The sequence below is a fragment of the Struthio camelus genome, chromosome 7 (assembly GCF_040807025.1).
Source record: "Struthio camelus isolate bStrCam1 chromosome 7, bStrCam1.hap1, whole genome shotgun sequence".
In the NCBI taxonomy this organism is placed as follows: Eukaryota; Metazoa; Chordata; class Aves; order Struthioniformes; family Struthionidae; genus Struthio; species Struthio camelus.
Genome location: NC_090948.1, coordinates 7,949,417 through 8,016,052, shown reverse-complemented (window position 1 = coordinate 8,016,052; position 66,636 = coordinate 7,949,417). Strand labels below are relative to the sequence as shown.

General features: G+C 39.3%; 1 long non-coding RNA gene across 1 annotated transcript; it reads right to left on the bottom strand.

Annotated features, from left to right (window-relative positions):
* Window positions 1-6,476: 6,476 nt before the first annotated feature.
* Window positions 6,477-33,005, bottom strand: LOC138067882 (uncharacterized). The gene is made up of 6 exons (XR_011142320.1): window positions 32,627-33,005; window positions 30,820-30,887; window positions 14,362-14,498; window positions 12,961-13,027; window positions 8,713-8,836; window positions 6,477-8,277 (listed from the first exon to the last, which is right to left on the bottom strand). It is a non-coding gene; the product is annotated as an uncharacterized lncRNA (long non-coding RNA).
* Between the last annotated feature and the right edge of the window lie 33,631 nt (window positions 33,006-66,636).

The following is a 66,636-nucleotide window of genomic DNA, read 5'->3' as shown; positions in this document are numbered from 1 at the left end:
ATTCCATCCCTGTTACATTTCAGAATATCTCCAGGTATGGACTAAGTTCCATTTGGATGATTAGGGATTAAGATAAAAAAATTGCTTCATCACTGTGATTTGCACCAGCACCTTCATTCTAGGATATTATGACATTCTGTTCTGTTGTTTCTATTATTCACGGTGAAAACATTCCCAGAAAGGAAGGAAAGAGACTGTTAGGAGTAGTTAACCTCTGCGACTTCCAAGGAGAGCTCTGACATTCAATATATGCCAAAGGCAGGCCATTAGATTGAATAATGAGTAAGTATATTTGAGTCTTTGTACAAGACAAGATGAAAACAGACTGGGCAGGCTATTGTACCACACTTTATTACCTAGTGAAATGTAATTTGATCCATTTGTAGGAGGAAGAACCAGAGATGCTTGTTTCAGAATTCAGTTGTTCCAGAAAGATGTAAGTACCCTAGTGTTGTTATTTTTATATAGATTTTTATGAAACACATGTAATTACATTTTTACAAGGCAGTAGGTTCTCTTAATGATGGCAGCAAGACAAGCAGTGCAAATGTTAGGAATCTGAATTCATTCTTCAATTAAATAACAGCGGACAAGAATATACATTTTAACTTCAGCTTTGCAGAAATAAAACCAGAACCAGACATCCAGCTCCAGTGAAACTGCAGTTTAGTTTACTTCCCAGAAAGAGGGGACTCTGCATTATCCTTTCATTCTTGCAGTTCCAGAGCAGGGATGTTTGAAAAACAGCATCTGCAGACAATATCTAGTAGGTTCACTATATACAGCACCTTTAATAGTGGAATTTCAGCTTTATATTTGAACTTGACTATTGATTTCAAGATGTAGTACTCTCTACCGTGGTTTAAATTTGTGTTCTAGAGATTTTTACATCTTGTTTTATTTTGAGAGTGAAAATAATTTTGAATTTTGATCCTGTATGCGTGAATTCGCAATAAGCATGTTAGTGAAAGATTATGCTTGTATCTTTAAAAGGGAAGCACAGAATTTCATTAGCGTAACTTCCACTTTTTTTTTCTCTTGAGTCCCTCTTGACTTGAAATAAGCCAGAAAAAAATAAAAAGACAAGGAGACATGGTCAGAGAAAGCAAATAAAGAGAAATGGCCCTGAATGTGGCTATATCTACTAAATCGTAGTAGGAATGCTGTTGAGACCAGACAATACTGTATCTGGGAAAGTAGCTGTTAAGCCACTATCAAATGAGCCACATATATTTGGATGTAAAACTCGGCTTAAAAGAAATGCATCATTCACCAACTTAGAAATATTTAACATGAAAAAAAAAAACCCATTGTAAATAATTTAACTCAGGAAGTCACACAGTAAGGCATGGTAGACTGTTGCTTTATAGAAAAGCTGTGTGTGCAAGTATACCTTTCAGTTTTATGCAGATAGTCATATCTACTGATACTTTTCTTATCTAAGTTTCTCTTTCAGCATTAGAAGAAACTCTGCTTTTTAGAAAGCCCCTACTGAGCATTCGGAAAGTATCACCAGCTTCCCAAATCCTGCAGCTGACTCATTCAATTTCTGTAATTTCTGTTCTGTTCTTTCCCCCTTTTTGGGCCTTTTTTTTTTTTTTTAACGTGCTGACTCTACAGTAACTCTTGAAATGCCTAAAATCATATAAACTGAAAAACGTTTTTCCCTTTTGTTTCTTCTTCATCAGTATGGTGTATATACCATCTCTTACAAGCAACTCTTTCAAACACTTATCTCAGTGTCTTCCTCCTCATCCTGCAGCCAGCAATTCCTTCCTTCTACTAGGCTTAACCTCTTCTCACTCTTTCTGATTTTGTTTGGTCCTGCTTTGCTCCCAGAAAAAAATCCCCATCTTAATTTCTTCTTCTTTTCTTGGACATGGCTCTGTCTTGTCCTCCATCAGTCCTGCTCCATTCTTTCTCTTGAAAGGAAAAGACATCTGACCTCCCTCCAGCTCACTTTATCTTAGCATCTAGAAACAGACATTGCTTCCATTTCCCTCCTTTCCCTGGTTACTCTATGACAGTGGCTCCAGCAGACTGGGCATGAAAGGCACACACCTTCTGTTTCTCTGTTCTCTACAGAGCATACTGTTTTCTAGCTCAGTACACACTGCTCAAGCAGAGAAGCAATCACATACTTTGCAGGACACAGCAAGTGATACAGCAGTCCCCACTTGTAGTAACTGGAAACACAATCTATCCCTGCAGTTCAGTCTCCAAGCAGCAGTCTCTAGTGGCTGCAGCTGAAGTTTAGCATCTCTTCTTTCCCAGTTCTATCGCTCAGAGGTCAAAGATATAATTTTAATACGAGAAATGGCGCCTTGCACAAAATATTACAAGAACTGGCAATCTTGTACATAACAGGGAGGAACCTCAGCTGCAAAATTCAAGTTGTGATCCAGAGCCAGAGATTGTAATACGAGTGTTCAGATCTAGAGTTTTGGTTCACACCCATTCCCAATGCACAGTATCTATATGAAGAAAGAACCTTTATGAAAGCTCTTTCAAATAGGTCTGAAAGCATGAAGAGATTCCAGTCATTTCAATATGCTTGAAAATCCCAAAAGCAAAGAAATTGTAGTCATCACTTACTCACGTCCATATTTTTCAGTCTTCTTTTAAGCTCAGAAGCATCTGAAACCCATAAATTTTGTTTCTTTATACTCATTTAAGCACTACTGTAGATGTCACAAAAATATCCATACATAGCAAATCTCAAGAAACATAGCAAATATAATATGTTTAAAGCATTTATCATGGTGAAATAATAGATAAAGGCAGAGTAGCCTGAAAACTATATTTTATACCCTTGTAGTTATAGAGAAGAATGCACCTACCTACCTACTGTACTGCAGTTTTTATCTCATTTTCACAAGTATACTAGCTAAAGATAAAAATTAAGCAAATGTTAACTAAAGGCAGCAAGTCTGTCCTTATTTTTTGTAATTTTTTTAAAAGAAAGTGGTAGACAACTATTAGCTTTCTTTACACAATAATTGTTTTACTTGCCTTGTCACAAGAAGCTGATTGTTCTTGTGAACTGACCTTTCCAGAGCATTTCTGTATAATGTGCCTGTAGAATAAGGACTCCTTACCACAGCTAGTGAAGTCAGTCATAAGACCGCTATGAACCTAAGAGGGATCAGAATTATATCTTAGCCTGCTAACTCCAGTTTTCTAAGGACAAGAAAAGAATCTGAGGGTCTTTTTTCTCATACTTCCAGAGTGGAAGTATTTTAGAAATGAAAGAAAGGTGATATTATACCCTGGCACCAGATCTTGGCAGACTTGCTCAAGCTAAACTAATTCTTTGATCGGACAGCCATCCCAGTTTGGTCTCTCCTGAGAGGAAAAGAATCCAGAGAAAGAATCATGTGCACTTTGTTCAAGAATCAGTCTTTGACATTGATACCAACATAACTTGTAGTGCAAGGGATGAACAGAAAAATAAAGGCACAAGGAAACAGAACAAATATTCAGAGTATCCCTAATATTTGACTCTTTGAAAAATCAGATTTTTTTCTGAACGTCCATGTCTGTACAAAAGATAGGATTCTCTGCTGTGCCCAGCTGACCTGATGAATTACTTAACAGACATCAGTTAATTAGACAATTCACGTGTCATGCAATGGCAGTAGAAGGGGCTATTTTTTCCTCTCTGATAGCAAGTGCAGCCCAGACTGCACACTCAGCCAGGACTGGAGGGACACTGACACTCAACTGACTCATCTTCTGCAATAGCTCATAAGGCTCCCTTAGGGCAAAGAAGCCCTGGAGAGCCATAGCCAGGGGCTGGCTGAATAGAGCATAGCAGAAGACTCTTAGAAACAGATGTCATACCTAAAATATAGCAGGAATGTTTTATCTGAACAGTAGATAGTTTCACAATTCACCTGCAACGGTGACTGTTAAGGGTCAGATATGCTCATCGTTCAATGCCATAGCCAAAAAACCAAAAAAAACAAAAACACACTGCCCAACCCAATGAACACATCTGATAGACATATGGATTGAAGGGCATTCTGGAAGTCAGCTATTCACAGCACAAGGATAAAAACAGCTTCCAGATGAAATCACAGGTGTTCAACAAATTGCTAAAAAAATCCAAAAAACAAAAAGACATTCTTGGTACTGTAAAAATAAGGAAAAACATCCAGTGTTGTCATGACAGTGGTCCATAGAAAGGGAAGGAACTGTGAAATGAGTAATTAGACATTATCCTGGTTATCTGGAGTGGAAAGCATCTCTTTTAACTGAAGCCACGCTAGAGAGAAATTGAATTCGGCTTACCTGACATCTTCCAACATAATATTAGAGGTTAGCTAAAAAATCAGACCCTCAAGGCTCTGCCAAGAAACTACTATTTAGTAACTCTTCTGGTTATGGATAGATTTCCCCCTCACCAGAGACCCTTTCTCATTATACAGGTAATAGCCCCTCTGCCGAGTCAGTGTTACGTGTAGAACATATCAACATGCCTTAGGCTAGAACAGTTCCCCAGTGGAGGGAAATCGCACTGACATAACCACTTTGTGCAGCAGACATATTAACGCTGGGAAGAATGCACGTAGCATAGGAGGGATGAGTTTGCTTAAGAGGGTTAAAATGGTATAGCTTAAAGGTTAGACAACCGCTAAACTGTTAACTGCCATTTGGGAATGTACATACCTGTAGAGCCAATCTCATAATTTCTAGCATAACAGTAGACAGGCTTTGTCTGCTGTTTCTGAAAATTATAAAGAGCAGAATAAAGGTCCCTCATTGTAATGATACCTTTACTATTACCGACTCCCATACAAGCCAAGAATTTTCCCTGTGTAGTTACATCACCTAAATTTTATTTCTGAGGAAACGCTAACAGTTTTAAAGGTGATTTAACAATGGGAGCCCAATGGTATGAGAGGTCAGGGCAGACTGTTACATCGCCAGGTAACCACTACAGTACAATCTCTTTCCCAACCACTGTTAATCGATAGCTACATGCAATGACTATAGCTGTTTTACTGTTAACTGTACTGTCAGTGTGCTCGGCCCTGTACAAATGGCAGAAAACCTGCTCTCTGACCCATGGAGCAGATCATTGCAGTAGATCAAAAAGATTAATGGTGTGAGTTGTTAGTTTCAAGCCCCAGCTCTCCAAATAAAAGATATTTTTTAATTACTGTCCAATCCTATTAGACATAGGGTTGGATAACATGTGTTTCCTTTTAGAGATGAACTGCCACAATGGCAGACTCAGAGCACTCTTGAATGACTCTTTCCTCCTCCCCCTTGCCCTCCGCAGGCCCTATCTTTGTGCTGATGTGTTAATGTGCAGACACAGTGCTAATGGCTTGGATATGCGTAATCTTAAAAAGTAAGTTTGACCCAGTCTTTTCTTGAGTGCTCAGTTGGGTCTGTCTTACATCTCTGGTGTGGGCTGTTTCCCATAAATGGGCAGGCAGTGGCGCGGCAAGCAATGCCAAATGGTCTTTGAATCTTAACTCCTTATGGCCAGGTCTGACTTCTCTTCAAACACGAATCTCTCTTCTTTACCCCCACAAATACCGTGATCATTTTGATCCAAAGGTTTGTTTTCGTTTCTGATCTGATTCTTCTCAAGTCTATCAATGCCTTTATCTTTGCCTTGGGCTTAAACCATTCAAGAGATGCTGCTAGACAAGGTCTGCAGAGAGCTGCAACAGACGCATTGTCTAGTTTGGGCATTTGTCTGAACGTGTTTCAAAGTAACTTCCAGTGTTAGCTGACGTCACAGCGCTAGGACAGGAGACCAGTGAAATCTGCTTCTTTTCCACAGTGTTTTAAGTTCTTGGATTAAAGCAATAGTTTTCACATGCACAGAAATATTTAAAAAGATCTCAGCCAAAAAATGTGGGGCATAAGGGTTTAACGTACTAGTGTTTATCCATCAGTTAAACTGGGATGAATCCTGCAGCCTTTACTTGTATGAGTAACTCAGAGCCCTATGAGTAGACTTAGTAAGATTACATGGATAATTACAGATTATTCAAATGAGAGACGGCTACAGGATCAGGCCCATCAGTTTCAGTAGGAATGCTAGCTTGAGCAGAGATTATATGCTTGAATAGGGATTGCAGGATGAGATTTTCATTTGTGCTTCTGATACGATGTAGTTTTCTGTTAATTTCTCCACTGTCTGCCCCTGCTCATGGTCAAACTGAAATGTTTCAGTGTTCAAATACCTAGCAACAACTATTTAATTTGACAATTTGTAGATGGTATTCTTGTATTACCCTTTAGGACCTTAATAATAGGTTTTTCTTTAGTGAAGCATTAAAACATTAAAGGCCATAAATTCCACAGTCACCTGTATCCATTTATTGCTAATTTATTATGGAACATATCATAAAACTTTGCTTGACATATAGGCCTCTTCATAACTATAAATCTTTTTCAACTGTTTGGATAACTTATGCTTAAGTTCAAGAAAAGACCTCTGCGAACAAATATTTAAAACATCTATTTATTATGCAATAGTAATACATATAAACTATATGGCAAATACTGTGAAATACTACTCTCTATTCAGATTACTTATCATTTCAAACTTTTATAGGGATGCAATTATTAGGAAAATTAAAATAAAACCTATGTGTCAAGTATCTGCTTTATTAAAAGGTTTAAGAAGTCTAACTGAATAAAGCTGTTATTACTGTTAACTTCAAACATATAAATGTTTCTCTTAGATTAGATTTGTCATTTGTAACCTGATACCACTGAAAGGATTATAACTGTGGTGCATGCAAGAGAGTTTGTCAGAGTGAAACCATAAAATTTTTAGACTTTATAATTCCAGATCAAAATACAATCTATAATACCATTGTTGCTACAGAGCCTGATCTTGATCTTGCTCTCATTAAGGCAGTTTTAAAATCCCAGTGATGATGTATGATTCATACACAGAAATAATTTGGGCATTTCATTTAGTTTATATCAAAACAATTGTTTACTTTTCAGTAATGTTTATGTATTTTGCTTTTAAATTACGTATTGCTGCTTCATATAAGAAAAATAGTTCTGTCTCTCTCTCTCTGTGCACATGTAAATTCAAAAGTTTACTGTATACATCAAACCAGCCTTCCATAGAGTACTACTTTTTTCCTTATAATATTTCTATCAGGATGAAATTTAATATACATTAAAGCAAACATATTTAGCAGTGCATATGCATGCACCTACCCAGCTTCTTTAGCAAGAATTTTGTTTGTAAAAAACTTTTGTTTACAGGTTTCATTAAAAGACCCTCTTTTACATTCCTCTACATTTTTATTCATACTTTTTCTGCAAGGAAGCTGGCTTGCACATGGAAGGCCGTTTTCATTTTTGAAACAAATTTCAGTCTCAGTGAAATTCATCAGCTTGAAATGCGTTTGTATATGCTCTGTGGTCTCAGTATTTTCTTCAAAGTTGTTAAACTATATAACTAAAGCATTATAACATCAGCTATGGTGAGAGGCCAGAGTAGTAAAGTAAGCACAACTCTTTCCCCTCAGTATGACACTTTGTTTGGCTGAGTTAGAAGAAAGGGATGGAAAACTTGTTAAGACACAAATAGTCAAAATCTCCTTTTTAAGGTGAGCTCGTTGTTTCCCTTCCACACTAAAATAATTACGACAGCACAGGATTTTGTGGAGTTAATACAACCAAAGACCAGCTCATCCTAACAAAATCACTAAGTCTTTAGCATTTAAATGATACCAAAGCAATTAATTTTTCCAAAAATAGTCAGAAAACGTATGCTCATACACAAGTCATTCATCAGCCTTTTATTGACTTCATCACCCGTTTGTTAAGTAGGGCTTGTGTCTTGGGATAGGACAGGACAGATTCATACCATAAACTGTTATATCCACTCAGCAGGCATGTAAGGAAGAGTCATGTCCATTGACGCTTTGCCCCCGTCTCTTCCCAATCTCTCCTGCTGAGAGATCCCTCTTTTCAAAGCATCTCTTTCTTTCCTCCTCCCTAATTTTCTCCCTGCTTTCTGCTTTGTCTCTTTATCCTTTTTGCCGGCCTGATCATCGAATTTCCTTCCACCCTGTGTCCCTGCTCCGTATACATTGTATGGAAAGGGCTCTGACAGCCAGATCCAAGCTGTGTAAGTAGCACATGAGAAGTAGCAACTGCCAATTCTGATGGGACTGTTTGCACCCCAGACGCTTTTTCTGGGAGCTTTTGAGTTCATAAAAATATTCATGGTTCTGGACTCAGGGTCTGACTCAACTTTGAGAAGAATAATAAATCAATATATACCTGACCAAGAAAAAAAAAAAGACAGCTATTTGTAAGCTTAAACAAACAAATTACATTTTGATTAAATTATCTATACCAGACATCATTTTAATATTATTTATGGACTCTGTGTGTCTTTGCAACAGAATCCCAGCACGTCTCTAAATTCTGCATTACCACAATAAATAACTTTTTATACTACTTCCTAAAAGTTGACCCTGATGGATTATTTAATTAATTATAAGGCTGATATCTGACAGAATAAGCAACTTTCCAAGTTATTTATGGTCTTAGTTTTCACTAAACTACATAATACAATGTCTCTTTAAATGTTGTCAGGTGCTGCGAAAATTATCAGCCTCAAGCTGAGAAGCCTGTAGATCAAGAGAAGTTTTAAAGTTACACCATACGTGAGTTTCAGTTTCTGATACAATCTTACCAAAATAAGAGAATTACCTTTAATAAATATATTCCAGGACAGTCTGTGATGGGACTCAACAAGCCAATTGACCGTTATGTTCAAATGCTTTGTTTTTCTCCACAGAGGAACTCCTGGGCCAGGCTCCCTTCTGGTACAAGTCTGCTTAAGTCAACAAATGGAGTTACACCCGAGATGAATTTGCCATGCTATGTTTTTCTAAATAGATTAGGGGTCATTTGAAAAGCTGTAAATAAACCTTTCAAATTCTTTAAGGCAAAAAGAAACAAATCTCCAAGAGGAAGAGAAAGAAAGAAAGAAAAAAAAAAAAGATTTATTCTGCTTTCCCAGAACTGCAAGTTTCCAGGTGTTCACCTTTTGATCTGGCTACAGGCAATGATTTTCTGAAGTGGTTTCTGATGGTGCCTGACATCATTTATGGCACTCTTGAACAATCTTGTAATGTGCTAAACTACACAAAATTAAGTGAGTTAGTGGCTATCTAAGAGCAGCAACAGGGCTATCGGTATCGCAAGCACTTTGCTACTTGCAACAGCATGTATTAGTTGCTTCAAAGCAGGGTTATTGGATTTGATGATGGAATAAAATAATGTCTGTTTTTAGTTATTAAGTATAGGCATTATAATCAGTGTTATTAATTATATAGTACAGTAGTGTGAGACAACCTTAGAGTCCCACTGTGCTTGAGATTGTACAAATACAGAGTAAAAATCAGCCTTTCCTAATAACCCAAATGAAGGCAAAACCCAACAATGGACACAGCAAACCATAGGAAGGAAAAGGAAAAGCAGTGTGAACTTACATTAAGCCAGCACAGCTGTGTACATGGTCGGACAGCCCACGTTACAGTTGTTGGGTTGTTTTTTTGTATGGTATTTGTAACTTGCGACTAAAAGATAACATGATTCTGTCCATGAGCTGAAGGCATGGCAAAGCTGGACTTAGCTAGTGGATGTTATGCTGCTGAGCCAGTGGGAACTCTGCCATTTATTTGAGTGGGTAAAAGACCAGGCCCCTGTCACACAAATAGTGTTGTTGGATTTCAGGCAAAAAGAACAGAAATCACCTCCGCAAGTACTTATGTATAGTACATTATCAACACAGCTTTGTGCCACTGGAACTATGTATGTATATGTATTTGGCACACTTGCTAAACTATGACTAAGGCATAGATTCTGATCACTCTCACTCTGATGTGGCAAACAGCCTTCAGACTTCCATTAGATACCCCCATGGAGCAAAATGACATACGACCTCAACAAGTCTAGAAAAAATCTGGTCCTGAAGGCATATTCAAGATACACATTAAGCACTGGCACCTTCATTTTGGTGTCCTAGTCTGGGAAGGTCTGAGTACTACCAGACTACTACTACTTTTCCCATCCACTCTATCCCTTTTAACGGCCCAAGTACTTAATAGGATCAACCTAAAGTGGCTCAAGAGCCTCCCAATTGGCAGATTTAGTCACCTGCGGCAAGTTAACAGCATTCATTGAGCTTCACTTTTTTCCACATGAACTGCAGTTTGTTAGGTTTATCTCAGACAAACTTTGCTGTTAGAGGAGAAATTTTCCGTTGTGTCCAAGGAGGGAAGCTGTTGGCAGTAATCTTCATCTCAGGCTTTTGTAAATTGTTTTAGCTCTGCTGTGATCGACTTATTGAGCTCTTTAAAGAAAGGAACTGAACATCTGAATGGTATTCTGTGGTAAAAGCAGAGGGCAGATCTGACATGGAAAACCCCATGATCCTGAGGATACGTGCTATAATTTTTTCTTACTTAAAATTTCCGAAGAGCTAGTGACTTCTTGTGCAGATGTGCTGTACTTGCTGTTGTCCAGGCAAAGGACAATAATGGTATTTAGAACCATGATTATTTCATTGTGGTCGTCAATAGGTGGAAAGTGTTTCTTGTGAATACTTCTGTGACACACAAAGATCTACACAATGCAGCAGGAATGAGAGTGAAACGTTGTAGTTCTCAGCCCTCTACAAAATATTTAATCTATAAATAAATAAATGAGCCCTCATAAATAAAGGAGCCCTACAGACCTAGTCATTACAAAGTCACTTCTGGAGGTTGAATTTGTTAACAAAAATTCAAATTCTTTTTTCCAAAACTGAATGCTTAGTCGAATTAATAGAATTTGTATTGTCAATGGAATCTCTTCTACCACTGAAAAAATCTAAGAAGAGAATATATCTCTGAGATTCTAATGTGATTTTGGTAAGTCTTTTCCAAGTGCTTATTCTGCAAATCATTAGATTAATACCATTTAGAAAGATCAGGCAAATGAAGCTGCAATTAAGAGAATTAGTTAAATCCATTATAGCCTGCTGGCCTTGCTCCCCAACCCAGGAAGGATTAAGCACCACACCCAAAGACAGTTTGATCCTATCTTCAGGGCACCATTTATTAATTGCACTTAATTATTCATGGCAAACCCCAAAATGAAGCAGTTGAACATTAATCCAACTGTTACCTTTCCCTCAATTCAGGGGTTTCTTTGGCGTGCTTTTCTGGTCCTGTCTTTTCCACCCTTAGTTTTAGAGAACATTGCCTGGGAGTCCCTCACTGCATAAGCAAGCTTGTTTTCTGTAAGAAGACAGGTCAGCTGAGCTTTGTCACTCTTTGTCACTCATCAGTGCTAAATCCAGAAAGCCACTTACAACAAAAGTGAAACGTAAAAACAGAATATTTGTGCTAACTAATGGGCTCCGTGACTTGTGCTACTCCTGTGTTTTGTGGAGAGTTAGCATTTCAACAAGAGGATTCACAGCAGCCAAGCTAACTAAAACGGCCACTAACAGATACAACCGACAGGAAAGGCAATTCTGTAAAAGTCATGTGCCTAATCTATATTTTTGTCTCAAGCAATACCTCTTTCTCTAATCCGTCTCTCCCACAGTCCAATAGCTAGCGTATTTAGCTGGAACATGGAGAGATCTTGATTCAAATCCTCTGTCTTATTTGGAGTAGGAACCTGAAACCATTGACACTTCCAAGGACTACACGTGAGGTGCCTGCAAAGTAATCTAAACTCTTCTTTTCCTCCACAAGGCCTCAATTGCATTACTCAGAGGTTCAAATCAAAATACAGGATAGCTAGCTTAAGGCAGCCTGGTCCTTCAGGATACAGAACTCCTCATTACAACCACTACTTAGTTAGCAATATTATATTTGCTAAAGATATAATTTGATTTAATAAGTTTAATGTCCCAAACTTTTGGCTTTCCTGTGACAGCTCTAGCTGGCTGTTTCATGTGCTGACTCAGATACTATTCATTGCTTTAAGGATCAGGGGATAATGTAGTATATTTAACCTTTAGCTTGTCAAAACCAAGGACAGTTTTGTGGTTGCTTTTTGCAGTGAGGGTCCTTCTGTGTTAAGATCTCAACTGAGATGATCAGAACATTATACACAGGGTAAACAAAAAAAAATCACAAAGCAGTGACTTAAAATTTCAGTGGTCCTGGTCTGAGGGCAAAGCAATAAAAGAAAAACACTTATCTGCTTCCTATTTCTACTACATAACTGAGGCTTTTAAATTTATTTTGTGTGATTCTTAATGAATTTCAGGCTGTTTTTACTGTGGAATATCAACAGAGAAGTAGCAGAAAGTATCTGAAATGCAGGTCCTTCCCCTGTTCCTGAGCACCAAATCTCCCTTTTGAAATCAAGCTCTTCTGCAATCAGATTTAGAGATGATTTAAAAAAATAATGTTCCCACACCAAAAACCATAATAATCTCTATTCTTGCCTCTGGATTTGCTGGTGTACCATGATTTTTAAGTATTTACCTCCTAGATATGAAACTCTTTAGGACTGCATAATTCCTTATTATTATTACCAGTCCCTGAAGTCATAATGAACTCTGGATTATAGCACATTCTATATTTAAGTTTCAGGACCAACAATTATTGTATTTTCTTTGATCTGAAATTTAAAGAGAAAGCACTAAGTCATATAGTTAGTTCTTTTCTATTCACTACACAACAAGAATTGATTGGCAAGCTCATCACTGCAAATGCTCAGGAAAGCCCTAAAAAAGCCCTACAACTCTTTTTTTTTATAGTCTTGACTGTGGGAAGATATTTCACGATTTCAATATTTTGATTTACTAATCTAGACAGCTAGTGTAAGTTATAACAGGTAATGATGTGATCATGAATTTTAGAGCAAGGATATGTACTACTTAGAAAAAAGGACTAATACTTACCCAGGTATCCTACAATATAATCTACTTTTTCTGCTTGGAAATGTTACCTGGATAGAGAGACTTCAGTCATTTGTCTGGGATTTCTGGCTCTCTGGTACATGGTTGGAGCAACAGCTGTGAATATCCAGAAATTGGAGAGAAATTGTCACTGTGGGTGAAAACATGTTCTACAGGGAGGGCTTAGAGAGTAGAGGGGGTATGCCTTGCAAGATGGACTGCACAGTTGCAGGAGAACAGCCGCAGTTGCAAAGTGTCAGACTTACTACCGGTCATTTGTGTGAGGAATTCTGGACAAAATTATGCCAGACAGATTAAGAACTGTCTAAGCAAGAGTTTGACTGCTTTGGCTTTACCTCCACAGCTTGCAAAGGAATCTTTGAGGTTAGCTCCTGCAAGAATAAATCTGATTTATGACACAAGTTGATTTACTCTTTCCTTAGTGCACACAGACTTCTGCTTTGAGTCCCTCTTTGTTGCCTAAGTCGTCATGCTGACTCAACTAGGCCAAGAGTGGAAAGTGACCTATCACATTTACTTAAATTGGCATTACTTTGCATGGCCAGAAATACTGAAATTACCTTTCATACAGTTTTGATTCATTCACGATCGAAATTTGCTAGCATACATTTGCTTGATGGGCTCATATAGCCTTTTTATCAAGCCTGGTTAGCTCCCAAAACTTTAACAATATGAATGGCTTATACTAGTTTTGTCATTACGGGCACCTAAGAAAACATGTCTGATAATGGCTAAAACAGGGTAATTTTTATTTATGAGGTGACTTGAAGAAACAATACTGAAATTATATTCTTGTAGGAACCTGCGCAGCCCCAGTGATATGAAAAAGTTCAAAGCTGATGAAATAGATTTTGGATTGGAATAATCTAATGTGACATTTGATAACGGTTTTTAATGAGATTTCAAAAATTAGAAGGGTTTCCTTCAGACATGTAACATCCATGACCTGTATTGCCATTGCCCTATGTCCTATTTACACTGCTTTTGGTAAGCTGTCTTTGCCTGCTTCCTTGCTTCTTGAGCTGAATCCTGTTAGGGATTCAATCTTATTTAGTATACAATTTGTTAATAATACTGTAGATCTATGTAAGAATAGGAGGCTTTGGGCAATTTGCTCCTGATTTATATTTGGGTGGATGGAGATTGTTGATTTTTTTTTAAGCATTCAACAGCCTTGTAAGGTTTATCTATTATAAGAGTGGTCGTCTTGCCAACATAAGTCCTAATAGGACTTCACTCTTCCCAAGAGAAGCTTAATTAAATGAAGACCTTCTTTGTCAAATGCAGTGAAATATCTGAAGGAAACGGGTACTATTAAAATAAAATCCTTATCCCCACTGTCCCCTTCCTCTCCTGCCCATCTTCACAAAGAATAACCATCAGCACATGGATTTGCACAATCCACAGAATGTCATATTTTCCAAACTCACCTGTACAGCTGGAAGCCTGCTGTTCTGATGGCAAATGCACTTAGCACATTCTGTCTTCTGTCTTGTTAAAGCAGATGCAGAGCAGGGAGAGTAGCATGTCTGGACTCTAGAAACTGGTTCCCTGGCACAGAAGTATGCTAAAGAACAGAACACAGACAGGAGTGAAAAGTTGTGGCGGGGAGAGGAAGGATGCTAGAGCTTGACTTCCGTGCAGAAGTCAGCACTACAGTACTGCTCTGTCTGCTAGGACTGCGTGGGTGTTCACATAATGGAATTGAGTCGTCAGATCTGAACTACACACCTACACTCAAGGCTGTGAAATATAACAGATTATGAGGAGGTGGATTAGAGTGTTGAGCTATTGAGAGTTCGGAGCCAGATTTTTAGGTTTGCGTTTTGTTACAACTAATCATTGCCCAAAGAACCACAATGAAACCACAAAGAAACTGAGCCTGAAATCAGTCCCATCTAGGTTTGCTGGATTTTAGATGTTGACAGCCAGGATCTGGGATGTGAGTGTACAACATTATATGACACATCTGGTGTCCTAAAGCCCCCTGAATTAGAGGCACATAATTCAAGAGGTGCCTCAGACCTTCTGGGAAAAAAAGATGGATACGTCTACAGAGCAGTTCAGATCTCATTGACAAGGCTGTGAGAAAAGGCACCCCAGCCAAGTGCCTGAAAACAGAAGAAGGCTGGGCCTGAGGTGTTTCAAGGCAATAAGAGGTGCGAACCAAATAATCTGTCTGCACCAGAAATGAAAGTCTTTGACAGGGGTCACACTTAGAACTTGTGTCCTTGAAAGCTTGTCCATTTTTTCCTCATAAAATACATTACCTCTCCCTACAAACCTTGCTTCCGTTGCTCCTTAGAGCTCTCGAATACGTGAGTAATCCTATTGACTTCCAAACTCATGACTTGGAAATACTTTGTCAGGGTCAGGGTCCAAATGCCCTCCTAACCTGCAAGCAATTATGGAAGAAAGTGCTGGCTAAACAGAAGAAATTATGGTGCTAGAATAGATTTAAACCATCCCTTCCCCTAACTGGTAAACATAGTGAGGCAAATGGTCTATTCTGAACCATAACTGTTTAGTCTCCTCAATTTATAGCCCCTGATATATGCCAGTTCTGAAGAAGGCTAGAAGCCACTTTGGAACAGATGTGTTTGTCATACACAGCAAAGTTATACTCTAGCACTAGGAATGTTCTAAAAATCAGGCAGCTCTGCAGAATAAAATACTACATTTTTATATGCAGCTGTGGTTTAGTTGGATTTTGGCAGGTCATACTTGTATCTGTCTGATATTTGCTTGTTCTAATAAGCCCTATCTACAAAATAATGGATTCTGTGACCCTTATTTAGGTAATTACTTTTTAATTTTGTTTTTCAAGGATTTGTACTCGGACTGCTTGGGCAGATGCAGAGTCTGGCCCCGTCTACTCCTTGGAGAACATGTGCTTTGTCCCAGCCAGGTGTATTCAGGGCTACTAATTTCTCCTCTGGGATTCTCTCATGGAAGTCTTCATTTCACTATGGCAGGTTAAATCACTTTAGACACTTCTCAGTGGACAATTACATATAATATCTCTGTTTCATAGAGAGCAAAGTGCTTTGATTAGTAAAGGAATAGCTTTAGGGAATCCAGCGACCTTGACCTGCTATAGTACAAGCTCATTTCTTTCTTTCCTGCTTTCACTGTATGTTCTAGATCCTGCCTAAGTAAGCTTCCCTGCTTACTTAGCTGCTCTTCACAAAGGTAGGAGATATATTGTTTGATATATTGTTTGATATTTCAGTTACAGCACTTTCCACATCCATGAGAAGAAAGGTTCTTGTTTTCACGTAGTCTCCTGGACTTACCATTTAGTGTTATTATGGTCTTTACTTAGGCTAACACCAGTTTGACAGCTTCCAGTTTATTACTGTTGTTAAATATGTTAATAAACTTGACATTTATTATTAACATATAATATTGTTAAATTACATTGGTACAGTCTTATCCAGTAAAAGCAAACCTGGGCCAAATATACCTTTAAAACTTCTGCACACATGCTAATGCCAGCCAAGGGTGTGATTTTTTTATTTTTATATTTTTAAAGAATATTTCACATTGGCAAAATCTTTCAGGGAAACATAGCTTATACTAGCTTGAAGTGATTTTGCTGATACAGCTTGCCTTGTCAGCAGAACTGTTGCAGGCTACACCAGCAAAGCACGCTGTGGCCAGTATAAGCTGAATCTGTGCCAGGGGCGTACGTAACCTCAGCCTTGCTGGGCAGCTGCAGCTGTGTCATATCATGCACAAAAAAGGACTTCATCAGGCCGGGCAAATGGGGGAGATATAGCCCTTCAGCTGACCCTTATCTATCGCAAGTAAATCCCTACTTGGTTCTCGTTAGGAAGGCTCACTATTATAACTAGGCATTGGCACACCTTTCCTGGCAGAGGCTATTTCTTCATTTTTTTCTAAACTTTTCTTAAGGTTCACGTTCCTAACACTCAGGTCCACAAAATCGGGGGCCAGCACAGAGGGAATGCCACAGTAAACAAAACAATTGCTTATATCACACCTGTTAGGCTTACACCATTGCTAGCTTCATAAATTAAGAAATTCTTTGCTGACTTTTCCTGGTATCCCCTTGGTGCCATCTGAGAAGCACAAAGTGAAGACACAGAGAGAACCAAAGACTTTAGATCAAGAATAGATTTCTTTGGTCTAGGAGGAGAACAAAAGTTCATAAAGAAAGATTTTCTTTTTGATTCAGGACAGTGCATGAGTCCCTTCTTTAGAGATGCAGAAAGACTGTGTATAATAACTCTATCTGTTCCGACAGAGAAGGTCTACCACGTCCTCTGTCTTGAAAAGTGCTTTATTTCTCTTTTGCATGGCTGCAAATATTGGTTTCCATTTTCTGTAATGTTTTGGAGTAACAGTAGCCTATCCCTACTCTGAAGTCAGAGGATGGGAAAATCATCCTTTTCTGAAATCCCTTTGAAATTCTAACTGCAAAAATGTCTTGCACTGAAGCCTACCTGCAACATTTTTCACACTCAAGAATGTTTTTTAAGTCTCTAAGCAGTAACTGGACTATGAGGTTGTGAGGTCTTGCCAATGCTAAGGATGGCACCTTCCAAAAAGTATGCAAATCTGGAACTCCTGTAATAGAGTAGCCTTCTACAATACTCACTGCACACTTCTGTGTGAACGTACAACCCCTACGTAGTAGAACCCACAGATTTTTTCAGCTTTTGCAACAGCAAGAACTAAGACTTGCATAAACTCCCCTGCATTTTACATACACGTCTTTCATCGTGAGATATTCAATTGTGACATCAAAGAGTTAATATGTGCACAAAAATGTTTGATCTCATGCTACTTGAACTGATTACTTTTTGAATTTTGATACTGTTACAGTGAAGCTGTAAGTTTATCTTGAGGTAAGCCAGCAGAAAGGCACTATTTTCTAGTAACTAGCAGCCATTCTGTTCCTTAAAAGAAATTTGGGACAGATGTGCCTGTCTTTTTATTTCAATGAATAAAGGGAGAAAGTATATTTTATTTCTTATGAAATAAATTTGCCTGTTCATCTCAGTATGTGGGACTGTCAAAGTTTATAACTTTGGCAGTATTTTAACATGATCATTCTGTTTTTCTTTAAACCAAGCTATTAAACTGATATATTTTTATAAAAAGCAGAGCCTGATGGAAATTTTTTTTTCATCTTCTGACATTTAGTTGCCTGTTAAGGGGTTTTAAGTAACACTGTATCTTCAATAAGAGTGGCTTCCAAAGCCTGCTGAAAACCAGCAAAATGATAGGGATGTACTGGGTATTTTGTTGTAACGTTTGCAATATTTGTAGTGTTGTAATGTTTGCTTTTTAGCTATTGGTTTTTATGTGAAAATACAGCTCCAGAGTTTCACTGCCTCATGCTTTTCTCTGATCTTCTCTCACCTGATTGAGGTGATCAGAGACAAACAATTCTGCTGTACTGTAAACATTTCCTGAAGAAGAAGAGGAGGGGAAAGAAAGTACACAACATTCAAAAAATAAACCAGTGCTTCAAGATTTCCATTTGTTCCACTGCTTCTGTGAGACAAATCTCATGTCTCATACCCCCAACTACTTTGTGTGCTTGATTCTCCTCTAGCCTATGATGGTTCTACACGTACGGAAGACTACTCATTCCAGGGGAGTTACTCACTGTCCCATTTGTATGACTGGGAGAGGAGTTAGACCCAAAATCTGAACTTTTTTAAATTCCTGTGTTGCTAAGAGTTTGCCCAAAAGAGGTCTCTCTTCCCATTTCTCAAGGACTGAACAAGTTTGAGCTTAGATAAAATTTAAAAAGGAATTTCAATCTGATAGGCAAGTTCAGATTTCAACATTTGCTGTCATCCCAAAATAAGACATTATTTAGGAATGATGAAACTTTCCATGGAACAAACCATTTAAAAATTTTGGAACCAGGGACCTGGAAACAGTCTGTGGACATTTCTAATCAAAACAAAGTATTTCACAGGCAGAGAAAGACGGTGCTCATTGCATCATGGGAGTTGTAGTCTGGTCAAAGAACAGGTCCCTTACTTGTTGCTAGGAGCACAAGGAAAAAGCAATTCTATTTCCTGAACAGTCACTGAGGCAAATATAAATGTTAACGTTAGCTTAGTTCAAGACAAAGCTTCACAGCTCGTCTCCAGTAACGGCCCATGAGGCTGAAAACATTGCTTCCCACTCAAAATCCACCACTGATTTGTTGAGTGGCTGGATGTGGCCTTGGACCAAGCACAACTTCTAGCACTGGGAAGAACAACAAGGTAGTCCCATGGGCAAGTGCCGGGGCCACGGCAAATTACGGCTACTTGTAAAATTCAGTGTGTCAGCAAAGCTCTGACCACATTTTAGCCTGAACTGGTGGTCTGTATGCTGTCATTGAATGCCCTCTCCTCCCTTCTCCTATTTTGTGGTACAGCAACGTCTTTCAGGGGTCACTCAACTGATTGATTGCACAAAATGTCTCCCACCACTGCCTACACACCTTTTGATGTTTATCTCATATCTTAATTTCCATTTCCATCCTCTGTAAAATGGGAGAAGAACCATTTGCCCAGCTTCATGAAACACACTGACGTCCTAAGGCAAAAGAACCTCTAGAAAGTGCATTTTCTTCTCAAAAATGACTTGCCAACTTTTTTTTTCTAGTAAATGGGATTTCTCAGTGAGTGCTGGGACCTGCTGCAGGATAGGAACCAAACCACAAAACCAAGAAGACACACACATCTTCTTCAACTGGATGCCTTGTGTCCTCCCAGGCCTAGAGTATCAGCTCTATAAAGCATGAAAAGGAACAGTTAAAAACTTCCTCATACCATATACATTAATGAACGTCTACTGCTGTCTGAGCGGGAAAACAGTGGAAAACCTAGTGGCTGCTGACTTGAAGAGACAGGGGATTAGTGATGCCAACTCTGTAGTAATATAATAGCTTGGTATTAGATGGTACCCAACATAAATCAAAAATTTAGTAAGCAATATCCACTCTGACTTCAGCTTTAGTCTCTGCTGTAAAGGTAGCAAAAGCTCTTTTAGAAGACGCGGCGTTTACAGGCTTCGTTTCCAGAATTCCTCACTAGGAAGATGACAACCCGCTGCAAATCGAGTGCCAGTGCTGCCTGTGGGTGCTGTGCACATAAGCTCTGCATGTCTCTAGCCAGGGTCAGATTTGTCATTTCCCATACTAGCACTGTGTGGAGTAGAGAGCTTAAGGTCACACGGGGAGAAGCAACAGTGTGGCTGGGGCATCCTGTCCATGCTCACTTCATGCCATGCATATCTACCAACCAGCGCTTGTTCAATCAACAAAAACAAATAGCATTTCTGAGAAGAAGAGATCCAGCTACTATAGATGCACTTCATTTTTAAGTGGCTGTCCATGTCACGCTGGCAAATTAAATCGAGAAAGAATGAGAATAGTTAAGCAGTGAGAACAACAGGTTTTCCACCTCTTATCTGGAGATAATGGTGGAACGTTGCAGGGTTTTTTTTACCCTCTTCCCAGCACCTGTCCTTATTTGTTGAACAATTTATAGCTTCATCTGAAGTATTATCCTGCTAACAGTAGGAGGTATTTTCAGTGCAGCACAACATAATCCTCCCCTCAGAGATTAAGACTATTACCTCATTGATGCTCCTAGTTTCTGCCAGCCTTGGCATGCCAACGTACAGCGTGAATGCAGGTTTGCAGCATAATAGCTCACTATGCTACCAGCTAAGCCACTGAATGCTTCTACAGGCATTTCTTTTATTACAAGAATGACATGACAGTAATAATGGATAATGAAGTCTGTTAATGAGATGACTTATTTCAAAAGTAAATAAAGCTCAGGTGTTATGTGAATAAAAAATATAAAATATCTGCAAATGTGACTTAGTCAAATGTTCCAGAAAAAAAAACCAAAAAACAAACAAAAAAAAACCCTAAACCCCACTTTGAGGCAGCTGTGATTGTATGAGTAACAATCCAGAAGCAAGAATTTACAACAGTAAAGTTGTACATGCAGCTTAACTTTATCCCCGGTGTGGATGATTGATTACACAACCATTTACAATCTAGTATACAAGCATATGGCCACATTAAGGGTATGTTAAATCTCATATAGCCCTGTTTCCCTTATGAAATAGGAAGGGAACAGCTCACACAGAGTACAGCTTCACAGTATACAAGGGAGACACCGATCACGGCACAGGTTCTGACGGCAACTTTGTCTCATCCATTTCACTTTCACTAAATTTATCAAAAGAGGCTCTTAGCTTAGTTGAGCTAAAGCCAAAGGAAATACAAATATCCACTAGCATTTCTACTAAACGATATTTACTCCAAGTTATAATGTTCTCCCCGCAGCTGCTTCTTGTGAAGAAACAACTTCCACACTTTTTCATTTAACATAGCAATTTTGAGTGTTTTTGTTCTCCTCATATCTCAAATGACTGAACTGTGCTTTGCTGCATTTATACAAACCAATTCACTGTCAAACACAAATCAGGTTTGTAGTTTGGTTTATCCTACTTACAAATGATATCAACAATATCAGCACCACATAGAGATACAAACAGGTACTGCCAATGAGAAGCAGCTCTGGTATGGATGCTAATATTAGAACTGCCAGACAGCCTTGGAGTAACTCAAATTTTCTTTATTGACCATAAAAGCATTAAAGCATCAAAGAAAGAGTCTACTTGGTGTCTACAGGCATATTTATCTTCTATAAGACGCTTTGCCCTGCGGTGGACTCTGGCTACTGCATATCTTTAACGCATTTATCCTCACAGTATGCCTGTGAGACACAGAAGAGCTACTGTTTTCATTTTACAAACAGAAAACTAAAATAGTGGGAGAAAGCAGGCAGACCTGCTGCAGACACTACAGTAGATACTTCTGCCACAACCTCAGCTGCCTCCATAGCAGTGATCAATTCCTTACCTGGCTTCCTCCTGCTGCTTGTTTGAACAGGAGGGCATAAAGCACAGGGATCTGTGAGACGTGATTTAACATATCACATATTAACTGTGCCAGCAGGCTTTTTTGTTGATCTAATGTGTTTTGCTAGTGGAGGGGAGGTTTTAAAAGTAAAGGAGTGGCTCAATCCTAGGGTGATGCGTCCCGGCTCTGATGGCAAAAGAGGGCTTTGGTCCTCTTTTCCAATGGTCTTTAGAGAATGCCATGGATTTTCACCACCTGACAGCTCCGCAGTGCTGTGTCTGACTGTGGGAGCAAAGCAGGTGCTGAGGAGCCTAGGGAGAAACCAGACGATGATAGGCCCTGCAGCTATTACAGGCAAGATAGCCATAGCACCCTGAAGGATACCGTCCAAGAAACTAGGTAAATGTTCAGGCAGCTGGCCCCCACCAAGCCAGCATAGCTGTACTGCTATCAGTATTCAAGATAGCTGCTTGAAACTACTTTGGGTATGGCTGGGTAGGCTTCGGTCACTGGTGGTTAAGAGAGCACTGTGGGCTTTCACTCCAGAACAGACAAAGGTAGGTTAAAGTACTGATTAGAATAAGGGAGAGCTGGAAGACTCAGGGAGATTGGGAAGTGGAGGAAGATCTGGGTACAAAATTTGATACACTTCTCAGCCAAACCCTACAATGTTGTTAAGCCTGAGTGAGGATTTCACCAGAAGTAATCAGAGAATCTGGGCTATCCGTCAACTTTTAGTGCTGCTCCTTTCTAACCTAATGGTGGGAAGCACACAGAGCAGATAGCATAAGGAAATTATCCACCTATGGAGGGGGGGCTCTAGGGCCCCCTAACCCGGAGGACATGCAGCACATCCTGAGACAACTCCATCACAGCAAAACTTGTGCGTCATGTACTGCGAAGCTCGCTACATACTGGGAAGAGTCCATCCCACACTGAAATGACCTCCTCCCAGTAACGTGCCTGCGCTGCAGACTGAACAGTGCCATCTGTCAGGCCCGTCCTAGCCATGCCCCCACACAATACGTTCCAGAGCACGCAGTATGAATTCAGGCTGCTGTGAAGCTGCCCTGCTGTTTGGTTGTTTAAGCAGAGGCAGCAGAAGAAAAGAAAAGCAAAACCATGGTTTGATTTATATCTTTTGGTTATTGTAAGTCATTCCCAAAAGAAACAACCAACCAACCCCAAACACTTTTAAACCTAACCATTTTAAAACTGGTGAAGTGCTTCTATCATTTTCAGTAATTAAAGCATGAACAAAAATTAAAAACTCCGCTGGCTCCTTTCATTTGATGATTTCAAGCCTATTTTTTTCCTTGCATACTCCTTGCATATTTCATTCCTCACAATCCTGTCCCCATTAGTGGTGATGACAAAGCTCCCATTGCACCCCATGTGTGGGAGAATCACACTGTAAGTATGGATTTAATCACCAGCCTTCAAAGTGACTAGAAAGGCAGCTAGATGGGATTCCTGGGGAGATTTTCAAAAGTGAAGTTTGACATCTTGGCTCTTTTGAAAACATTGCTATTCTTTTCTAAACACTTTGGGAAGTTTGCCCTTATGGGGCTAATTTCAGGTATCCAAAGGTACATCTACATAACTCGTTCCAGCAGATCAGGAAACAGAGACACTCTGAGCTGGCAATCATCCACACTGGTATATTGACAGGCAATGTTGTCTTACGAGCTTAAGCACCTTCTTGCACAAATACAACTACATTGCTTCCAAATTCTGGCACTAGCTTCAAATCTGCTAACTTTCAAGCCCTTGCACAGGGCAGACACGAAAATCTGTCCTTCTGCCATGCTCTAAAAGCAGCTATTTCCCACATATGCAGAAAGTATATGAACATCCCCTGCTCGCCAGAAATGCTGACGCATAATTTCTATTGGGGGAAGCAACTAAAACCCCTTCAGATGCTTCTACCACTTTATAAAGAGCAGATCAAAACTTGGAGATTATTCTCTTAGGCATCTCTAATTAAAACCAGTAATGGGGTTAATTAAAACACATGAAAGGCAGGACATTCAGCACTGAGCCAGCCTTTCTTTCTCAGCTTGTGCTTGGCATGCCTAGGTAAGTTGCTTCATTAGCCCATGGCCAAGGCTTTCCAAACAACTGAGCAGAACAAGATCATATACAACTCACAAGGCTTATTGGTCTGTGCTCCTAATAACAAAACGATCACCACAACTCTTCCTGATGTGGGCTGCTTTTTAAAACAATGGCAAGCAATTTCAACTTTCTCTTATTTTTATGCATAGGAAGGGAAAGTTTTAAATAACCACACAAAAGAACAGAAGATAGCTCCCTTATACTCATCAAACTTTGACTTTTATTTTAATTTATAAATTTAGGAAACATAGCTCTGAATACCTAATGAACCCACCTGCTTGCTTGTTAACTATGATTTTATAGGCTTGAAATAAAATTATTGTGGCAATATTAATACAAGCAGTTGGGTTCTGGATCCATATCTTTTCCTAATGTAGTCAATGGGAAAATGCTCATCTGTTTCGGTGAAAGTAAGACTGGGCCTTAATTATGATTACCTGTGAATAGTTATCTATCTATACATTAAAAAAAAAAAGAGAGCAATGCATGCACAGAGATGTACCGATACTGGTTTACTCGCACACAGACTTTTAGGCAATCTGAAGGGGTACAACATACCTCCAACCAAATTATAGGAACACTTTACACTGTAACAAATAGCTTTCCAGAACAAATATAACAAAAATATTAAACATGAATGTATGTACTCATAAAGCAAAATACTTTTGCTTTAAGATCATCATTGTGGCATGAGAGGTAAATTTGGTTCCACAGAACATACACAGCCTTAGGGTCTAACAACTAACTAACTTGTGCTAGTTTCTACGTTCTCAGGGCTGGGAAAAGGAAGGATCCTTATTACTGTATAGCTGTGCTGGCAGAAGTCCGGGCTGCTGATGCAAGTTCAGTGGTCAAACTGTGCTTTTATCAGCATACCTTTTATTTCATTTGATGGTAGTAGTTTTACTCTGTTGGTCAAAAGTAAACTGGGGCCTTTGCATATATTAGCAGGGCTAATTATCAGGGCTAGACTGAAGAAAGTACCAGGAAGTTAATATACGAATACAGAAGTGATTATGTACTTCTTGTACAGATTCCAACGCACGCACTAGTTCAGACTGTACCAACAGAAAATGAGAGTTGCACGTAGAAACCAGTCTTCCCAGCACATCAAGCAATGGATTCCAGTACAGATTCAACCAAAGTTAAGTTTGCAGCATTCACACCTCTTCGTAAGTCCATGCATTAGAGAACTGCAGATTCCTCAGTTATTATAAAATGTCTTCATTTATTAGCTGCTTGCATGTGCCACAGCAGCAACAGTATATGAAAATGAACTGAGCATTTACAGGGTAGTGTATTTCAGAAATAGTTTGGAAGTTGCTTCATATTTTTTTGTAATGACTCAAGGTTGACTGGATCAGCAAAGCTGTTACGCTGAGTCCCTGCAATAAGCTGTCAAATAATCATCTCCTGGTATGTATTTTTTTCTACAAAGGCACTAATGATTACAAATATGATTAATAGCTGAACTAAAATGTTGTTGCTGGGAAGTTCTTAGTAGATACAAGGAATTGTAACCTGTAAAAAAACGTTAAGAACAACAGAAGACGATCATACTTCACGAAAGGAATGTACGACCTGTAGTCATGTTTCCTTTTACCCTGCCATGCTTTTTTATTAGATCTTTGGATAGTAACCTTACATGGGTCATTTGTCGGTCAACTGCTCATCTCTACTGTTGTTCCAAGCAGGCTTCCTGAGTCACTACAGGAAGGACAGGATGATTTCTTTAAGGAATAGCACTATTTATAAAATAAATATAAAATCAGATCTCTATTGTGCACAAATGACAAGTTATGAGAACTGCAGCAGCTGTATATTTGTTGAACACCCACATTCTGTGAGTATAAATTGCACCTTACTGAGTAGAAATAAAATACAGTCCACCAGAGACTTTGCTGCAAGGTGTAGCTGCTTGTCTATGGGCAAGTAATGACTTGCGTTTTCAGCTGCTCCTTAGTAAGAGCCTTAGTAATTGGAATCAGTTATTCAAAACATCTCTAAATGTGATTTAAATGGCAAGGATTTAATAACATAGAAAGAAGTCATTACAGAGGTTCAAGCAGGGGAGAAGGGAATTCCGTTTTTCAGAGCAGAGAGAGAAAAATAAAGCAATTACTTGATGTAAAGGCCAGAAACAGGACTCCTGCTGTCACAGAGAAATCAAATCTGTCAGCAATTAGTGGGATCTTAGGAGGCAAAGAACCCTTCAGTGTTGAACAGTGAATAAGGGGTTAGCAATTATATGAACTGATAAAAGTGTTCTGGTTTTCAAACAGCAGGTTAACAAGGCTCACTTTTTTCATAACTTCATGCAGATGTGATGAGTCACACTTTGTGACATTTTTCAGGAACACTGTATGTAAAGGTAAGAAAATAATAAAGCGCATTGTATTGCTGTTGCATCTAAGATTTTGCTGACTTACTTAGTCTAAAACGACACTCCGCATAACGATTTGACCAATGCAATGGCTATCACTTTTCACTGATTCCACGTAATAGCTTCCTTAACTCTCTATAAAGGGTCTGCCTTTAAAAGTATTGTTTGTCTTCCATATGTGAGCACTTCTATGTGACTAAAAAAAAGAAAAAAAAATCAGGTCTCATTCTGTTTGATACCTTCTAAGGATGTTGCATATTCAGAAGGAATTCCTTCCCAGCAAAAGGAATTTAAACCTTGCAAGATTTCTTCTTGAACAGAGGAATTCATATAGGGAAAGGGAAACAAGGTTTGCATTACACCTTTTCCGTTTTGAGTCTTGCTAATGCTATCTACACTGTATAGACATTACAAGATTAATTTGCACAGTAAAAAGAATATTTGTGGGAAGCAGAAACACGAGGGGACTGTCCCAGTACATTAGAGAAGCTGAGGAAGGACTAGAACTCAGAACCACAATTTTATTTACTTTAACAGGGAGCATTAAGAAACAAGCAGCAAAAAGAGAATAGAAACTCAAGAAGCATAGCCTGTATTTTGAAAATATATTAGGTAATGGTGAGCTCTGAAGACTTCACCTTCTTCCTAGCCTATCTTACTTTGTTCACAGGCACCAAAGCCCTTCAGCGCAGGAAAACAAAGAGCCATGGCAGTTTCAAAAGGCTTTCTCTTTCAAAACAGAGGGATGAAGTGTGTCTAGACTGAGACGCAAAATCCTCCTGGAATGTCTAAAGAAATTAGGGCTGTTGAGATTAGCGGAGAAGGCCTTTCAGTGAATACATAGGGAATATTGCTTTGGAATAATTCTTCTATTAGTGCTGCGTCTTTCCATGAAAGTAAGAACACTTTGGCTTTATGTTGGCTGCTTGGTATATGGTAGGTCAGACTCCTACAGGCAAAGACCACTGGTTTCTGAACTCCTCCAGCCTGCAGAGGGGAGAAAAGTAGTTTGGGCCTGGTCAGTAAGTCATATCAGGGCTTTTCCAGTCCAAGACAGAAAAGGACCTAAGAGCTGGCTGCAGAGAAACTGCAGTCCGAGGGCCCAAGATGGAAAGCTGCAGCTAGGCTTGCTACCGTACGAAGTATCACATTAATAGTTACATCTAAAAAAAGTAGGTCACCAGCCCAACCGCTCATGATTTTTAAAAATCTGTTATAATGTAGAGCTATGATGGTATTGCATTGTGTCTTAGTACATTGTTTTATACTGCTGTAAAGGTACATCAGAAGAAGTTAACAAAAGCAGTAAAACCAAAACGCCAGTGCAGATCAACATTTCTCCTACCTAAAAATCTTACAAAGAGCTCCTGGAGAGAGTGGGAAGTGGGGGGTGGGGTGCAGTAATATAAATACAACATTTGTTGTATGTTGAGAAGTTGACATTAGCCACCAAAAGCCATGCAAAACATCTATCAAATTGACATGTGAGCAGTGTTTAAGGGAAGCATTAGATCACTCCTGTAGCCTACGTATCGTAGAAAAGTAGCCTTTTAAAGCAAATTCAGATACATAATCTGAGAATGACTGAAAAGTCCTTGAACTTAATTCATTTCCCAAGTGATTTTTAATTTAGATTTTTCATGAACGTGTATTTTAGCTCCTTGGAAGGTTTGGAAATCACTTAGTAAAAAACATAAAATAAAACACAAAAGTGTATGCACTGGAGGAGGTATACCTATATCATCATGTGATTTTGGGGGTCATAAAAATGCCTATTTAGTTTTCAAAATCACATGAATTCTTTTGAAGGAAATACAGGTTTCAGAGGTTTGTGTCCTGTGCACTGCTCCAAAAAAACCAAAACCTGTTTTTAAAATTGCATTGCAAGTGAATCTATATAAACATGTCTCTGGGTATATGGAAAGATGATGCATGTACTGGGGAGAGAATATTATTTCCTAACCCATAGCCCATCACTGTCCTATTCCCTCCTGTGTATTTAAAGGATTGTTTGAGCTGAATATCACACTATCTGTGAAAAACTCCTTTTCTGATCCCTAATGCTTTCTCTAGGATGAAGGAAAGGTTCCAAGGAGCTCCACTTTCAAATGAATTCATGAGGTTGCTCTGACCTGGATAAATCCTTTGCATATCATATCAAAATGCTTGAGATAGATAGCCTCCTATTTCAGCACCTTTTGAACCCAATCCTGAGTTTCTTTCAATTCCAAGCATTTTGCTTCACGACCTGTGTGTTAACACACATAATTGCCACTGATCTCAACGGCAATTCAAGTACTCTTTATCTTTAAAGATTAGGACTTGTTTTAGGTATTTCACAATTTCACATTATGGAAACATTAAATAGTGAATGCTATTTAAAAAATAAAAGTATACATCCTGTATAGGTGTTTTTACACCAATCCTTTTACTGGAAAAACATTGAGAAATAAGGAAAAAATGATTATTAAAAAGAGGTAGCAAAAAGAAAGAGGCAAACTCATGCCCTGTGTGATAAACCTAGAAAGGTTATAGTAATAAGGGTCACACATTTGACCAGTCCTGTTTTGCTTCCAGGAACTGACAGCGAAATGTCTCTTCTAAATCCAAGTGCCTGGAACTAGCTTGCTCCCAGGAGAAGTTCACACTGTGCTGAGAGTTTCTCTCAGGTACACAAGTGGAAGGACGGATTCTCTGTGTGCTGTTTCAGTGGGTCAGGAGGCTAGTTTTGGCAGAATTTCCTCTGTTTAAGGTGCATGTTTTAGAATTTCTTAGAGGCTTCCTGTCTTGTTTTGGGAGTGATGCATCCAAGCTTAGCAAGGACAAGATTCAAATTCCAATCTGAAGTTTTGATTTGCCTGCTTCTCTCAGAACAGATATCCTTAGGATTTATTCAAGAAGGAGCTGCCAGAAGCTAGCAATCTTGCTGGCGATCCAGCTGTCTCTGTCTTTTTGTCTGGGGAAAATCAGTAGGTTCTAGGAAACAATTTTTGATGAAAAACAGTGTAACTTCACATTTCTTTGAACTTTTTCAGTTTGGCTTCAGGACTGAATGTGGCCCAAAGACCACACTTGCTGCATTGCTTGCTGACTTTTTTCCCTGCTCATGGACAATTGTCATATTTCTACGGAGCTCCTTTCAGATACAACAGCAGCTGTCAGGACTGCTACCTAAGGGGTGTTACCTCCTGGGTGGGGCACTCAATGCCACTTCCGCAGACCAAAGACTACCTATGGACACTGCCAGGGACATCTCCAGAAAACATGCTATGCAAATATCCTTCCAGTAGCAGCTCACTGGAAACCCACTTCACTGGCAGCACAAAGCAGGGCCCGCATACCGTTTCCCATGAAAGTTTGTGTAGGCAGAGGGAAGGGCGTATCTATTTGGGAAGATGTCCTCCTCATTTTGTTTCTTGACTGAGAAGTGGATGAGTATCCTTATATCAAAAGATTTTGAGCCAGTACCATAGCTGAATTTCAGAGATGAATAAATTTAAGTCAGAGCCTTGAGACTTGTAAGTACAGAGAAGATTGTCACTTAGGAGCCGTCATCTAAGTATGGTTATGCTGGGACAGCCTGTCCCTTTGAGAAAGAGTTTCCTTTAGGTAGTGATAGTGTTGTATGTCTGCAGGGGGTGCCCCAGCTTCCTCCAGTGAAATTGCCCTGAAATCCTTACTGAGCCATTTTCCTCAATCACTCTCTCAACATTTCGGTGATTAAGATCTTATCTTTGGCAACTTTCATCCTACAGGATCCGCAAACACTTTGCAAAACAACATGTGGGTATACATAGCTATTTACCACTTGGTAAACTGACTGCATCAGACTGGAGGAGGAAATTCATTTCCTCATGAAATATGATCTCATAAAATCCCTTGGACAGCAGACATTATAATGAGCTTCGCATTGCATTGCAACCTCCAACAGAGGTTAGAGATTTAGCTCAATTATACTACAGTTTGCCTTTAATAAAAAGGATTTTTCACAGGATAAAACTTAAGTTTAGTAAATGGTGGAGCTCCACATCCCCCTCTGCCTAGCTACTCTGTGGATGGAATTTGGAGGATTAATTCTCCATATCAGGAATCTGGAGGAGGGGAATTCTTTTCAGGTAAGTCAGAAACAAAGTTGCAAAATAACCTATGCTTTACAGATAGATAGAGGCCTCTACGTTTCTAGAAGTACTTACTATTTCTGCAGTCTCTATTTCTGCTGAGTGTTTTGTTGCAAATCTTATCCAGACTGCAGATTTGAGGGATGCTTTTTCTAACCTTCTTCCCCTGCACCTTTCTTCAACCCTCAAATAATGCAGTTTGTTAAATTTTACTGTCATTGATTTTGGAGAATCTGTTCTCAATCTCATTCCTCTGAAAAGAAAGGCAGCTACAAGAAGAAGCCATAGTAGGCTGGGTGAGAGGAGGCAGGAGTCAAAAGCAACCCATCATCAGAGTGGGGCTAAGACTTACCACGCTGTGACCTGCTCCAGTCCGGAGAGAGCCGAGGCTGCACAGCGACAGGGACCGAGGGGCTGGTCCTGTTCGAAAGGACAGAACGTAGGTCAGAAGAGGTAAAAGAAAATGAGTTGGAGAAAGGTGCGGCAGAACCAGAGGAGAAGAGGCAGGGCTGAGACTCCAGAGCTAGTGAAGCAAAAGCAACACACAGCTCTGATTTTAGAGCTGAAGCTGGGAAGTGCACACTAACATGGAGACACTGCGTGATTATCCGCTCTCACTGAACCCCGACACCCACCTCTGCCAAACAGTTTCCTCCGATACCGCTCGGGCAGCTCCCACCCTTTGATGGGGACTTTATTTGAGTTGTCAACAAAGCTTTGTGGTCCTGCTGACCCTAACATATTTGGCCAGTTTGTATCCAAAAGCACCATGCAGAAGCAGCGGGCTTTGTGCCTTTCTCAGTGTTATTGTTGGATGAAATAGTCACTTGAATACTTGAGCTGGAAGCAGTGGTATTCAGCATCAAGTCGGTTTTAGCTCTTGAGATTTGAAAGGCAGCCACTTGGAGTTCATTACATGGCGCTGCTCAGTACTCACGCCGCAGCATTGTGTGGCGCAGGAATCCCAACCTCCTCCTGGCTGTGTTACAAGGCCTATTTTTCTGCCTGGATGCTCAGGTCTCTCTTTCTTTCCATTGTGTTGCTTGGTGTCCAGAAATAAAGGATACTCAACGCATAGGGAATGGGGGGGAGGAAGAAAGGACTGTAATTTGTAGAGGAGTTTCCACTAGCTTAAGTTTACAGAGCATTTTATAAAATCAGTATTTAGACATCCACCTTACTATGAATTGTATTTATTGTCTTACAACGTATTTTAAATAATACTAGTTCCTTCCTTCCTCAGTTTTTTGTGTGTTCATCATTTATTGTTGAAATGAATGACTCTTTCAAAAAAAATGCAACAATTTTCTTCATAAATGTGATCAAAATCAGAGATATTGCTTTTTAAAAATGAAAGAAAAAGCTGTGTCAAAATTGTTTTGAGCTTGCTGGGTTTAAAAGGGTCAATTATTTCCGTGAGTGTTTGCAACAAATGTTTTGATCCAAAATCTAATTTTTTTCAAGTGTTACTGAGAAAGCACTGTTCACAGGAAAAAATAATGACGCGAGTTCCAAAAATTATTTAGGAGTTTTTGTTTTTTTTTTAATGTGGAGGAAAACAAAGGCATTCGTAATTAAAGTTAACTTGTCACATAGCATTGATTCTTACTAAAATTTCAGCAGCCATTGCAGAATCAAAACCAACTTTGCTTCCAAGAGAGCTTCCAGCAAAAAGGCAATGAGCAGCTCACTCTTCTCAGCTCATGGCTCTTTCAGAGAACCTGTGGGGCAAGACATGCACCACTAGATTATGGCCGACATACAGCCACCTGCAGAGCAAAGGCAGAAAGTACTTAAAGAAGCAACCTTTATAATAGACACTGCTTATTAACAAGTCAAGTATTTTAAAGTAATAGTTTGCCAGCTCATTTGTTTTCATTCGGAAAGAAAATATTCTACTGCTGCATTCGCATAAATCACTTGCTTGATGGGCTCCGGATGCCACAGGGCTTGTTCCAGTGGAAAAGAATCCCCTTTGGCTCCAGTAATCTTTGGTCAGGTCTCTAGCTTTTTAGGCACTCAAAGATTAAAAATCAGATATCCATCATAATAAGACTTTGTTCTGAGGCTTAGGGTACATGCTGTGGACACATCATCATCAGCCACTGAGATAATAACTAAGCAGGTGGTAATTATTGTGATTAACTGCTGTTGCTTACCTTCAAATTGCAGACAGTCGCTCTGTTTTAGCGCACCCCTTCATGGCGGTTCCTTTGCTTGCCTTTCACTGCTTGCCTGTCTCCCTGTTAGGTCAGTTTTTGCAGCTTGTCTACTCTTTCTGTACACAGCACACCTTTACTTGCACACTTGTACAACACAGCATAACCTGGTTAAAGCCTTTCGTCATGTATCTGCTAAATGTTACTAACAATAACAGTTGCAGAAATTTGATGTTTTCTTAGCCATACCTGCAGTCGCATTTTTTTGGCAGTTCTGCCACTTGTTGCACAGAGAGAAAGAAAATTAACCGCAGCATTGGTCTTTCTTGCTATTAACCTCAGGGCTTCCAGCTTCACTCCTCCCTGCTTCTAAATCACTGTTTATTGCTATTTTTACAAGAGAAGATTAATGGACTTAAATGGGCACAGGTAATTCTGCATTGTTCGGAGTTTCTTCAAATAGCACCTGCTGTAAATTCTTTAGTGCTTGTTATCTCTGCAACACATCTCGATCTTTAAACAGTTTGTTCAGTGGAGGAGGGGTGTGAAGGGTCACAGTGCCCTGGGAGCTTTTCAAAAGCATCTCTTAGATTTTATGGATCCTGTGCTGTTCGTCGGGAGGGTTTGCTTTTGCAGGTCCTCAGCAAGATTGGACATTGCGCATCTCTCCAAGCAAGCGTGCCTCTCTAAGTGAACTTACGTTGCTGCTCCAGGGTTCACAGAGGCTGTGGGAGAAGTGCCCATACTAATGGCTTTAGACATTAACTTTTTCTTTTGTAATTTCCTTTCGTTCAGTACGTTCAGCTCTCAGCCGAGCTTTGTTCCAATAGCCTGGGGGGGGATGTGACTTCACTGAGATATAAAACACACACACACAAAAAGAAAATGCTTGAAAAATCGCAATGACATGGTTGTGTTGGTAGCTTGTGATTTTCTGAAATGAAATGCGCCCAGACAATGAAAATTGAGCCAAGATACTATATTTTGCAAGCAGCCCTTTTAGCCTTCAAAGAGTCTCCTTGGAAAAGCTGCACACCAGTAAGCTACCTTCCTGATGCAATCATTTTTTCCAATCCTAAAACGAAAAATGCAAAATATAAAAGCTAACATGACATTAAGTAGATTGGCTAATGTTATGAAAACACACAGCAAGTCGAGACGGATGGACAGGAAAAAAATAGCCGCTGGGAAAGGCAAAGGCAAACCAGCAGAAGATACAGCACCACGCAGCGGAGCGTGCACGTGAGCGTGGCTGCCCGGGCAACGAAGGGGCTGCATCGCCAACCGGCCTCCAGCGCAGCGCGTGCTGATACGCCCAGCCGGGGCACCGCACCCCGCGCAGCCACTGGTGCCTGCGTAAGTCACCTGGGTATCCAGGGACGCAAATTAACTGTGCCAGTGCAGCAAATACAGGACTTCTGTGTCTAACTAGTTGCAGGTGGAAAACCATGGGCACCGTTTCAAGAAGTGGCTTTGAAAGTTGGCCCGTTGCGACCATAAACAAGAAACTAAAGAGCTTTACAGTATGTACTTACAGCTTTTAATTTTCTCCCCCTGTTCACAGATATCTGAGTATCTCACACACTCGCAGACAAGTATTTTGATTGTTCAGTCCTGGTTTTACATTTAATAGCCCAGCTACCTTCTCCCAGCAGTGATCACATTCTGTTCCCACATGTGGAACAGTTTACGTTTCTCTTTTGCATAGAGGTGGAAGGCAGCCGGGCTCGGTTTTCTCTGCGAGTAGAATGGGCTCACGGGCTTTTGCTGAAGCCACTTTGCTGAGTCCCGTCCCGCTGCCTCGTGTACTGCACAACAGGAGAAACACCACAAACAAAAAGGACTAAGACCCAGTGGTGCTGCCCGAAAATAAGATTTTTGCCTATCCTGTAGTAGCTCCATAGCCTCGTGGTACCTAACGTTCATTAACAACCAGTGCAATTTGAGAGTAACTTGTATTTACGCACAAGGACAAGGACTCACTATCGTTGCCATCTGCATATTGTTGTTTCACCTAACAGCTGCAGTAGAGCAAGTGCACTTTGGTCAATAGTTTCATTTATAATAAAGTAACAAATTAGGAATATTTTTCCCTTGACAATAAGTTTTATGCCAAGATTTTATGTAGCTTAAAGCAAGTTGTCAATTAGGCTACTTAAATTAATTTTTGGCAGCAGTTAATTGGAGCCTAGAGTCTTTTGTCTTTAAACAGCTAATCCTAAACAAGAAAATACAATGATTAAATGTTTCTTAAACAATATTATTCATTGAATTTAAAATATAGCATTTAATTAAGATTTGGACTTGTTAATCTTTTTTTTTTTTTTTTTTTTTTTTTGAGAGAGAGATTAATTTAAGTTTCTTGAAATAGAATTGCTACCATGACTCTGATTAAACTGGCTTATTGCAGGGCTGTGGTCTGAGACCTTCCAACACTCCTACAGCTCTTATACCCAATGGCATATTATTTTGGATTACTTCCTAAAGAGACACATTTTGTTCTTTCAGAGAAGTAGAATATTCACCTTTCGAGCTCTGGATGTCTAAGAGTTCACAGGATAAAAATGTTCTGTTATAAACCCAAGTACTGAAAAATATTCTACACAGATAAAAGTCTTCAGCAAGCCCTCCCAACATAATAGGCTTCTGGGCAGGAAACCAAGACTCCTTAAAACTAGAAATCATGGGGTTTTACTTCAAAAATGCCAATAACCAAAAAATCAGGCCAAGGTTATGATTATACTAATGTGCCTCATATCAGTGAAAGCAGAGCAGCTAGAGAGAGATCCCTCAGTCCTGATTTAAATTTTTTTCCAATTCTGGAAATCTGCCACACTTCTGGTTAAATATAACACATGGTACCATGATTTGCAGAGAAATGAGTTCTGAAAAAATAATATTTCTGATTGATTGACTCTCCCATTTCTATACTCCATCAGTTATGGGAAGGAGAGTGAGTTAAGGCACAATTCTTTCGTACATTGCACAGGAGTTAAGATTCGACAACTATAAAGCTTCCTATTATGAAACTTAGGAGGCTAACTTGTAATTAATGAATTAATTAAAGAACAAAAAAGATGTGTTTTTTATGATAAGTGAATCTAGTCACCTCCCCTCTCATAATTTCAGCTTTTAATACCTTCTTCTTTACTGACAGGGAACATAGATGGGGCACACTTCATATATTGGGGAACTGCTGGAACAAGTGCCTGTAAGCTCGAGTACTCTGCACACACATAATCACAGAAAGACAAATGCAGAAAACACAGACACTTGCAAAGAACGAGGCACAGACATGTGGTTAGAGCGCAACCAGCTTTAGGGCAACTGAAGACCTCATGCCACACACCTTGCCTCCTCTGGAGAAGGAGCAGTTGGGTCTGCACACTGAACATTCACGGTTTGAACTAACTTTCCATCCAGCTCTCTCGTTATTGCAGCCTCAAGAGTGGGAAGGGAAAGCCCATTGCTACAAAATTAATGGACAAGAACAGCAAGATGAACCTAAACGCACGGCAGGACTGTGAAGCCTGTCAAGGTCGCACAGACCTCCCAGGTATCAGAAATCAAGAGATCCCACTCTCTGCTAAAACCTGTTCACAGCATGAGTGCAGACCGGAAAAAAGTGAAGCCAAAGCGGACCGAAAGAGAGCCTGCCACTGCCTCTGCTGCAGATGAGAAATTTGTTACTGGTTTTACAGGATCCCTATTAGCACACTAGCAACACTTGTGTTGGAAACAAGTAGGAGTAACCTCAGCTGAACTATGTTGTCTTTCACTGGTTCAAGATCAAAGAATTAACTATTAGTGAACCAAGTTAGTGAGTTATTTCACGAGACAGTTACAGTACTGCCGGTCTCAGGTATTCAGAAATTCTCATTTATGGGATTTTCAGACTAAGAAATACTGGGTTCCTTTAATTTGTCTTACAAAGAAAACTTGGCTTTTTTGAACTGGAAGCACTGTGTGTGGTTGTTATTTGAAAATTAATAGTAGAGATTCTCTGTTACAGTATTTTCTTCATATCTCAATATCATACAACACAGCAGTGTTGATTAAGGCTATAAAAAAAGTGAAGGTGAGAATGATTAAAACCGAGAGCGAAAAGAACTAGTCTGTTTTCCTTGTCCAAACTGACTGAAATGCAGAGTAGCCACTTCAGTTATTTAAAAGCAATTTCACTTCACCTGTGAAAAACTGATTTTTGGTTTGAGATGCAACGATTTAACTTTTAATGAAACCCCACACACTCAGAAGATGGCCATCAAACATAAAATCAAAACATAGTATCAAGATCAAATGCTTACTCATGGGCAACTGATGAAAAAAACTTAAACTATATAAATTGAAAACAGATGCTTTAAATTAAAACACATAAATTACTGATGCTGATATTACTATAAATTTCAGTGATGAAAATACATCACTCAAGACTTCAAGGGAGATTTTAAGGTTATATATATGACTATTTTGCATTATTAGACAAAGTGTCACCTGAAGAAGTTCCCTGGAAGAATGTAGGAGGTAAAGTATATCAGATTATTGTGCCATGATGAACTACTACTGCTGCTTTTGTTCTGAATAGATGTTGTATGTCATAGGCATTTATTTGTTCAGTTTCTGGTGTGTATTCAGAGTCTGCACATGCAGCCCTTACGCTCATGTATAGCTCATTCTACTTCCAGATACAATATACTTTCTCCCTATCCCCTGTGCAGGAACACACAGCTGGAACCAGTAACATCTCTGCAAAATGAACTGAACTTTTAAGTTCAACCATGGTATCATGCTTCAGGCTGCTTAGTGTCTTTCAAACCCTCGTGTAATTTGGTATTACTTCCACTAAATAACGGTCAGATCTTGTATATATGCACGGAAAACTTCCATGTCCTCAGGACAGTGCACTAGTTAAAAATATCATTTATCTCAAGTAAACAGTTTTTTTAAAAAAAGCTGTATTTATAGCTTATTATTTTAGAAGGGTGACATTTACCTCCAGCTGGAGTATTAGAATTTCACATTAAGCAGTTTCGGTTTTGAACAGAATTTGAAACAGCACAACAGTGTTGAAAACCATACATCAGGATAATAAACAGATGTTATAAATATATAAAATGTGTGTATAAATGTATAGCTGTACTATGTGAGAGCACAAATATATATTATATATATATATTCTCACACATACATGCATCTGAAAATAGACATTCTCCTAACTTCATACATATGAAATACATTTTATTAAGAGAATGCAAATTTTCATATATTTATTCATAGCTTTTTATATGAAGACTTCTTTGGTTTCTTTTTAAACCCTTTTCTGACTTTTCTATTATGATCACCCAATATTTATATTTAATTTTCTGTATCTAGTAAACTGTTTCTCATCTAGGACTTTACTAGATACAGATGAAGTATTGCTTAAAGAGAAGAAAAATCAACTCATAAAAAATGCACCTTGTAAATACCATAAAGTATTTGTTCATGAGCTTCTTTGAATTCTCTGTTTGTATTATTATCCGTAATGATACAATCAGAGAACGCCAGCATCAACAACTGGAGTAACTAGAAGAGGCAAAAATGAGGGAGAGTCCCTGCTATTTTCCCATGATTCAATGTTTGAGGAACATTTGAGGTACTCTCAGTCCTTGTCTCACAAACTGACCGCTTTTTCTGCTTCCCTCTCCCCTCATCATTTCCATTTCGGTATTAAGGAATATATTTTTCTACTATGAATTGACATTAGCTTCTTGATGTCTGAACTGCCTGAAGATAATTGGTTGATTTTGGACATCCAGCTACCACTAATTTATCACTAGATTGGGTGCCAAACCCTTCGGGCATCTTTGAAAGTACTGAAAAATCAGGTTATAGAAATAGGAATTTATATATAGGTTTTCTTCTGTACATTTAAAACACTAGCTCTAAAATTAGTCTGTTCAGCAGTGAAAATAATTCATTCACTATCATCTGCCTCACTCAGTTATGCCGCAGTCTCTGTCTCTAAAGGCAGAACTAAAGTGAACTAGCGTAGTCTGCAAAGCCCAGATGATTGTCTATGATGCTTTTCTTTGTATTTAATAGTAGTTTAAAAATTGCTTCCTATATCAAGAAGCTCTACGAGATCATCTTGTTCAATCATCTTGTTGGTGAGAGGTTTTCACCCACCTGCCCTATACTATGCCTCATGACTTTTTTTGTAATTAAATCATATCTTCAAGAAAAAAATCAAACTAAAGAAACCGTAATTTCCCTTACAGTTTTTGTCTATGTATAATCACAATCACTGTTAAAAACAGGCACCTTACTTGTAACTGAAATTCATTCAGCTGTAACATCAAAATCTTTAGTGTCATTACACCGTGTTTCACAAGATGTAGAAAAATGTGCAAGCTACAGGATTTCAAGCATTACTCACAGTACTGCCTGCACTTCACCCTCCTGGTGACCACCACGCTCCATCATTTCAGTAGAACAACCTTTTAAAAATAAGACCCCGTATTTTCCTAATCCACATTTTGTCATTCTTCCTTTCAAGCTTATGCCGCAATTTGAAGCTGTGCTAACCTTCCTATGACCTTGAAAAGGTAAGGGAAAACCCTGTGTTAACAATTCCTCTCTGTCCTTATTTGGGAAAACTAGAAGCCATGAGAGCCTTTTATTGACTTTCACTATAGTTTTCACCCTTGGCAGTACAACTGAACCTGCCCTGACCTCTTTTGACCAAGCGCCTTTGTCCAACAAAGTGTTCAAAGCATCTTGCAGCCAGATGTGAGCCCCCACACCCTGAGTGTATATGCTTGACTGTACGGATCTCCTGCTACCTCCCCTGACTGCTTGTACCGCCAGCAATTGCCTTCAGCTTGTTGCCAGCTGGCCTGATTCGGAGATAAGACCCACTGGCCGGGTTAAGAAAATGACACCTGATCATGAGGCTGGTCTTGTTCCCATGAGCTGCACCCTCTCAGAAGGCTCAGTTGTGTCCTGAAAAACTGCTCCATGCTGAAGGAAATAAAAGCAGCACCTACCACAGGATATGTGAGGAATGCACACAGATCCTCTTTTCCTTCCCTTCCAGCAGGGTTTGTTCTGCACATTCCTCAAAGGAGCAGATGACCATATCTGTGACCACCCCAGCTACAAAAAGGAACAGTGAGGATTGGAAGAGACTCTTGAAATCACGGATGTGTAATGCAATCTGTCTGTCTGCTTATCACTGAATAAAACAACCTTCTGCTTTCTACTTGGACAACCGTTTCTCAGCCTGCTTGGCAACAACTCACACTGTTTTCTCATGCTGTCCATACAAAGTCCTAAAATCTCATGATTTATGTGGCATCATTGATGTGCCTAGAGCTTGGTTAAATGGTAGGCAGCTAATTCTGATCTCATGGCTATCAGGATACAGATGAACCCAGGGGAAGAGCAGATGAAGAGAGTCCGATAGAAGAAAAAAACAGTCCCTATGACTTAATACTTGCACAGAGTTTACACTGACTTCTGTAGGCTTTATATCAGATATTATAGTCTTCAGGATTGTTATCAGTTTTTACAATGCCAAAACTTCTTTGAATCATATTCTGGTTTTTGTGTTCATCGAGTCTGCTTTGTCCCAGACTTCTAAGAGCAAGTATGGTTGCCTTCCCTTCCTGTTTGCCAGCCATTTCAACTGCTTTGCCCTCTTATGGACATATTCAGATTCTGAGCTCCACTAAAGTACTGCACTTCAGTCCTATTTTGATCCTATTTCAATGCTATTTTGACTCTTTTCTAAATACTCTTAGATATTGTTGTCTGTTGGTAATAAATATTGATCAGCTCTTTCCCTGCCTCACACAATGTCAAAAACCTCAACACTGCTCATTATAAACAGCACTTCTGAGTGCATATGTACTATGAGATTCTCCTTATACTTAGCTGCCATCTCTGCCTCCCTTCTCCACTTGACTATATCTAACATCTGGAAAGCAGATCTATCCCTGAAGTCAATCTGACTCACATTATCTTGAAATAGCCTGGTTCCATTATAACAAGACCTTCACTGCCCCGTTGCCTTCACGGCTGAAAGACATCTCAGCCAATGGGGGTATGGATTAATGTCCTGAAGGGAAAATGTGCAGACCTTCTTACTAGCTTTTTCTACTCTGTATAGAAGAACCATTAGCAACTGAAGCTTCCTTTTATTTCTTCAATTAAGGATTCAAAATGAATTTTTCTTTCCTTCCAAAAATGAGACCCATTCAATACGAAAGCCAGTGTAAAGAGATCTGCTTATCCACTAAACGACAAAGGGTTGCTCCTGGGTCTTAACTAAAGCCAACCAAATTCCTATTAGTGAATTCTGAAATATTTTCACCTGGCAAAAATAAAAGTGGGTATTTTTATGTTTAAATATTCACATACCTATGAAATTTTCAGCCTACCCTACAGGATGCAATATTGCTGATAGTCCTTGAAAAAAACAACCAAAATATGAAACCACCTTTCTCACCCCTTCGACCTCCATCAACACTGTTCATTTGGATCAGGTGTTTTTGAAGTTTGCACATGGCAGTCTCATTTGCATTTAATGTCCTTCAGATTACTTCCTTTTTGTTGTGCTAAACACCTCTCTCAGTTGAGTCTAATTTGATGAGGTCATGCTGTGACTCTTGACCCTTTGGATTCTAAATGAAACCAGCTGACAAAAAAAGTTGAGTAGAGTGAGTCTTTTGCCTGTTCATGGACATTTGATATTTGCAGATGTGCAGCAACTTTTACAGACAACTTTTTCGCCAGGCTTACGCTTGATTGCAGAGGTGGAAATAAGTGAATTCCTAGAGAGAGTGAAATATTCCAAAAATAAATGGGTCAGGGTAATCTAGTCTCCACAACCCCACTAGCTAAAATAAAAATAAATCAGAAAAAGCAAATATGGTCCATTACCCCCATGCAAGGGATTCCTATATTCCAACAATGCCTTTCTACTCTGAGAATGACTTAATATGTTACGGTTTTCTTCAAATGTTTGTGAATGGAAACACCTGCATGACTTGGCATGGAGACCCGAAGATTCTTTGCAGGTTCAGAAGTAGCCCATTGCGCACATGGTTAGTGACAGGGGCCTCTGAACCCCTCTGCCTGCTTTGGGCTGAGGTGCCCAAGCTGCAGCAGCACTCAGTGAAAGGCTTAAGAAGTGTATGTTTATTTCCAATTGTCTACAGTCTGTGTGTTATGCAAGAGGTTAGCCTGGATGATCTCAGTCCTCATCCGGCCTCAAAATCTGGATCTGTTAACCATGGCTTTGAAAAGCTCTCACGTGCTGATCACTTCAGTCTAGGCTAGTTTGAGGTAGAGAGAGGCATGGGAACTCTAATGCATATGGTCAAAAAAAGTGCCAAAATGCTATTCTAGGCTTTTCTGTCCCCAAAATAGATCCAAATTTTACTAGAGTATTATGATATAAAACTGGAAAGGGAAATAAGTAAGCTTAGAAATTTCTTCAAAATATTTTTTCAATGTTCCCCTGCTCATCACCTATTACTCTGAAAGGCTTGTAGTGACACCATGCTTAAATAGCATTTAGGTTTTATCCAAAATATACTGAAATCATGAGAAAGATTTCTGTTAACATTAGTGAACCTTAAATGAGGCCTTTTTATTTGTAACTCCTGCCATGCCAATGCCCTCTCCTTCCACTTACACGCACAATTTTCCCTACGAACTCTACGGCTAATTGTACAGCTGCCTGTGGTACTGCATGCCCTCCACAGCAACACTGTCGACTGTTTCAGAATTATTTGACTGTAGTAAATCATCTTGAGATACACTGTAATTAAGCAGGAACATGCAAAGCATCAGTCAGATTATCTTTGAAATGCATCAAAGTACATTATATTATTAAAAAATTAGGAAAATCTGTAGGTTATATATTCACTAAACTCCTCTACCTTATATGAAAATGAGTCATTTTCCATCATACCCTGAGGGAGAGGAGGCTGTCAGATGAAGATATAAAAGACATTGTTAGTTAAGACCAGAACAACTTAGATTTTTCTGTAGGGAGCAGGTGCATATGCTAAAGGCTCTTCCAGAACTGGACTAACTTTTACCTCACTCTTTTTTTAATGCTGTTTTACACTCCTGAATAAGAGCCTCAAAGACTGATTATATTACTGAACCAAAATCTTAGATGCACACATGTAAAGATGGAGCATTCAGAACTGTGTCTTAAAATTCAAAGAGCATATTTTCAATTAATCTGGCAGCTTCTGAAAGGACAGGTTAAAAAAAACAATTTTAAAATCATTTAAAATATAGTATCATTGATCAAATTCTGTTCATAACATTCAGGACTGAGATAGTGATATGTGAATGCACTTGGTTCATCTTAACGCAGCCTTGATTCTTGCAGTTACAAGACGCCAGTGCTTTTCAGTGGTTCACCGAGTTACCTGTGCACCTAAAATGGGACAGAAACAAATTTATTGTAATTGCTATGTTCATTGTGATAGATGAAGCTTTATCTATCCGAACTGAAGCTTTGCCTTTCATTTATATAAGAACTGTACAGTTCAGTAGTCAAAATAGTACTTTAGAAGTAAAGGTATGAGAATATATAATTATGGGAAGAAAAGCCCTCATCTGTTCTTAGTTGCACACTAGAGAAGTGCCAGTAGTATGTCAAAGTGCCAAACTGTGGCTCTTTGAAATGGTGGTATGACAAACTAGCTTATACCAGTCGATTTCAATCACTGGTCTAGACCTCACAGATATGTAGGAAATAACATGACAATGCGACACAAGCATAGCCATCCTAGCTCCGAACTTACCTCCAGAGGTGGCCATGCCTGGGGAAGTGTGCAAGAACAAGGGAAGCTTACAGGGCTATTACTGGGGGGTCATCTCCCAGACTGCAGTCATCTGTTTTAACTGATTCCTTAAAAGACAGATTAAAAGAGATGACCTAACCGGATGATAAAACAAGCAAACAAATCAGCTGTTGCAAATGGAAAGATCCGGACAGGAACAGTGGTAGCAATTACAGCCAACTTGAAGTAGCGGTCCTAGTAATTACAACCTATCTACCTACTTTGTAATCATCAGACAGCAAACAATTACAGAAATGTGTACTATTTGGGCACACCTATTTCTATTCACGTATCTCCAAATCCTCAAAATTATTTGGAAGTCCTTTCCTCCCACTGCTTTCAACAGGAATCGCAGGAGGAACTGTATGTACCAAGGTCTCATTTCAGAGATGCTGAAAAATCAAAATTCCAACTGAGTACAAGAGAATCTGAAGGACTCACCATCTACAATATCCATCCTTTGGGAGTCCACAGCTACACTGTCAAAACTGAGACACTGAGTTTTAACTAACAGCTCAACACTGAGGACAGCTTGGACAGGTGAGATGCTAGTAGTGAAATATATACCTAAATGCACGTGCGCGCACACACACACACACACACACACACACACACACACACACACACACATATAGGGAATAACATTTGAAAGCCTTTGCTTCACCTTAGAAATGCAGGAATCTCAACTTGTATCTGAGCATATTCTGGAATTATGTATAAAATGCATATTCATCAGGATTATAGCAAATGTGGCCTAAAGAGAGTGAGATTTTCCTTGTATTTTGTACACTGAAAGAGAGGTGGGCCAGAAAACATGCGTGCCTCCTAGCAAGTGAAAGCCTGCTGGTACCTAAAACGATTGGAGGCTTTTTCCAGAATGATTCATCCTTACATTACTTGAAGATTACTCATGTAATCCTGTTTGTAAAGCTGAATGAAGCTGCAACATACTGCCCACAAATATTCATCTGAATCCTTAAATGAATTCATTTTTACTATGTTCACACTACTTTAGTGTTTACTTTCCCCAGGAATTCTTGCAAATGATTTGACAGGCTCTGAAAGAACAAATTTTCAGCAAACATCCAGGAATATTATTCTTCATCTAAGTTTTTATAATTATTATTTGTATTACAGAAGTATTCAGAGCTGCCAATGAGGCTGTGAGCCCTATCATGGTACATCAAATTATAATGACAAGAATTGTACCAGAAACCTGATCCTATGTATAACACTCTCAATTACATGCATGGTTTTTCCCTGTGGAGGCAGAAAAATCAGCTGCTTCTGTTAACACCCCTAGTTCTGGGTTTAAAGAGACAGAAGACAACAAAGATTTTAAGTGTCAGAACAAAGTACGTGCAACACTGATCTTCCTTTAACTATCAAAATCATGAACTTAGCTATGAAGAAATAAGTCAGCTACAATGGTCTTAATAGGTCTTCTGTGACAATCCCCTTGATTTGAAGTATTCAGCTTTTCTAAGGACAGCGGATGTGACAAAATATAATGCTGATGTATTACGCCACTGAAAAAGCACAGTTGAGGAGTTTTTAAAACCTGTATAAATCAAGGCATCTGTTAGGTGGACAAGATCTGCTTTTAAAGTCAAGTTCTACTCAATTACTTACTAAACGGGGGGAAACTCTAATACAGAACTCCACAAAGACCTCTCTATACCTCCTGTCACTGAAGCGGGCTGCCTGGCCAAGCAAATAAAATCATATCACATGACATGTGTTTCACCAATAAAAAAAAAAATTTCAAAGATAAAATTTCAAGCAGCAAAATTGAAGTCCTGAGTAGAATAAATTTGGAGCTCATATCCATTTCAAAATTCCACCTGAAAATTCAGCATAGCAGGCCTAGTTAGGAACACGCTTTCAGTAAAATGAGAACACATGGACTTGAATCAGCCTACTAAAATTACGCTATTCTGAAGGGCTCAGTCCAGTTATTTAGCTATTATCTGTCTTTACTGACCTTCAGACATGGTTATTTGCTTACACAAAAGTAAAATTTACCAAGTTGACTTCTTCACTTCTGTGAACCTGTAATCCTCAGTACCCCGAAATATACTACTTTCCTCCAGGATATAATCTAGCAGTCTTGGTGCACTGTCCCACATCCACAAGGGCAGAGAGACCATGGCAAACTTAACTCTTACACAAAATCTCCAATACAACTGAATCAGAAGGTGAGTTAAAGGAGGCCTTACTTATTCATACTGCAAATCTTAAGCTATTGGTTTTTACCAGTGTATCAGAACTTTTTATTGACTTCTGACAGCGTTCATGATTTCTCTCCTCAGGGGATTACTGGAAATATGTTCCTTGTCTGAAGCCCTCTTAGAAAGCCACCCTCTTCTCTAAGCACGTCTTGTTTAGATCACAACTGAAAAACATCAACAATCCAGCCTACTTCCCTAAGGACTGTGCATCAGAATTACTGATGATCTGTAAAACAAATCTTGTATGAAAGAAAATGAGTCTAAAGACCCAGTTAAACTTGCATTAGAGCCATTTTCTCACTTGGCACAACAGGAGGCCCTAACCACAGAGGCAGTGCTGCTGCAGGGTGAAGGTGAGAACTGCCCCCGCCCCACTCTTGGCGCACCTCTCCTCATCGCACCCCCCAAGGACACGTCAGGGGATGGGGGCAAGTTCTCCCCTCTCCAAGGGTGTGGGTTCCAGGCTACAATGCTCTAGGCAACTGGGGGTGCCTGCTGGCAGCTAATGGAGAGGGGGGAAGAAGGCTCTGTTTCATCCCCCACACCAGTGTCTGTCAGCCCAGCAGTGTGACTCAGTGGCAGGGAGGTTGCTGTGCCCCATGGCCCTCAGTGGAGGCCCCACAGCTCCACCTGAGGGCCACAGCAGGACCTTGTCTTCTGAATTCATCTTCCTTGTTGGTCTGAAACAGCCCCGTTTTGTCAACCCTCAGGATATGCTGCAATGCACATTTGTTTTCCCAAACTGAGAAAAACTGGGAGAACTCTGGCAGGAGATCACAAAGACTGGAAATTTCTTTTCATCTGCTAGGTTATGATTTATGTTAATGATTGGGCAAAGAAAGGAGGGGGGCTCAAGAGCAGGCTGTTTGTGTGACTAGGAAATCTCTCCAGACAGTGGGAAGGAGCACTTAGCACAAAACGCACGCCCAACTGCTGATGGAATGTGCGTTCCTTGAAAATAAATAAGCCACAAAAAAAAGGTAGGTGGGTGCACAGCAGATCCATTGGCCAAAATCCTCTCTCTGCAGAGAGCACAGGAGAAGCAATCATTGCAATTCATTGTAAATTGTAGCCAGAGCCATGCTGGAGTCTGCAGAGAGAATTCCATTCCCTGCAGAGATCCCATGTGCAAAATATGTTTCTTCAAGTTTTGCTCAGGAGACCAGGATTTGGCTGCAAGACATAGGCAAAAATAAAAGTTCAACTACAGTGACAATTAACTATGACAGAAGAGGCTCCTCTTTGCCTCAGAGGGAAGTTCCTTCTGAAAATGCTACTTATTTCATTATACACTGAACTCTAATGCTTTAGTGTTGTAAATTTCAAAGTGGAGGCACAAATGAGAACGTTATAGACTTACATACGTGTATTTTTCATGATAACAGAGCTTATCGATACAACTCCAGTGCAGTTTCTTTTCTAATTCATTTATGTTTTGGAGATGGTGGAGGGAGAGGGAAGGGAAGGGAGGGAGAAAACCCTAAACATTGAAACGCTTAAGCCCAGATCTTCTTGGCACCAACAGCATGATTCCCAGTTTACAAGTCGATGATGTGCATTTCAGCTACACATGCTAACACTGTTTCAGCATTGAGATGAAGAGCACCTTTAGCCTAACATCAGCAGGTGTCCTCCAAGGCTTGCTAGTCTGCCCAGTCCATCATGGCGGGCCTGCGTCTGTTCTCAAGCCCTGACTTACTCGCTCTGTGTCGCACAGAGATGCATTCATGCCCTTGGGTTGGGCTTTAGCTGAACTCTTCTAGAATAGGAAAGACTGAGCACGCTCAGTGCCATAGGGCACACACAAGTTTTGCTTTGTGATTGGGAGTGGTATGGGAGGAAGAAAGCCAAGCCGCCAGTCAGTATCTTGAGTTGGGATCTTTCTAAGCACTCTGTAGAAACTCTGGTCCAGATTCAGGGGACAATAATGTCACCCAAATCCCAGAGACAAGAGTCTCTCATTGAAGAAGTGTCTCTGAACACCTTGAGCCAACCAAGAGAAAACACTATTCAACAGGCACTTTAATGGACTTCAGATAAGTTAAACCTGGGCCACTTCACCTAAACTTCAGTTTGCTCACAAAACCCTCCAGTTCTGTACCTTGCCATATAGACAAGACTCTGTATCATATGTGGAGAGGATCTGACTTTGCTTGGGCTGACTGTGTCATTCAGTTCAGGTTTTCTGACTATGATCCTTAAACTTCCCATGAAGAAGCCTCATTGGGATCTTTCAGGTTGATCAAGGACATTAACTCCACTCCTTCCCTTCCATTTTCCTGTTGTTTTCATTCCTTTCTCCAAAGGGGCATCTCCATTTCCATGTGGTTGTATATATTGTGTCTGCAGGCCCCTTTTCACCAACTCCAGCTTGGTATCAGTAGCATAGCACCTCCAGGATAGGACTTGGTGTACCACAAAAAGGTACCCCCACGCCACTGAGTAGAAATCAGGATCATTTACAGCAGAAGAAAAGGGTGTAGAAGCTCTACAGGGACTGAACAATGGCTCTAAACTGACCTGTGAGTGGGTAATACTACCTTCCCCAGCTCCATGTCAGCAGAAGATATTACAGCAGAAGTGACCTTCCACTTAGTAAACCCTAAGGCTTTACATCAGTGTGAGGTTCCCCATTCCTAAAGCCACTGTGAATAGATTAAAATCAAAAGTTCTTATATCCAAGAATCTCAAAGACTTTATGCACATTAGTTAACCCTGCAGCACCCAGAGTGAGATACAGAAGTGTAGTTAAACCGATTACATAGAAGATGAAGGGAAGGAAGTGGGGGTTAAGTGCCTTGAAAATTTAAGGAGTCAGCCCAGGCTTTCTGGTTTTCTGTCTTGGGTTTGACTTCCCAAGAGTACGGGAAGTGAAACTTTCCCTGTAGAGTTGTTGCTCTACAAAATCAGCTTGCCAGTGCGTGACAAACATAATCCTTTTCCCATATGTTTTATTTTCTATAAATAGAAAGAAAACTCATTAGCATTTTGTAACTTCATAAGATAAGGACAATGAACAAGCAGACAAATACATATCTGAACTATTTCCAGAGAATTGCTTGAAATTTCAAGAAGCCTAGGAGGACAGCACTGGATTTTGCCTTCTTGTTTCCAGTTTAACATCACCCTCGGTCCTGGTGACTGGGAAAATATTTATCCAAACTGCAAGGAATGGTTAAGCCGCTTCTGATATGTGGCACCGCAGTTGCTGAAATAGGCCATGTACTGCAAAGCAGTATTTTGGCTGGGTTTTATCAGAGAAACTGTGTAATCCAAATCCTAATCTTCGGCAAACCAAAGCCCCAAGGTACACACTTGAAATGTTTTTCACATTTATGATGTATGAATATGCCCTACATATGAATATATGCCCTACATCACGAAAGCTGCAACCCCCTCTGTATTCCTGTGAAACCACAAGAGCTTTGTTACTGTAGGGATCATTGCAAGAGATTTCTACGAACCTCAGATGCTTCTGAAGATACAACATTGTTGGGACTGTTGCAGACAGTTCATCATGGTACAGTCTTGAGAATTAGACAATGATATAGTTTGACATTAAACATATAATATACACACTCTCAATTAAAATAATCTTTCCTATGGCTAATGACTAGGAAAAAAATTGAGTCTATTTTGTATTTGATGATTGGCTGAAGGAGAAAAAAACGTCATCGTGATAATGAAAATTTCCTCTGCCACCTAAGTAGACTAGGCACTTTACCATCATGAATGTAGATCAGTCAGCATCTTCCCACCTTCAGCCCAAAAATCTTCCCCAAAATGTTTGCAAAAATATTTCAGAAATGACAAGACGGCATTTTCCCACCAAACAGTTCATAATTTTTTTAATCAGTATTGAACAACTACGAAACACTCAGTCTTTAAGACTAGTTCCTTCCTCATCTGATTAATGTCTTGATTTGCTGCCTTTCAGTATCATTGAACATCTCTTTTCCTATTTTACACAGCTTGGTAAAGGACCACTGAGTTTGCTTTCCGTATATAAAATATTGTATCTAGCTCACCTGCTTTTTGTATCTTCTCTCTAGAATAAACCATCTCACTCTGCATCACACGGAAAGCTCACCCTGACTCTACAGTTTCCAATCTCCAAACTGCCCCTACACCTGCTACAGAACCTGCTGTCCAGGCCACTCCAGGTAATAAGTTAGCCATTGAATTAACAAGGACCATGTGTTTGAAAGAAACATGAGGGCACGCACAAAGTGACATGGGTCCTATTAGCCTTCTCATAGGAATTTGAGGGTGTTTATAGGATTCTCAAGAGCACGAGGTCCCACAGAAAATTTATGTCCATTCTAATGAAGCAATGACTCATACCACAGGAATCAGTCAAATTATCTATCAGTGTTTAGAAACAATAGGTTGGGAGCAGCGGAGAAATATACCAAAGCTATTTTTCAAATAAGAACCCCTACCAAAATCACGGCATAAGAAAATAATTCTAGCACACTGTCATACCAAAACTGTATGAACGCCTAACTCCAAGAGGATAATTACAGTATTACACAACTTGAAATGTTTTTCATGTGTCTGCCAGAGTATCTTTTTCCCATAGCAATTTTTTGCCATAGGCCAACAAACGGCTTTAAAAACACAAGCATTTTTTCTTCAAAGAGGATATCCAGTATTGCCATACGATCTTAGGAACAGCTGTAGAAGCTCTGGAAAGATTTATTTTTGTCACTTGCCATGAACGTACAGCTCTGTTTCGAAGCCCTGGCTCTGGACTGGAAGGCCAGCACCCAGTGCCTGCACTGAGCCCAGCTCCAGGCGCAGCTTTTCAGAAGCACTCTGACACCAGGGTGGGTTGTTGAGCTGCAGCATCCACAGTCCGATCCATGTGGGCTCAGTTCCTGATGGGACTTTATTTCACATAAACTAAGATTTGTATGGAGCTGGCAGCATTTCCAAAACAAGCCAGTATATACAGATCTTCGGGAATCTAGTATGCTGAGTTCACTAGTTAGATACAGGCTAAATAGATTTTGTTCATCAGCAACAGGCCACATTTTTACCTAGGGAGAATTAGCAGCCACTGAGCTCCTGCCACCATCGGTAGACTGCTCCCAGATGTGAATCAGCACCAGGCACATACAGCTTATGTCTTTCTTTGCACTTTTGTCCTTTCTGTCTCACAGGTTTTAGAAACAATTTCTCGCACTACATCTTTCATCCCTGTTTCTCAGGTCCCTCTGGTTACAAGCTTTATTAGATAAATTGGCCATTAAGGTCTTAGGAGCCTATTTCACCCCAGATAACGCGGCACATACAGTTACATGTATTTTCATACATTTTACTCTCCTCTTGTCTAGGGATATGTTTAATCAGAACAGTGAATCACAGCATCTTGGAAGGTAGAAAAAGGTACATAGGAAGGTAGGAACTGTAGCACACACAAACATCCTAAAATATCACAACAATCTCTGTGGAAGCCAACACACAAAAACTGTGCTCAAAACACCAACAGAATATTTGCTGGAAACCATAAGATAATTACATAAAAAGAGCATCTCTTGGAAAGAGCTCAGTCTTGAAATTAAGCCACTAAATATCTCTACAGGGATGCACAATTATGGTTTTTATCTCCACAATGGAAAATTCCGCAGTCACCTAAGCTCCCCAAAATTTAGCTCTTGTACAAAAACTTTCCAGAACTTGAAATGAGTTTGGAGGATGATCTTTACTTTTGCTAATAAATAAATCAGAGTTAATCAAATTTTTAATTATTTAAAAAATGAAGTAGAACAGTTCACAGTTTGTTCGTAAGCAATTGCACAGTTGGCAGAACACCTTTCATCAAATTTCAAAAATTCTATTGCAACATTTTTGGAGAAAATCACTTTTTTCCCTTCATTTAATTTGTCCTTCTGCCTCTTTTGTTTTATCGAGCTTGATCCATCAGCAGCCTGTGAGAGTAGACTGTAACTGAGAGAGGGTTGTTTGTATGAAATTATGATCTGCACTTCATATTATATGTTTGACTCATGTCTCAACTTGCCCAAGATAAGCCTATTAAAAAGCATTCCAGACAGCAGCTCTGCCCAAGGGAGACACTTGTCACTCCCTTGGAGGACTATCACTGGGAGACCACAAAATCTGTAACCCGATGCCACCAGATCGGATCGTCCTTGAACTGCTGACCTGCCTCTTACGGAAAATGGTCTCTGAGAACAAGGTCCCAGAACTGCCGAGCAGATGAGCAAGATTAGAGTTTGCTATTGGAGCATATGACAAGGAGATCAGAGCTATGAACAAGGGACATCTACTCCATATGCACTTTCAAGAGTATAGGTGGGTTCTACTCAGAATAATTTTGAATGCTCAGATCAGGACAGGGTCTGCTCTGATTAGGAGATGATAATTACTAGGACATTTCTGTGATCTCTTATACAATCCCTACCATGCCTAATACTTGAGTGAGTTCAAGGCTTCCCATAGTTAAAATAATCATGTGCTAAGCTCACAGTTTAAAAAATAACATGCTAAATTCATTTTTTCCTGTAATGCCATCCCAGAATGGTTAAAGTAGAAGACCAGTGCACCCACAGACCCTGCAGAGCCTTGGCAAAGCACATGTAAATGACTAGTGGGAGTTTGGCTGATCTTAGGGGTCACTGGCAGCTCCCCACATCCCCTGAGAAGACCCAAGTGCAACTCTTAGGCCTGAACCTAGAAATGGCAACTAAATTGTAGCCGGACATAGGGTAGTCAGGAACACGTGGGACCACCTGCTGGATCAAATCATGTATTTAAATGGTGATTAAAAACTTATACAAGAGCAGCTCAAAGGTGAATCCCCAGCATTGCCAGGCTCCATGCAAACATATGCCAAAGCAGTCCCTGCCCTAAAGAACATGCCGTGGAAGAGGCATTGGCTCTGCAGCACACAGAACTCAGGCAAAATGCAGGACTTCAAAGGGCGTTTTGACTTTGATAAAGACTGAGCAGGGGCTGCTGAAGAGACCTGTGCTACAGAACAACCAAGCATGTGCTTCACATTTCAGAAATTATATGCACAAAAGACTTCACAGATGAAAAAGAAAAAAAAAAAGGCTGTAATAGTCCCGGGCATCTAGATTCTTCTTAAGGTTGTGTTTCAGAACCCCATATACATTATGACATTGCAGTCTGAAAACTGCTGTGATTGCATTTAAATAAAAAATGTACTTTTTAATCCCATTTGGACTTATTTAGCAACACCTCTCCTGAGATGTAAATAATGCAAATAAAACATCCAGTATGATCCACATCAAATACAAATGATATTAATTTGTCCTTTGGAGAATAACCTTTAACCATAACTAAATACACTATTCTAGCCTTCTTGCTTTGTTTTCTCTCTTTCACTCTTTTCTTGGACTTTTTAAACAGGTTTTTATTGAATAGATCATATAGGATTATACAGTTATAGCTTGCTTTTATATATTTCAAAAATAAAATCACAAATATGACCTCATATGTTAATAAATCAATTATGGAATGCTGTTTTACACATATGCTCAAAACATGACCTCTTCCAAGTTCTCTTAAAGCAGAAAGTCAGGGTTTAGATTTAAGGCACTCTAGCTTTAAAGATACTGGGAATACCATTATCTGGTAAATATTAAGTAAAGCAGTTTTCCTGTTAAGTTAATCTTGCCTTCAGTGGTTTATTAAAACTTGCTCAATGATACCATTTTAGTGACATCTGAATAAGCCTTATCCTTACTTCTAAAATTAAAAATGCTGTTTAGTATCTGTAAGTTATTTAACCACTTTTGAGTCACGAAAAGGTAAAGCAGAAGCAGCAGCCTGAGTTTTATACAAGCTATTTTGCACTCTCAGAGGCAATTCAATGCGAAAGCATTTTCATTTTATAAAACAAAGCAATACTGATGATTCATTTGTAATGAGGAATTACATAATTGCTTTCGGGAGAATTTGACAAGAAAAAATTTGCAGTAGCTAATCCACTCAGCTTTTAAAACTGTGACAAAAAATGCCCAGAAGATTTTTCATTCTATTTTGTTTTTAATTCTCTACTAAATTGCATCCTGGGTTTGATGTACAAATGCTAGTTTTATAGTTACATACCTGAAGGACGTAAGGTTTAAAAATTTTTTATATAAAGTAAAAACGCCCACAAAATATCCTTCACTGTTTTCTGTAGTCTCTTTATGGCCCCCATTGCCATGATATCTGAGTATGTCAGCATCTTTCCGTAGCGACACCCTCTCCGAGGCAGTGCTCTTCCCCTGTTTGGGGGAAATGATGCACAGACAGACTCAGAGCTAGATACAGGAAAAGGACACAGTTCACTGTAGGGATTAGGCAAAATAAAGGCACTGAAGTCCAGTTTGTTTTCCTGAAATTTAATTCAGCTGAGATCAAAGGAGTTCAGAAATTGAGTTACTCTTCCTAAATTCTAGAGATATTTTCCTTTTCAGCCTCAAAATTTGCAGGTGCCTCCAGCTGGGTATACACTCATGCTGAGACCTGTATCAGTTATACAACCTATGGATTGCACTGATTGCACCTTTTCCAATGATGTGCCTGCATCCACCAAGCTGAAAACACTTTCTGCTGAGGATTACACGAACGAAATATTTCCCTATACCCTCTACCACATGTAGCAACATGGAAAATAGGTACCTGAAACTTCAGAAAGAAGCATATACCTAAGTAGACTTGTGCCTCTGCCGAGTAAAAGCAGGATCCATCCTATCACTTGTAGAGGACAGAAGGTGGAAAGACCAGAATGGCCAGGTTTATACGATCACTAGGAAAAGCTGCGTAAGGGAGAAGCTGAAGTTTAACACATCAAATGATCAAACTTAAACCCTAGCTAAGTCAGCTTTCCTCTACCTTTCCTATTTTAAAAGTAATCCCTGCGCAATCAACACCATTTGTGTTGTGATTTAGCTGATCAGAATCATTTCTTTTGATAGCAGTTACACTAGTTTACATCAGCCAAGAATCCTGCTTTGGTATCTAATCACACCTAATATCAACATGCAGTCCAATCCTATATAGTGACAAAACACCTTCTTCAAGTTGAATTGCTCAATACCTGGCAGGATATATGTCTAGGCACTTAAAAACCTTTCTGCCTTCAGAGCTGGATGCCTAGGAAATTAAAATGAGCATGATGACCACACTGCTATCAGGACACTTGTGAGAAGCACAGAGCCTGTTACTGTACATTTCAGAGAAAACAGTGCTATTAAAGGACACAAATGTGATAGTCGATTTGGATGTTTTCCCATGCGGATGAAAGGAATCACTCCTCATGCAATTCTGAAAGAAACTGATTAGATTTATGCAGGCAAGTATCAGCTTGTGATTAGCATTTAGGTGAGGATGCAGTTATGTGCTACAGGAAATATTGCTGTATGCATTTTCTGTTTACTTTCATTATCTAATGTGCTCTGCATTAGGCTGGGAAAGACAGAAGTAGTTATTTGGGACATTTGTGAGCACTCGTAAAATTATTAGTGTTTCCTGCCAGAGGAATTGGACATACATACTGTTTGTTCGTAACGCAGTCTTTTTGGAGGCACTTCTATAAAATGCCTCCCAAACAGTCTCAAGAATTGAATCAGTCAAACCTGTTGTTGTTCTGCTTAGAACAGGTATGCAAAGCTTTGAAAAACCAGTTTTGCCACAGAAAATTCCAACTCACAAAAACATTTCCTTTAAGAAATCATCCTGAGTTCAATGCAACGTTATATCACAAACGTGCATGGCACGTGTGTGTGTGTGTACGCATACGCACACATACATATGGGTTTTTTTCATCTGTTTTGGAATAAAACAAAGTTGAGGTTTTAATTTTTCAGTCATCCAAAAAAACTATTTCCAACAAGCTTTATTTCTGGCAACATTTGTGCTGAATCCTACAGGGACATTTACCTTCACGTAACCTCTCAGTGTAATTCATGTCTTCATTATAGCTAATGGGAAGACAGACTAGTTAGTCACTACCTCAAAAAAAAAAAAAAAAAAAGCAGCCAAGATTGCTGTATAAAAGCTCAGAAATCCTTTCAAGTGCTGTCTACGCTTGGAATATAGAAGGAAATCTCTGCCAAGAAGCAAAGGATGTTGAAACAGAATCATGCAATGTGTTAATGCCACAGGGCATTGGAAATAAGATGCCAGGGACTTCAATCAGAAATTAAATGATCTTTGTGATATAGCAATGAGGATGGAATAACATCAGAGAACCATGCACACAATGGAGAGAAACAGCATAATCATTTGTCATCATTCCAAGCACAAGAAGGCTGGCAATGACGTTTTCTGCACCAACCTATTCATGTTATAGATTGAGGTTCAAATACCTTTCAGTAGCAGTTCCCACCAGCAACATCCTCCCATGGTATGGAAATTTGCCCCACTAGCCACCTTATCTGACACTTCATAGGACCTGTGCTCTGGTTCTCAGATGGTTAAGTGTGGATAGCTAAGGTTGCTATGAACTCAGATTACCTTAAAGTGCTTGTATAATTCACAGCCCATTAAGTTAGCCCAATTTGAAAACTGGTTTCACTTTGCATGAGAATGGATGGCTGTGGTCTTCAAAATTTTGTACTACTCTTCTTTCTTAAGTGTTCTTCCTCCCTTCATACTGCTGTTGATCTCTGTGTTTTAAAAAGCCTCAACTGAGACTGGTCACATAATAAAATTGGTGTACATAATTACATTAAAATCCTACAGACAGAAGGGTGTGGAAAGGTCTTGTAAATGGACTGAACTTAAGGCCGAAGCACTCATTTTAATGCAAATAAAATATTCAGTGGCAAGTGTTGGTCATCTCTGCACATATTTTGGCAACAAAGTGGACTCCTTCACCAATGATGAGCAGTCAATAGCTCTTCACAGTATCTAAAGGAATCACATAGCATCCAGCTCTTCTGTAAAGGGTCCTAAACACATATATGACAAACTAATTTTAGACTATTTCTGAAAATCTTGGGCTTAATTTAACATTCAGCCTTCATTTGCCTACAAATGCACAGAGCAAAAAAGTCAAATACTACATGCTAGAAAACTTACCTGTAAATATGGGGAGTTCTTGGATATAGGGATTTACTTAGGGTTATACCTTAAGCAGAGAGCAACACTTTCAGGCTGAGGGGTAGTCAACACCGCCACTTAGATGGTGAAGCTGAACTCTAATTATAAGATACTGTCTAGCCAATATGGCTTCATATTTCAACTTTCAATAGAGTATAATACATTCTAATTTATAAAGCGCCTTATCATGCAAACATCTATAGGCACAGTAATTTAAAAGGGATTATATATAAGCTCCTCTAAAAGCAAGTACCAAAAAAAAAAAAAGATTCTTAGTCTTGCAGCACTTCAGAAACACTTACTGAAGGAGCTTCTCTGAGTTTGGGGTGGTATGTAGATCCAGAGAGAAGAAAGTATATGCCAAAATTGTTAAAGTTGGATGCCTTCAGTGTGGTATTTAAATCTATAGTTAGCATTCAAGGAAAAGGCATTAATTCACCTTTTCAAAGGGCTACATCCTAGGTCTATGTAAATCGATGTCACTCCACTGAAGGGAAAAAGTGACTATTTGCAGCAGCTGAAGACAAAACTGTAGCTTTTAGGAACGCTGTGGGAATACTTGGTTTGATTCTTCACACCCATACATATTCTTAAAACGGAGAGAATTCTTCATTCCCCCAGCAGCCACTTTTTTCATCTCAGTTTCCAGCCATCAGAATCTTGTCATTTCTTTCTCACAGATTTTCAGGAATACAGACTGCCCCTGATTTCCATTGCCACAAGTCATGTGTTGCAGGATATAATGGGAAGCAGAGTCTAGCAGTCCGTGATCAGGACACCTGAAGGTCTATATATAGGCAGGCAGTTTTCATGAGATCGTGTTGAATATCCCGAAGATTTTTCATATAGCATGCATATAAGAATATAGCACTTCAGTGCTCCACTATCAATCTCCTTTGCATAGACATCTTTTTCCCATTCTTCTAATAAACAGGGTTCATGGATGAATTCCAGCTGATTGCTATGCCCTGGACAAAGCAAGTGCAATGGAAATGTTGGCAGGCACGTTCTCACCAAGATTTGCATAAACTGTCATTCAGGATTATAGGCTTCATCCTACGCAGCTGAAGACATTTAACATTTACCTTGACTTTATCAGCAACCGGAGCATAGGTAAGATGGTTAAAAGATTGCCCTAGGAAGCCAAAGCTCCACAGTTTTTTTAGGGGAAGTTAGCCATCTATGAAGATGTTACCTTATGAACATTGCCTGCTGTTCATACATACGGGGACATCCTACAATGATCAAACAGATTCCTAAAGCTTTAATACTAGTCTTCTGGTAGCGATAAGAGACTTCTGAAGATTCACTGTCTGAGGTGCTGCATATACAGAGAGCCCACAGACAACCCTGGCTGCAAAGAGATTTCTGAAGAGAGGGTGGGAAGGGAGTTAGCTTATGGATTTGTGCATACATAATACAAATAGCTACTTTGAACACATTCAGGCATTAGTAGAAAGCAGGACAGATGAAGATCGTTCAGTTACCATGTGGATGTCTGTCCATGTCTCAGGGAAGGGAAGTGAACAGCTAACATGAGGCGGAGAAAGCATACTCAGAGTTTGCTTCAATGTATTCATTATTACTGAAAATGCACATTGGGATCAGTTTCTCCACACAAAAGTTCAACTCTCCAAAAGGCATAAAAAGAAATCTTCATGGAAAATAATATGTTAAAAAGGTAGACTCATCCATACAAACAACTCACAACTATCAGATGTTACCTTTGGGTAGCATTCAATCTTTAATTTAATCTTAACTTAAAAGTCTCTCTCCAGGCAATTAACACCACCTATCTCAGGCCTACCATAAGCTGTTTGATGCTCTTTAGCTAGGAACAGTCAAACAACTTATCTTAAGTAATTTAAAGGGCTGAAATGTACCAACATGTCATGACATCAGCTTAATTGAGCTCTCTGAATCCATCAATTATTTTGAACAAATTCTTGTAAAATGAATGGAATGTTATTATGAGAAAATAAGTCAAAAGTATTTAATAAGATTAATCAAATAAAAATAATGTGGAAATTTAGACTTTCAAAACAGAAAACACAGTGAATCATCCACGAACTTGGCACTGCATCAAGCATACACTATTCATCTTCATTCTAAAGACCCTTCATGACCTATCCACACTTCACCTATCATTTTTTCTTTGCTACCAGCATGTCAACTCCCTCTGCTGATCAGCCAGTGATGCCTGCCATCATCACCCATTTGCTATGTTTACCGGTGACCACCTTTGCCCTTTCTCCCATGCCAGCTTTCACGCATGGAAGAAGCTCCTGTAAATATCAGCAAATGTATCTCATTTTTCTCTTTCAAATGCCTCTAGAAATGTCTTTTTTCCTGTGACGTCCACAGGAAAACAGCTGATAGCAATGAAGTTTTTTCCACTGGGTACTCGTACCTAATTACTTCTTTGTGCTTCCCTCTCCATCTGGTATGACTACCTGCTATTTCTTGTCTTAGAATACAAGTGACTAAGGAAAGGAATTGAGTCTTACTCAATTTACTTACTATTTAGACAGAGCCTAGCGTAATGGGTTTCTATCTGTAACCAGCGCTTCTTAACCATTACTGCAGTATTAGTGATAAGTGCTGAATACAGCTGTACATTTTTTTGGATTTATATAAAATCTAGAAGCAGCATCTAACCATATGGACCTAGTCCTCTTGCTATTTAAAAATAAATCACCCTAAAAAAATTGAAAGATGTTTTCCTATAAATAGCCTGTTTGCTAGGAAATAGTCTACCAACCAATCTAAGATTAGTCACAATTTTTTCAAATAGTTTTTGAGGGCAAACATTTAACACAAACAGAGACTGGTAAAGACTCCCATGCGCTCTACATCCACATGACAAGTGCATTTTCCTTGCAATCTGAGGCTGCAGGTTGAAATCGCTCCAGATCACCTAACTCGAGATGTGTGCTTGGTTAGCTGGACTATTGCACTGGAGGTAGTGAATGATCCATTGCCCCATCATTCTGGAATAGTACTTCCCTTTGGTTTGCATTGCTTTGCTTTCATTACAGATGCCCATTGTGGAAGGAAACTAATTCATTACTATCTCAGGAAGAACTTTTCTGTGACCAGCATTGGTAATATTTAGTTTTCATTTAAATGCTTTTGGTTCTATCTAAACCATATTTTCAGTCATAGCCCTAATCTCAAGTAATAACTTAAGAAAAGCAGTAGAATTTAATATAAACCATTACTAGTAAGACAGGTAACAATAATAACAATAAAATGTGATATCCCCACCACCACCACAGTTATTCGTCATTTTCAAAAGCCTGGGGGAGAAAAGGTGAACTTTTTACATGTCTGAATGTCAGGAAATTCAGGCAGTTTCAGACTAAGAAAGAATGAATTCCAAAGCTGTGAATCTGTTTTTCCCATTACAGTCCTAAAAGAAATATAAGACCTTCTACAACATGTTGGGAAATAAAAATGTCTCATGGATATAGAGTTTACTGTGGTTAAATTCCAGACACTTGATATTTATATTGCAGAGGTTACAGGGTAGTGTGGGGCATGGACAATGTCAGGTAAATATTTATTGTTGTGCATAATAAGAAAGACTCCAGAAGTAATCAGTAGCAACTAGTAAAAAATAAAACATAACATAATTTCTTTTTTTTTTTTTAATCATCCTTCATTTTAAGGGTACTTTTCATCACTTCTCTCCTGAGCACGTAGCCGAGACAGAGTTGCTTAATACACATACATACCCACACGCATGTACCTGATGGAAAGGAATAAATAGAGGTTGCTCTCTTCTATCAAAGACAATAGCAAACACCCATTGGCAAACATCAACTAGGAGGGGGTGTAAGGGTAGCCCTAGAATAAATGGAACAATGACATGTGTTGTGTCAAAGGAAGGGCATGGACAGGTTGACTGATGTGTCGAATAAGACTTTAAAGTGACACAAGCACTCATCTGCCCCACAAAAAGCAGTTTCTGTAAAAAACAAACAAGCAAATAGATAGGAACTCTCCTAAACAAAGAGAAACATGAGTCTCTGTGCTCATTCAGCATGTAAAACCATTGGAAAGGACTCTGCTTTTCTCATCGATGGAGTGAGAAGAAGGAACACACGTTTGCTCTGTGTAGGTCTCCTAGATGGACACATAAATGGATGAAAGAGAAAGTCCACCTGTCCAAACTCATAGCTTTTCCTGGTAGACAAGCAGTCAAATCCAAATGATGAGTAGTTAGAATCATCTAATCTTTACTGTCTCAAGATGGGAGACACATACGGAGTAGCCATACAGCCTAAAAAATGAGAAGCAAGCTAGGTTTCAAACTTTAAGCATTTTTAACACGTAACATGGTGGTTATGGAGGAGTCCTCAAGTGAGACTTAGTTTATGTCTATCTTCTCTCCTTTGCACAGATTTGTATATTTAAGGTATGGAAGAACAATTATGTCTTTGCCAAGGCCCAGGCTATCACAGTAAACCTGAATCCCACTATTTCACAAAGTGCTCCTCCTTTTCTTAACTGGCACAGCATGGAATAGATGCAAATAGAGCTTAAGACACTGTGCTAGTTTCCTCTCACTAGACAAGCTTTTTGCTTCCTAATGCGTGATTTTTAATTGAAAGTGAGGTGACACATGGACATTGTCATCTCATCAGTGGAAGTCAGAGTCACAGAGCTTTGAATAATGATTCATTACGTAAAATTTAACAAATCCTAAAAATCTTTTCTTGCTTATAAAAGCACAAGCAAACACTGACATTTTATCAACATCACATCCTTATGTATAGCATGTTAAATAGCTTATACATCACAGTAAAATGTAACAGCCTTATGTTAAATGTCCCATTGCAGCCTCAGTCAATTCTTCCCACAGCTACAGCCTGCTTTCTTCCCTCATCTGTGGATCACTAGGAGAGCCCTTCAGAACAGGTGCAGTTCCTAGAGATCAGCAATCTCACACTAAGCAACACGCTCTAGCTGGAAGATTTCAGCCCCTTGCTCTTCAGGCTTCCAGCTTTATTTCTTCATAGCACAAAAAACATACGACAAATTCACCTCATCAACCACATCCCTTCCCTCTGTTTGGCATGGTCTTTGCAAACCCTCAGATATAAAACCTGACAAACTACATTCTCTCCTACTGAAGCTTTCAATACCACTCTCCCTATAATTATACCCAGCCACTAAGGTCCTGCTATTCTTTAAAGGCCAGATGACCTTCATGACCAAGGGAATGGTTTTAAAGTCTAGATGACCTATCACCTGAAACCTTAGCTTCAGCTAGAATGCTTTAACTGGTTGCATCTCAAAGCAGTGTCCTATCTCTCTGAAGAGAAAGACCTCTTCATTTGACCAGGTATCTGAAAAGATCTTCCCTTGGCTGGGCTGGATGTCCCATTTCTGCTGAAGGGGAATTTGATCTGGGGGAAGAAAGCAGTACGAGGGCCACTAGATTCTGAATTCTCAAACAGCTCAAGCGGTGCAGATGCTTTGTGCCGTCTCTCCACAGCAGGATGAATTTCACCTCCCAAATGAATGACAGTTGCAAGAGGAAGGAATGGTTAAAGAAAGGGAACACCTGGATTCACTTCTTTCCTCTGCCACAGATTTCAGTAAATTACTTAGTCTCTCCGTGCCTTTCCTCCCCATCTGTAAATTCACCATTTGAGAACCTTTTCCTCCATCCTCATCTGGAGATAACAGCGCTTTCCCACTTCATTGAAATACTGAATATATAAAAGATGATGAGGTTCTCAGATGATGCATGAACACGGGGATATGGAAAACACCTAAGACAGGCTGGTTATGTTTCTATTACAAAATTTATTTTTCACATGATCATGCATGGAATAACTTCAGTCCCTAAGAAAGCTATCCTCTTGAACGCAACCTGAACTCACAGCACTGAATGACGCTTCATTCCCTTTCCTGAATACCCCTCAACTTTTCAGCCATGTTCTAAATTCATTGTATCTGGTGTTAATAAGATTAGATGCGCTTTTCGATGGCACGCTATAAGATTTTGGTGGGTTGCATCATCAATCAAAATTTAGGTATATTGAATGAATGGCTCAGCAGCATGTATTAAATCAGCTGAGGGATTTTTTTTTTCTTTTCACTCTTGCCAGCCTTAAAGCAAATGCCACCTTTTTATTACTATTATGATCACCGAGTACAGAAACCAGTGAAAACTCTGTCTTTCTTGTAAGCTTTGCCAATAATTTATAAAGACTATTTTGTAACAGACTTTCATGAATTTTTCTCATAAGAAATCAAGTGGAGATAAATGGAGGACTGTAGAGTTTTGGGAACAACACTACAGCCACAGGGATTTACTCACCAAAAGAAAATCCTACTGAAATGAATGGGACTGCTTTTATCCATAAATATAAACCAGGATACTCCAGCATAGCTCATAGTCATTACCAAAAAACAGGAACATTTTACAAATAGGGATACCCTTTCCAAAAGGGATGGATGAAATAAAACACCTCCAAGCCTGAGACTCTCACCACCCAATCCACATCATATTTTTGCTGAAGGTGTCCACTCCTTGTAAGACTAGGCCTAATCCTGCTCTGCTAAAATTAATGGAAAAAATTCCCTGTCACAGAATAGTAGAGTTGTCATTACCAATGTTAAAGTGATATTGCAAAATACCTCATATATTTCAAAAAGATTCTTCTTTATGTTGTAATTGCCAGTAATTAAACATATTTATCAGATTTTAGCCTCTCTCCATCAGTCAGAGAGGTAATTAAAGGTTTAGTCGTTGCATACTGAGATGTTTTTCTGTTTCATTAACTGCAGTGAGTCTCTGAGAATTGGGCTGATTCTGTTCTTCCAGTGTTGCAATACCAACTGATTGATAAGGCACCATTTACTGTCCCTTCTGTTTTAGAAGGTAATACACTTTTTCATATTAATTACTTTCTTTACTGTTTAAAAAGTTTCCCATTTGTTCCAGCATGAATTTGTCCAGGGTCATCTTCTAAGCATTAGAAGTTACTGCACCTTTTTCTGCTAAACCACTTCTTGTACGAGCAATTTTTTCCCCATGCAGACATTTCATAAATCACCTCTTAACTCTCTTTTGGATAAATGAAGTATGATATTTTTAAATCAGTTGATATAAATCATATTTTCCAGACTATGCATTGTTCAAGTAGGTGAAACCATACTACTTTTCTGTAAATTTTCCCCCTTGACCTAAAAATTAAGATTCCAGCTACTTTATTTACTTTGCTTTAAACGAACTCAAGGTTTCACCAAATTCAAGTCACTACAGATCTGCAATTGTGTGGCCTTTTTTAAGCAGATATGTGAAAGTCAGCACTTTTGAAATGGAAAGGCCAACTTAGTTTTACGTTACCATTGAATTGAAACTGCATAAAGTCATGATGACTGAATTTGGATTTATTTCCTATGACCACCTTACAAAGTTCTTTCAAAGTCCTCTCTGCCTATCAAGAGCAGCTGTAAAACAGCATCACTCTTTGTTTTCATTGACCTTGTGATGAAGAAATACATCTGCTGCCGCCTCAGGAACAATTGCACTGTTTCTTTACCAGGAGTATTTCTTCTCCATTATATTCCTGGGAAGTTAAATGTTCTCACAGTGACCACTCTGATAGCATACATCTTCTCACTATGACACAGAATTTTCTCCATACTTAAGAATAAACATGAAGTCTAGAACCAACCCCCAGCGTATTGCCACTACAAAATTTCTACCTTTGATTGTAAAAGTGATTTGAACCTAATCCAAGTCTATCCACCACATTTCTCCTGATTGTTTCCCACTCTCTCATATTATTAATGTGCAACACAACTCCAGCACATTTATCTTTAGGTTTCTCTCCTGAACAGCCCCTCCTCCTTCACTTCCCATGTGCAAGTCATGATTTCTGTTCCATTGTAGTCTGCTATCCTGATAATATTTTATTTGGTTTTACAGACTGCCCTGGCTCCTCAAGTTCATCCATTTTGTTTGTTCCTTGTACTTGTAGGCCAACACTGCATTTTTTTCTTCCTGTTCAAACCTAGCTCTTCAGCTGTATTATGTGCTAGGCATCCACACCTGACGGTTCTCAGCAATACGCACACCATTATGTAGCCTAGTTGTCCAAATTTTCTTTCCCCAACTTTCAATCTAGAGTTCTTGTCAGGTTAGCCTTTGTCATTGAAGACTGGTACCCCAAGGCAGGTACTCAGGTTGGATCATCTTTCTGCAAGTACCTTCCAACACGTAACATAACCTGAAGTGCTCCCCAAAGCATCGATATTGACCCATTTTTTAAATATGTCTTTCCTCCTTGCATCTTTTCCATCTCTTTTCCCTTACTTCAACGAGTAATCCTTTCTTTTAAAGGCACAGTTGCCTTATCTCACCTCTGTCTTCCTGACATTCTAGTCTCTGGCCTTATCCTTCTTGCTTCTTCCTTGCCTCTGAAACTGTTTTATTACTCCTGCTTCTGTTTGTGTCAAATTTTAAGTTACAAATGGACCTTTTTCTTTTTTCCGTTTTCCATTGTGCCTTTGAATACTCACCTGAACTCCATCACAGTTTCTTGCTTCACTAGTACTCCTGAGATCTACTCTTTAATGAGCTTCATCAAGTGACACTTAGCCAGAACTTGTTTTTCCTAGCCTTAGCCACCCAGAGGCAATACATCACCCAATTTCTGTATGCAGCCTCCTTTATAGTCTCTAATTCCGGGGTTCACATTCACTACTCTCTCAGTAACTTTTATCAACAGTTCTTCCTAGTACTGCTTTTAAAGAAGATATAAGAGCATTTCCCTCTCTCCCTCACAAATTTCTCCACATGTTGCTGTTTAATTATTTGGCACTTTGGGGTCCTTAGATTTTAAACTAATCAGCCTGCCTACTCACTTAGCATTAGTGAATAACTGGTGAAGAGCTGTAATCCTAGACAGGAATCTTCCCCTCTCCACAGCAGCTGAAAAACTCTGTCCCATTCACAACTAAGACATCCTAAAGAGACAGCAAGCTACAAATTGCAGCCAAAAGCTATCTCCCACAGGCTACGCTTTGCTCCACACCAAGTGACAAAAAAGCATACTTACCTCTCCTACCCAAGGAATATTTTACAAGGAAGAATTCCAGAACAAAACTTAATTTTTCATCCCTCTTGTCACTGCTAGGATGAACAGAGTTTTAAGCATTAACACTAAAAGGGTAGAAATGAAATTCAGGTACATTAGAAAATAATGTTTTGTAGAACTTTTGATTGATTTAAAAAAAAATTAAAAATATATCTATAGGAAGCCTAATTCTACTGCTAATTTAATTTTAGTGAAATGCTTCTGGAAAGTATGCTTCCGGAATTTCTATAAGATATATTTATCCCACTAGTGAGGATTATCTGACTTTTTTAAGCTAATCCTCTTGAGTGGTATGTCTCAATCCTGAGAGAAGGCATGTAATATTTTACATTACAAGCGTTTTAATTTTATCTTTGTTAATTTCCAGCATGACACTTTAAAATACATACACCAATTTCCACACAAGGGCAGACAGCAATTCAGATGCAACATTTGTAGGTTTTGGTAATTATTTTCCATTATCATGCAGTAGCATCTAGCATTTTTGAGCAATTCCTTTGTTTTCACTCTTATTCCCATTGCCTCTTATTTCACAGACCATCCCCATTTTTTCATGTCTTGGCAAGTATCAGCTGCAAGGGTGATTCACCTTTTGATGATTTTTTTTGTATCACTAGAACAATCAAGGAAAGAGAAAGCAGCACTTTCATATTTATATTGAATTGTGTTTATATAGGCTGGCCAAATTCTGCCTTCACATGGGTGTATAGATCTGCCTGCAAATG